Below are 60,948 nucleotides of genomic sequence, written 5' to 3'. Positions count from 1 at the left end.
TTGTTCTCTGATGAGTCCACCTTTACTGTTTTCCCCACATCTGGGAGAGTTACGGTGTGGAGAAGCACCAAAGAAGCGTACCACCCAGACTGTTGCATGCCCAGAGTGAAGCATGGGGGTGGATCAGTGATGGTTTGGGCTGCCATATCATGGCATTCCCTTGGCCCGATACTTGTGCTAGATGGGCGTGTCACTGCCAAAGACTACTGAAGCATTCTTGAGGACCATGTGCATCCAATGGTTCAAACATTGTATCCTGAAGGCGGTGCCGTGTATCAGGATGACAGTGCACCAATACACACAGCAAGACTGGTGAAAGATTGGTTTGATGAACATGAAAGTGAAGTTGAACATCTCCCATGGCCTGCACAGTCACCAGATCTAAATATTATTGAGCCACTTTGGGGTGTTTTGGAGGAGCAAGTCAGGAAACGTTTTCCTCCACCAGTATCACGTAGTGACCTGGCCACTATCCTGTAAGAAGAATGGCTTAAAATCCCTCTGACCACTGTGCAGGACTTGTATGTCATTCCCAAGACGAGTTGACGCTGTATTGGCCGCAAAAGGAGGCCCTACACCATACTAATAAATTATTGTGGTCTAAAACCAGGTGTTTCAGTTTCATTGTCCAACCCCTGTAGGTGTAGTCATACCAGATGACTAAGAATCGTTTTGGTTTAGTTGGTAGATAACACCCCAAAAACTAAAGTGAGTCATTTAGCTTTAAAAAAAACCCAACTAATTCATACAAATTGTGTAAAAACAAATTTGCATTCAAAATGTTTTTTTCAGGATGAGACAGTTCCTTAATCCAATCTTATGTCATTTTCCGTGTATCGTGGTTGTTTTTGCCTTGATACACGGACAATGACAGTTATTTCCTTGGGACTCAGTTCTTTGATACAGTTTTATTATATTTTTGTCATGTAGTTGTTTCCACAGATTCTTTTCCATGACGAGGTCATGGTTGGCATAGAAAATGACTTTGGACTTGAGATGCTTCTCAACATAGTAGTTGGAGTATTTTTTGTAGTCTTCTGTTATGAATCCATATGCACTCACCTGAAGATATGAATGCAGTGAAAATGAATACATGACTTTCCTTTTTTCTATTAAAATAACAAGTCATATCAAATAATACCTCATTCATTCCAGGGAAAGAGTCCAGATCATCAGACAAGTTTTATTATCAGACAAAGATAATCAGAGTAAATACAAAAAGCAGTTTTTAATGTTAAAGAAGGTAAAAAACGTATCCCAAACAACCTGACCCTACGTGCCGCATTTGGTGGCAATAACTGCCATCAAGCATTTGTGATAACTGGAAATAAGTATTTTACGTTGCTGTAGAGTCAGTTTGGCCCACTCTTCTTTGCTGAATTGTTTTTTCAAGCTTAAACAGCCTATTTTAAGTCATGCCACAGCATCTTAATTGGATTTAGCTCCAGACTTTGACTAGACCCTCTATAAACTTTCCATTTTGCTTTGGATCATTGCCCTTCTGTATAACCCAATTGCTTTGGGCTTAAGGCTAGCAACTGAAGGCCAGACATTTTCCTGCAGCAGTTTCTGTACTGAATTCATGCTTCCATCAGTAACGAGAAGTCGTCCAGATTCTGAAACATCAAAGCAGCCCCAACCATCATACTACCACCACATTGTTTTACTGATGGTGTAATAATCTTTTTCTGCAGTGGTGCATTGGTTTTGCATGAGATGTAAGGGGACACACACCCCTTTGTCTCGTCACTCTACAGAATATTTTTCCAAAAGTTTTGGGCATCATCAAGATGTTTTTTTTGAGTTGGGTCTTTGTGTTACTTGTGGTCAGCAGTGGTGTTTGCCTTGGAACTCTTTTCAATATTTACTCACTCTCATTCCTATCTTTGAATCATAGACACTGACCTTAACTGAGGCAAGAAAGCCCTGTAGTGCTTTAGATGCTCTGGGTTCTATTATGACGTCCTGGATGGGATGATTATTTGGTCTTGGAGTAATTCTGGTAGGTTGGCCACTACTGGGAAGGTTCACCATTGTTCTATGTTTTCCCTATTTGTGGATAATGGCTCTCTGGAGTCCCAACGCCTTAGAAATGGTTTTGCAACTCTTTCCAGACTGATAGATGTCAGTGAATTTGTTTCTCATTGCGTGATGTGCAGCTTTTTGAAATCTTTTGGCCTACTTCAGGCAGGTTCTATTTAAGTATTTTCTTGGGTCTACAGGTCAGGCATTATACAGGCCAGGGTGTGGCTGGTAAAATTAAACAAAACTTGTGGTTTAACACAGAAGCAATTACGTTTTTTCACAGAATGAAGTTAGTTTGGATAGCTTTTTCCCTTAATAAATGAAATCATCAGTTGGAAACAGCTTTTTGTATTAACACAGCTTATCTTTGTCTTTAATTAAAATCTCTTTTTAGGGTCTGAAACATTTATGTGTGATAAACAGCAAATCTGAATAAATCTGCTTTGGGATAAATTGTTTTAACAGCACTGTAGTGGAGAAAATCCTACCAGCTGGACTATGAGAGGTTTATCTGATTCGCTATAATTAACAACATATTTGAACTCAACAAGACTACATGTTAAAAAATTTTGACCAGCTGCTTCAACAAAGTTAAACTTTAGGGCAGTTATTGCAACTTTTTAGGTTTTACATTTACCCCTGAAACAGGTTTGTGTGTTTTCAGCTCATCCATGCACTTCTAGTATTCTTTGGTCATCAAAGACTGAAAAAGTGAACAGCATGATAACAAAATACACTTACTTTGTCACAAGCATGCAGAGCCACAAACAGAGAAAACGCTCCATTGGTTGGTCGAACAATTGGCCAGTACCTTTTATTTAGATTATTTGATTTCAAAAATCTGTGGGCAGAAAGAAAGTTGAATGAAATAACAGCCTGTAAAAGAGGAAAATAATTTCTAGACATAATATTCACCAAAACCGTGCACCTGCTGCACCAATTTCAAGTTTTAAAAAGTTAAAATTAAACAATGGCCGCAATTGGCAAAACCTTACATGCAGTTAGCAAAATAGCAACCAAATATGTGCTCTACAAACACAAAATCAGCATCAGATTTCTTGCAAAACACAAAAGATTATTTTGCAATGAATGCATTTAAATTTTAGCCACTAAAAAGCACATTTTTTTTTTTTGCCTTTTCAGAGCACAAACATTTATCCAGTGACCTACGATTTATGAACCGACAGGTTAAAGATCCAGCAGGTGTCCAAACACGTAGGACCTTGGATCACAATCACATGATTGTATACATAAGCAAGGAATCTGACTTCGGCTTTGTTGTCTCACAGTGCACAGATATTAAGAATTCATATATAAACTTTAAAGGAAATAAAATAAAAGCTAAAGAAACATATACAGGGGTTGGACAATGAAACTGAAACACCTGGTTTTAGACCACAATAATTTATTAGTATGGTGTAGGGCCTCCTTTTGCAGCGTCAATTCGTCCTGGGAATGACATATACAAGTCCTGCACAGTGGTCAGAGGGATTTTAAGCCATTCTTCTTGCAGGATAGTGGCCAGGTCACTACGTGATACTGGTGGAGGAAAACGTTTCCTGACTCGCTCCTCCAAAACAACCCAAAGTGGCTCAATGAAATTTAGATCTGGTGACTGTGCAGACCATGGGAGATGTTCAACTTCACTTTCATGTTCATCAAACCAATCTTTCACCAGTCTTGCTGTGTGTATTGATGTATTGTCATCCTGATACACGGCACCGCCTTCATGATACAATGTTTGAACCATTGGATGCACATGGTCCTCAAGAATGGTTCGGTAGTCCTTGGCAGTGACGCGCCCATCTAGCACAAGTATTGGGCCAAGGGAACGCCATGATATGGCAGCCCAAACCATCACTGATCCACCCCCATGCTTCACTCTGGGCATGCAACAGTCTTGGTGGTATGCTTCTTTGGTGCTTCTCCACACCGTAACTCTCCCGGATGTGGGGAAAACAGTAAAGGTGGACTCATCAGAGAACAATACATGTTTCACATTGTCCACAGCCCAAGATTTGCGCTCCTTGCACCATTGAAACCAATGTTTGGCATTGGCATGAGTGACCAAAGGTTTGGCTATAGCAACCCGGCCGTGTATATTGACCCTGTGGAGCTCCCGACGGACAGTTCTGGTGGAAACAGGAGAGTTGAGGTGCACATTTAATTCTGCCGTGATTTGGGGGGCCGTGGTTTTATGTTTTTTGGATACAATTCAGGTTAGCAGCTGAACATCCCTTTCAGACAGCTTCCTCTTGTGTCCACAGTTAATCCTGTTGGATGTGGTTCGTCCTTCTTGGTGGTATGCAGACATTACCCTGGATACCGTGGCTCTTGATACATCACAAAGACTTGCTGTCTTGGTCACAGATGCGCCAGCAAGACGTGCACCAACAATTTATCCTCTTTTGAACTCTGGTATGTCACCCATAATGTTGTGTGCATTTCAATATTTTGAGCAAAACTGTGCTCTTACCCTGCTAATTGAACCTTCACACTCTGCTCTTACTGGTGCAATGTGCAATCAATGAAGACTGGCTACCAGGCTGGTCCAATTTAGCCATGAAACCTCCCACACTAAAATGACAGGTGTTTCAGTTTCATTGTCCAACCCCTGTATCTGTATGTACACCCAATATTTGTTCCTTTTTTTTTTAAAAGTGCAAATAAGCTTATTTGGTTTCAAAGTGGAGTAGCTGACTATTCATTGCGTTAAAGGTCAGTGAGTTTGCCAGTTTTCAGCAGAAAGGGAAGGACCAAAGATAAAGAAATGTGAAGCAAAGAGGAGGAGTGCACAGAACAACAGAATAAGATAAAAAAAAAGATGAACAAGTCACCATGTCATAGACCATGGAGCAACATTAAGGGAGCCTGGACTGAAAGTGAGACAGATCTCAGCTCAGCAGTTACATAGAGGTATCCATCAGAGGGACATTATGTCACAAACACCTGTAATAACTGCTTTCTGCATTTTATGCAGTATTCAACTGCCTCATTCGCCTTAGCCCATTCTTGTAACATTCTACACTAGGACAAATTTACTTTTATTCTACAGGATTGATGATCCAGAATGCAAATGTGGAAAGTACCCTACCACAACAAGAGAGCAATTCAAGAATATTGGCAAGCAGAAAACAAATTTAAACCACCTTTAGTTACTGTCATTTATGTTTGTTTTTACACAGAAAGGTTTACTCCACTTTCAAAACAAGGAAAACTGGAAAATCTTCTCTGATCCCTTGGTGACAGATCTGAGTAAATGTCAACTTTGTATTTCTGCTGGATTCCTCGCTTGCAGTAACCATGCAACAAACGTCAGAAAGCTAAATGTATTATGGGTTTTTCACATCAGTGTTTAAGCTGTTCAAAGAAGAGTGTCTGACATTCTGAACAATGTGTGTTTGAGATCAAGGCAAAAAAATTGAAAAAATGGAGGATATTGTTTACAAAAGTGTTTCATTTTGCAAAGAATCAGGGTGTTCTGATAATTGGGTGTGTGGTTGTGCTGAAGAAGTGATTTTTAAATAAAAGGCTTTGTGCCCAAGCATAACTGTAAGGTTCCTCAGAATATCTTCAGTGTGCTAAAACCCTATTATTCTTCCTGGACTCTCAGGTCATCATGTCAAAGATTATTGGTGGGCCCTAGCTCCAGATATTCAATTTGAAGAGATCAATCTTTATAACAAGTATTTCCTCTGTCTACTTGATGCATAGACACAATTGTCTTATATAAAAACCAGCTGTTATTAAGACAACCATTCTGTTAGAGCTTCATTTTTATTTTCTCGTATCGTGGTGTCTTTGATTTGCTGTTTTTATCCCTCTATTAGAAATTTCACTCATTTATATGCTTATTACAACCATGTTGCTTTGGTGTTTTATTCCTTGTCTTACTGTGAAGTACTTTAAGATTTTTATTTGTGAAAAGTAAAAATAAACTATTTTGCAAAAATACTACACTTTACTTACTTTGTTTTTACTGTTACATTTGTCCTTTCTCATAAAATATGGGGTTAAAGGGAGAACCAACAGAACAAGTGTCATCATCAATAATAATACAAATGACACTTTACTTCCTAATATGTCAAAGGTCACAATGAAATAATTATATATTTATTATTATAGGGACCGCAATTCAGAGTACGTTGCCACATTTATTATTATAGCAGTTATAGGTCACTATTAATTGAAGTATTTCTGATATAGTGTTGCGTTCTCAGGTTTAGAGTGACCAAAGCGCAGGCAAGAGCTTGGCAGCGGCATGTAAAAAATCTTCAGTTTAATTCCAAAGGTTTTACAAAAACAAAGCAAAAGCACTGCAGGTACAAAACAATAAATCAATATCCAAAGACTTACAGAAGTTGACTCTGCAGGATCATAGTTAAACTCATAACATAGTTGAGGTTAGGGAACGGGGTTGTGAACGGAAGGAACCAGCGAAAAACAATGAAAACCAGAGAGCTAATAAACAGAAGAGAGTGAGGTATGAACCAATGAGACACTGGGGCAGGTAATCAAATGAGAATGGACAACAGGTGTGAACCAGGCTGTAGAGAAACTGAGGGAGTAAGAATAATAGCTAAGGTGACCAAACTAGAAAAGGGAACGCGAGAAGAACTAGACTATGAAAACCAAACTAAAAGTAAGCACTGTAAAACAAAACTCAGAGAAACAGAACTAAGCGAAACTATGAACATAGATGGATAACCAAAGGAACATAAGAACATAGAAATAATAATTAACTAAAGTAAAACAGAAGAACACTACAACCTGAGAAACCCTAAGTACAAAAGTATACAAAACTAAACCGACACCGACTGAAAATAAACAGGGAATGAAGCAGAGAACATGAGGACTAAACTAAGTGTAACAAAACTTAAACAGTAACTAAAACTAACCAATAAGGAGGAACTGGAGGAATAGAGGTAAACTAGGGGAACTAACCTAGAGAATAATAATAATAATAATAATAAAAATCATAAGAAAACCATAGCAAGAAATAGGAAAGCAACCAAAAAAGGAACTAGAAGGGGAAGGAAGTAGAAGGAAATAAACAACCAAATATGAGTACAAAACCAAACTTAAGTCAAAACACAAAATCACAACAAAGTCCAACATGTCGCACCTCGACATATAGTAATTAGAGATCATAAATTTCAATATTTTTTAACAGATCACATCGGGCCCTTCTGTAATGGATAATCTTATTTAGTGGGAAACTGAGTAAGGAGTAGCAAAACACGTTTTTAAAAGTTTTTTAAAGCTCTTAATTTAAAACAGTTTAATCTCATAAAATTTATTTTCTTGCCATACAATTTGATACTTTTTAACTTACTTCTGGATATCTAAATAATGGCAATTTTCTATAGAGTATCTCACAATTTGTTTCAGAAATTTGCTGGTTCTTTTGAAGGCAGACATAAAATATTATTTTTCAAATTTATTTATTTTAATATTGGTTCATTGTTGGAAGCAGGAGCATTGCACAAACATCTGGGCCCTATATATAAGCTATCTTGGTAGGCTCCCTTGCTCACCTGACAAATATAATGTATTCCCTTTTTACAATCAATACAACTTTAATGTCTATATTGAGAAAATTGGCAGCATATTAAAAATAAAATGACCAGACTCCATTCAACCTGCAGAAAAACAGCTTTGATAGAACCTGAAGACATGGTAATCATAAATATTTGGATAGAGCTGTGTTGAAAAGGCTGACCTGTTTCTCACATATCGCAGGAAGTCCTGGTGCAGAACATAGAAGCGGGTCTCGTTGTACTGTCCTGAATAATAAGAACTTGCACTGGGAAATTGAAAACACAGAAGATGATGGTAAAGATGCATAAATTCGCCTCCCAGACGACTGATTTTGTATCCGATCAGTATGTCCCTTCAAATCCTTAAACTTTTATGACATTTTGTCAATTTACAACCACAAACCTTAACGCAATCTATTGGCATTTTATGGGATAGAGAAACCAACAGTTTGCATAATGGTGGAGTGGAAGGTCCATGGTTTCCAGATTTTCCTACAAGTAAAATCTGCAAAGTGTGGTTATCATTTGTATACAAGACCCCTGAATCAGTACATAGTAGAACCACCTTTTGCTGCAATTATGGCTGCAAGTCTTTTCAGGTATGTTTCTACCAGCTTTGTATATTTAGAAAATGAAAATTGTTCTTTTCTCCTTTGGAAAATAGCTCAAGGTTCATTCAGATTAAATGGAGAACATCTGTGTAAAATGTATTTTAAGACTAGGCGCAGATTCTTAATTTGACTGAATCAATGAACGGGGCCATTGTAGCTCTGGCTGTATGTTTAAGGTTGTTGTCATGCTAGAAGATGAACCTCTGTTCTAGTCTCAAGTATTTTACAGCTTTAACAGGTTTTCTCTGAGGATTGTCCTATATTTAGCTCCACCCATCTTCTAATGAACTCTGACCAGATTTCATGTCCTTGCTCAGGAAAAGCATTGCCACACCCTGATAATGCTACCACAGTGTTTCACTGTGGGCATGGTATGTTCCTTCACACATATTGTTTTGCATATAGACCAACATGTTTAATTTATTTTGTTGTATAAAAGCAAGCTTTGTGTGGATCTAATAGTTGTCCTGTTGATAAATTCTCACAGTTCCTTTGGGCCCTGGAGCACGTTCTAGCTCATTCTGGAGGATTCCAAGAAACACCTTGGAAGGGGCTGAAAATAGTCACTGGGAAGCTTCATCATCTTAGTTCCTCCTTGACCCAATCTGGAATGAGTTTAACAACTGATGGATAGATGGACATAGTATGCAATCTGGTCTCTGCCCCTATTTATATCTGTTGGCTCCATTAACATTCTCTGTACATACACTATTTTACCTAGAAAACCAATCAATCAGGAGACTCTGAGTGATGTTATTAATACACATAGACTACATTGATTAAGCAGTGGTTATAGGAACAATACGCTTTTTAGTGCATGGTCATGTTCTACAAGTTAACTGCTGCTGAGATGTCATAAAGAACTTGATATTCACCTTCTGTTGCGGTATGGACCAGAAGACACTTTCTTTCCTGTAATAACAGACTCGAGCCACTGGAAGTCCCTCAACCCCTCAGGAATCAGGACATATTTTATACCCTGTGAGGGATAAAAATCATTTTAAAAGTGTGTAAGAGGTATGGACAGTATTACTGTGATATTGCATTCATAGTACCTCCTCGTGTGGGGCAGATTTGTATCCGTATTTCTTTAATAAAATAAGTGATGTAGTGATTGAGTGGGCTGTGTGAACATACACTGATGTTCGGTTACCAACGTCTTCCTCATAGCCCTTTGTCACTGCACCATTCATCCTGTTACACAAACAAATCCGAGTGGTTAGACATTTACTTGTTAGGGTTTCAGCAACCCGAGTGACACTTTCTCCTTCCTCCTACCCTGCTAACAATTTCCCTTCTATTATCTACATTTGATGCTTTTTGTCTGGTCCATGGTGGCAGACTGGTAAGAAGATACAGTTAAACCTGTCCCCATATTTAAATTCTGACTGGAAGTAATATTAACATTTTGAATTGACCTAGCCAGAGTCCCCACGTGGATATGATACAGAATATGTGGAGAAAGCCAAAGATCAGGGTGTTGATAAGAAGGTCTTCCCAACCTCAAAGGCTTGAAAGGCAGAGTAATATCATGATAACACCAGTGGAAACATGCAAAATCTGCTAAATAGTGGATTGCGTAATGCCATCATAAAGAAAGGTCTTCAGCTGTGTCTTAAAACCATCAACCATCAGGCTTTATGTGAGCTCTGGTTAAAAGCCTTGCAGCTGAGTTTTGAACTATTTGAAGGCAGTCACACTCCATCCTATTAAAACAACTTATTAAAACAACAAAATACTATTACAATAATCTAGGCGTGAAGGTTTTAAACCATGAATAATCATCTCCAAATCACCATTTGAGCCAAAGTTTTTCAGGTTTAAAATATTATAGAGATGAAAGAGACAGCTTTTAATGAACTGTTTAAAGTGGCACAACATGGACGTAGCAGATTTAAACATAACCATATTTATGGGGTTTTTATGTAAATGTTACAAATGCAACCATGGAGACATGAAATGACCTTTGTAAAGCTACTTCTGAAAGCCCAACCAGAGTCTTTGAAAAACATGTTGTAACACCTTGGGTGCCTTTATATTTTTAGGATGATGGATGCCCCAGAGCTGTCAGTCTCAGAAATATGTTTGCTGGACATACAGACTTGGGTGGTTGTACAAGTTTAACAACTGTATTTATATTTTTAAATGTGGGAATATTGTTTTGTGCTTTTCTATTATCACCATTGTGGGGTAACAGTGAAAGTTTTGTTAACTGTGTTCTAAGCACATACATGGTCAGTACCAAGTACCAAGACAGATTATACCATTGATATTCAGCATTACTATTGCACATATTTTGTATATGGAAGACAGCATGTTTCAAATGTTTAACAAATTTGCCTCTAATACTAGAACCACCCATATTTCCTCATCCCCTTAAACTGTCAGAGGTGCCTTAGAAAAGATAAACATGACATTTAAAAAAGGCTATTTTTTAAAACGTCCTAGCTTAATAAATTCTGAATAGAATGAGACCTGATCAGCGACCCAGAAATATCTTATTATAAATAGCTACCTTAGGCTTAATGATTTAGATAGCTTTATGCACAAATACTGATCATCAATTCATGACAAAACTGACTCATGAGTTCATTTGTTATATTCAGATTTTGTCTTGCAGGAACCTGAATGCAATAGTAGGATTATGTTAGTATTAATGAGTCAACTCCTTCTGATTTCAAAGTTTTCACATTCCTCAAAGTACAGGCTGAGTTGGAGGAATAGCAACTATCTTTTAGTCAGACTTGTTGATTAATCCAAGGCCACTAAATAGTTACAATTCTTTCAAGTATCGAACCTTTAGTTTTTTCTTCCAAATTGCAAGCCACTAAAACTGTCTCTGTTTGTAGTTTTGTGTTGCTCACCTGGTCCTTACTCTGAATTCTTATCTGACTTAGGCGCCTTTTACAATGGCTCGATTTGGCCCTACTCGACTCCACTTGCCTCGCTTTGTGAGCTTTTCCATTACTGTTTTTTTCTGTACCGGTACCTACTATTTTGGTTCCTGCTCCTGAGCAGATACGATCGGGGCTGAGTTGGGACTACATGTGACGTAACCAGACTACTGTTCACTGATTGGCCATGGGACCAGGAGAAATGGGAAAGTTCAGAGTCTGACTAGGTTTCAGGGTTCATCATAGCACTGAAAAAGCACTAGTGAACGTCACCAATGATACTCTCATAGCATGTACACAAACTTGTTTGTGTACAGTACTTGTCCTTTTAGATCTCAGCTGTTAGATCATTTAAACCAGCACTAGGCTGGTTTAAATTATATTTTTCCAACAGATTCCAGTTTGCTCATGTAAATGTTCACACTCCAGGGTTACTTGTGATCACAGCAGGGTTCAGTGCTTGGGCCAATTGGTAAAATTATCAGACAGCATGGAATGCATTTCTACTGTTATGCTAATGATACTCTGCTATATTTAACTATAAATCCTGAAGAATCCAATCAGTTAGGTAGACTACAGGCATTTCTTGTCATTGAGGTGTTTAGGTTTTTATTTTCTTAAGTGTTTGTTTTCTGATTATTTCCTTTATCTTTTATTATTAAATTCTGCTTTCACCATGCTGCTTCCACGGTCCTGTCTGTATTTTGGTCCAGCGCCTACCTCACAACACATGACAATTTTGAAGACATAAAAACCTGAGTGACAAACATTTTCTGCTTTTAAATTCAGATTAGACAGAGATTGTCTTTGGACCTGAGTCTTAGTCAATCTTAGTCAACCTTAGTCAATCCCTTAATATGGATGGTATTAAACTGGCCTCTGGTAACAACGTAAAGAACCTTAGTGTCATTTTTGACCAGGACATACAATTTAAATCCCAAATAAACATGTTTCTACAACGTCCTTCATTCAACTTCATAAAATTCCAAAATTACAAGTATGGTTCCCAAGAGTGAATCAATAAAACTAGTCCATGCATTTGTTACTGCAAAGACTATTGTATTTCTTTACTATCACAAAATCTAGAAATTCATGTAAAGAATACAGCTTCTCTAAGACGATGCGCTGGGGGTTCTGATGAGAATTAAAGTGAGAGATTACATTTTTCTCATTTTAGGTTTTCTTCATTGGCTCCCTGTTAACTCATGTTACAAAATCTGCCACAAAATCAAAAAATTCCCATTAGATTACCAGTATCTGATTTTGTAAAAGCTTGACTTGCCAATACCAATGTTTGTCCAATCTGGATTTCTCTTTTAGAGTTATGCTGTATAACAAAAACTCAGAGGCAGTAGTGGTTTTTCATAGAGGCAACAAGGGCAGAGACACAATGCAGGATTATAAAGAGGGCACATAAAAATAAAGATGAAAAAAAAAAACACACAGATTTATATATTAAAGCTGGTACAATATTTAAATAAAATGATTATTTAATTAAAATTTTATAATGTAAAGAATATTATTTAAATTATATTACTTGGAACGACATAATAAAGAAAATTTATCTTTAATTAGACAATATTTATAGAGCCGTGTGGCTTTATGCTGTATTACAAAATAATATATTAAATTACTAATTAGCTTACACCAGTATTTTTTATTGTCAAGTTACAAATGCAATGAAAATGAGAAATAAACTATCGTGTGTGCATGAGCAATAAATAATTTATTCAAAATAGAAAACTAGATAAGATATGATAATAATCCGATTTATTTGATCATAAAGGTTCTGATAAGTTACAAAACGAACAAAAAAATGTTTTTGTCTTTGTTAAAATAAAATGTATTTCCAAAAAGATTGACGTAGAATTTTTGTGGCAGAGGTGTCGGTGTGGGAACGCAAGCAGTGCCCACCTGAGCCAGCATTCATGCAAGAACTGCCCCTACCTGGAGGCCCTGTTTGTGGTTGCAGCTGACTTTAATTTAGTATGTCCTGCAGGACACTCTCTCATGGTTCCTCCAGCATTTCACAATTGTCACACAAAGTGACAACACTTTTGACCAAGTATTCTAATCTTGCCACTATCTTGGAGCTTTAGATCTAATCTCTGTCATGCTGGTCCCTGGATGCTGCCCCTGGGTGGATTGGAAACCCCTTACAGTAAACTATTGTATAGCCTACTAAAGCTATACAGACTGACAGCTGCTCAGTAAGGGCGCAACAGTGTGGAACACTGTGAACCGATAGTTGCCATTATCACATTCTGGGTTTGGATCGGACGAAAGTGCAGATAAGAGCTTGGCAGCCGCATGACGAGAGAGAGGCTTCTCTCCAAAACGTAACATTATCCAGCATGTACAAACATGCTGGATTATATAGCGTGTCAGCAAGCTTCCTGCCAAACTGGAGGCTTGCAGAACTGAAAGATAACAAGACACTGCTACTGAAGCAACTCCAAAAAGGTTTTTAATACCCAAAATTTGATTTCTGAGCTGTTCTAACTGGACTTATTTGTTGGGCCACTTGTTTGCTGAATATGGGACCATTTGCACGTTGTTGGACGTCACTATGCCTTTCCAACGGCATCGGCCATTTTGTATCCAGGATAGTCCGTTCCTACAGATCCCGTTGAACATTGCAACTGATATGACGGGGCGTCCCAAGTCTGACGTCACAGGACGCTATATATGAAGGCACCCATTTTGAACATACGTTTTCAGCTGGAGACCGTGATACGGTCACCAACATTTGAAGCATCACCTGGAGAAGAGTCCCGAGTGGATTTCATTTATTCTCTCTCGTTGGCCAACGAAGAATTCATAACTGAGGTTTCTGGAATAAGAAGGCCAGAAATTTCACTTTGCCGATTGAAGACGTGAGTTTAACACGTAACTAAAAAACACGGAGTTTCGAGGAGACAAATCGCCACCGTGTTTTGTCCTAGTCTAGGACTGTGATGGTCAGATCATATTTTCCCTTTCGCCAAGGAGGCCAGAGGACGAAGATTGACCGCTTTTCCTGAAGTTAACTGTGGACGCACAGTAACTTCCAACTCCCCCACCCACCATTCGCTCGCAACTCCGCTCTGAAGGAATACGGCAACAAGTAAAACCCATCCTTTATTTTTTTCTTCTTTCTTAGAAAGTCTGGGCAGGGTAGAGGAGGTTTTAGTGCGATGAGACTTGCTATTTAATCTAATGTGTTCTGAATGATATGTGCATGTAACCTTTTTATTGAAACTTTGATGTGCCGTGTTGGATGCCTGGGAGCCGCTGTGCTACCAATGTTTGTGTGTGTTTTGTGGGGTTGTTGAACACCTGAGAGCAAGCGCAGGTGCGCTGTGAGACTGGACTGTTAAAATAACCTCATGGTGAAATTCCCCATTTTCTTTGTCTTCAACCTTACTGCTTGCTCGCTTGCCGCCAAAAGTTTTATAACTCTTTGTCTGCTCACCTCGCAGAGTTGGGGGAGGTTTTATGACTAAAACAGTGATTAGTTCACGGCTGATTAAACAGTGACATCTCTGGTAATAGTTACTAATTATTACTGAGTATTTAACGGTTGTAATTATCAAAGGCGTTGAGCCACAATTACAACACCAGAAGACATCTCTGGTCTCGATTCATAAATGAGGATTTCGGTTAAGAAATTAATTTTGTCAAATTATGATTTTTTATTATAATTATTGATAAAGATTAATCAATCAATAATCATAATTCCAACATAATGCACAGCTGTATTCAACTAATGAAACCACACTAGATTTCACTGAACCCCAGAATGAGAGTGCTGAACTATATAAACATTTGACCATGAAAGGGGCCTGAATGTAGTGGTTTGGATTGGTGAACAAATACATTTGGCAACTTATGTTATTTATCTATCTATAATTATGAACATACTACATCAACAAACCATCAGTTGTGTTAAAGGCTTTTATGCAGTGAAATAATTAACTCTGTCATCATCTATGACTGTGCGATTTAACCCCAGCTTACCTGTGGTAAAAACCTAAAAGAGACACACCTGTTTGGGGATTATCTTTGGTATTTCTATTTAACTGAATTTGCGTAACACTTGAAAGAACAAAGAATTCTGTAGCTTTACAAACCAAAACCTGCAAAAAACCTGTTTTGTTCTTTACTCAACTTTCCTCCAAGTTGATCTGTATCAACAACTTCCAACTAAGACATCTGTCAAAGCTTTTAAGATTCCTAAAAGCCACAAGAATGGCTTTACCTCTTTATAATTACAAACCTTGTATACCTGATTATTATAAACACTTGCAGGCTGTTAAATGTTTGAAATCCTAAGGTACAACCAACTCAACAAAAAAAGGTTTGGTCTCTTCTTTTCTTACCGAAAAACATAGTCATGAGCATCAATCTCGGCTCCCATTTTTGAGCCGTTCAGGATGCCTGCGGTTCCGACCACGGCACAGCGTACACAGCCATCCCCACCTGGTTTTGGGGGGAGCAGCGGTTCTTTTGGCTTTGGGATCAGCTTCACTACAGGCATTACATCTGCAAACAAAAATGAACATTCTTTTGGCAAATAATTTCCTTAATTTTACTGATGTCAGGAAAGTGGAAGAGGGCGGTTTTGGTAACTCCATTGATACGAGAGCTAAAAGATAAGTCCTACTTGAAAACAACTTTTTTGCATATTTGCTGGATACCAAAGCAATTTCACCATAAGTAAATGTTTCAATAAATGTTAGATATTTGCATTTTTAGGTTAAAAAAATACCTTAGTTTTACTTGATTCAGTACAAGAAAATTAGTAGATATCCAATGCATCATGTCTTTAAGACCCACCTGTTACTTCTGTACATAGTTACATTTATCAAATTAGATATCATATTTTCTGATAAGAGAGGCTAGGACCTTCTTACAGTGTCAGCAACTTGCAATTTAGTTAATGATTCATTTCAAGTATAAAAATTAGTCTAACACAAATTCATTTGACCCTGCCTCTTGCCCATGGACTGCTGGAGATAGGCACCAGCTCCCCCGTGACCCACTATGGAATAAGCGGTAGAAAATGACTGACTGACTGACAAATTCATCTGAACCCTAAACAACAAAAAAAACCTGATTTTATGAATGTACACGATGTATAATTAAGTATATCCAAGAAAACTGCAATCAGCATAAAATATATGATATGTAATATATAATATCCTTAATGGCAACTATGTGCCTGCTAATTTAACTCAGGAATCCTATGTTTGACATTACTTTCGAACAAACACCTACCATTATACTTCATTTCCATAAATCCAAAAGGGTTGTTAAAATGTGAAAGTCGGTTCCACTCTCTTATGTTAAGGTTTTCTTTGTGTAGAAACATGCGTATGTTGGGGAGGAAAGCTTTCTGGAATGTTTCATCCTTAGAGTTACGCAGAGACTGGTCACAAATCTAATTATAAAAAAAACAAATTCATGTAAGGCAGTTAAAAATAAAATGTAAAAATAAGCAGCTTGATCAGATAATCCTAACAAAATAAATAAATTTCTTATAGTGCTTACTGTGGGTCTTGGCAGAGCGTCCTGGTTATAAATATCCTCAAAACTCCACTGAGGAAGCATTTTGAAGAAACTTCTGTTCATGATGGGGATAGGACTCTCAACATGAGGGGTACTCACTGGATCAGGTTTTAGCAACTCTCTTTTTATCTCAGATAAATTATCAGCATCAAACAAGCAGTCTTGTGCCTTTGCTCTGTGGGTTCCTAATAAGGCTCTCTGGCTGTATTTCAGGTTTGACAAAATAGAAAAAAAAAAAAAAGATTTAGTATGATAAATAATGTTTCGATTATGTTTAAATTAATAAAAATTAACTATATCATAGGAGATAGTATTCAAAATGCAAAGTGTTCCATATAAAGTATTTTTGAATTGAATAAAAAGGAAAATGCTTACCACTTTTCTCTTGTTGAAACTGTCATTGACAAAATAAAAAGAGTAACGCTGCCCGATATTACCAGCATCAAAAAAAAAAAGATGACTGTCCGTTCTGCCATCTCCTAAGGAGGTAGAGATTTTGCTGGTAAACAGTTAAACACAGATAGAAATGCCACAACATACAGCACTTTGTGACTGGAATGAGACCTGAATTACACCTTTTAGTGTCAGACAAGCACTGCGAGAATAGTCGACGAAGGAATTTTCTTAACCTGACCTAAAGGGGTTGTCAAAGAAAGCACAGGCCAGACCTACAACAATTCTTTACAGAGGAAAAAAAAAACAGCAACGGCATACGGTATGCAGGACAAATTTATTTCACAACTTCAGACAGTGCATTCAAAGAACATTCACTGCTTCACTTTTTCCATATTTTGTTATTTTACAGCCTTATTCCAAAACTGATGCCTAATACCTGCTGATGCTAAAGTGAAAAAATAACATGTTTTGTAAATCTATTAAAAAGGAATAATGAAAGCAACTATTTAAAACCTTTTTTGAGGGATATTTTCTACCATTAGCCTCTGCAGATGCTCTCAAGCTCAGTCAGCATGGATGAGAACCTTGGTAGATGACCAATTCTAGATCTTTGACAGATATTCAGAAACAGAATCAGCTTTGTTTGCCAAGTTTGTGTACACAAAAAAGGAATTTCCACTTGCTCTCAGTGAGGACATTTTTTTCCCCATAAAGATATGCAAGATAATGTAAGATATTCAAGATTCACAGACTGCTCCTGAAGCCACTTCTTCACCATCTTCATATTGGAAGATTAACTTTTACTTTAGTTTGAGATTTTCAGATTTTCTTAATGAATCTCTCTGTATTTAGCTGCTGTCAATTTATCCTCTGTGTGGACCAGTTGTCCAATTCCTGCTGCAGAAGAACATCCCTACAGCATAATGCTCATATAAACAGATAACCCTGGCCATTTCATACAGTTTTCTATAGTTGTAGTACCTTGGAGTGCCAGGAGAGGGCGCATCACTAAAAGGGTTAGGACCAGCAAGGGGCAAAACGGCAGAATAAACCCTGCAGCCAAGCGATGCAGCCGTTTTATACATCTGCCTCCTTCTTTCCGTTATTCAGATTCAGGATAACTATTCCAACCCCTTCTCCGGCCAGAGAGGGGCAACACCACCACCATGTTTTACAGTAGGGATGGTGTTAGTAAGGTGCCTGTTTTTCTCCAGACATGGTAAAAAAGGTGCCTCAGAGAAATTTTGTTGGAGGATGGCCAAGGCACGTAGTGGACCAGGAGAACCAATGAAGAACCCGTCAGGACTGAGAGGTTGGGGTGGAGACTTGAACCCACGGATGAGCTTGAAAGACTTAATCCTACAGAGGAGCACTGGAAGCTTGGAACCACGAAGGAGTCCTGGAGAATGGCATGGAACTGTCGGCGAGGCTCTGGAGCTGTAGATGGAGGCGGTTCCACCTGGACCCCCTTGTTTTGAAGTCTTGGACCAGGAACAGGAGGCGGTTCGTCTAGGAGCTGGTTCAGCTGCACTCTGGGACATGGAGCAGCGTGCTCAGCTGCACTCTGGGACATGGAGCAGCGTGCTCAGCTGCACTCTGGGACATGGAGCAGCGTGCTCAGCTGCACTCTGGGACATGGAGCAGCGTGCTCGGCTGCACTCTGCACAGTGGGAGTAAAAAAAAACTGTTGAGTTTGAATATATAATAATGAAACTGATAGACTTACAGGCAGAGGCGGGACATGGAGCAAGGTAGTAAACAGGCTTGGGATGACAAACAGCATGATCGCTTGGAGACCAACAAAAACCAGAGAGTATAAATATGGATGCAGAGCGGAGGAAAAAAACTGTGATCTAGCAGAGCCAATCTGTTGGAATGTGGTGCAGCTGATGGCAGTAAAATGCAAATCAACTGAGGCTAATTAACACAGATGAACAGGGGGATGGAGAAGTACAGGGAGGTAACTTAAATATCTAAACACAAGAATGACCCATAAACTTAATCTAATAACAGCGACTAAACAGGGAAGTACAGAGTAACAGACAAGCAACTCAAAACACAAATACCTAATACAGGAGGATCATGACAAAAACGTATTTTTATAGCACCGTTCAAAATATTAATAATGCTTTACAATCAACATTAAAACAAGACATTTTAAACAAAAACAGATTTCTAAGGAAATGTTTTTATGGGCTTCTAAAGGAAGCCACAGAGTCCACTAATCTCAGTGCTCAAGTTTCAGTCTTGGAGCCAGTGAAGAAAAGGCTTTTTCTCCTTTTGTCTTCATTTTAGTATGTAAGACTATCAGCAGGCCTTCATTACATGACCTCAGGGGCAAACGTGGGACATATGGATGCAATAGTCCTCTGATATAACCCGGTGGCAGAATAAGAATCTTAAAGTGCACTCTAAAATACATCAGGAGTAGTTTAGTTGCCTTAACAGCTGAGTCAGGTTTTGGATAGACATGTGGAGACATGTCTATCAATAATCCAGTCAATAATCCAGCAATTTCAATAAAACATGATGAAACAAATGCATGAATTATCATTTCCAGTTTAGAAAAACAAGACAATGGCAATATTTCTCAAATTATACAAGCAGGATCTAACAAGAGACTTGAACAATAATTTATCTGGTGCAAAGATAAGAATTTCAGTTTTTTCTTCATTTAATTGAAGAAATGCACAGATATGAAAAGTTAGGAAAAAATCGTTAATCCAATAAGATGGACGTTATTAATGTCAGTCCAGTTTTACTTCTGCGACTGAGACATTATGTTAAAAAATGACTAACATCGGCCAATACCAATGTTAATGTGGATATATTCCCTATATCTTGACTAAAGTTAAACTTTCTTAGCCATTTGGTTTGAAACACCCAAACCCAGTTCTGCTGACCTTGGCAGATCTTGGTGATCCTGGTTTTGTTGTTGGGAACATGGGTGTTATACTTGATAGCTTTTAAGTTGGATAAACATATTGTGAGATCAAGTTATTTTTCAACTAAGACTTAATTCCGAGGTGAGGACATATTTACCTGCTAAAGATCTGGAAAAGAAAATTATTTAGAGTTGCAGGTAAATGCAGTTAAAATATAAGTTTATGTAAAAAGTTTAAAGTTGGAGAGTTTAAAGCTGGAGAGCATAACTCCCATGTACCCTCAATCCCCCTGCAGATGGTGTAGATCTGGTCCAGTGTTCCATGGCCAGGACGAAAACCATACTGCTCCTCCCGACGGCGAGGTTCATCTGTAGGCCAGCATCTCCTCTCCAACACCCTGGCATAGGTCTTACCAGGGAGGTTGAGGAGTGTGATCCCCCTGTAGTTGGAAGACACCCATCGATTCTCCTTCTTGTGCAAGTGGACCACCACCTTGGTCTGCCAGTCCAGAGGCACTGTCCCAGACTGCCACGCAATGTTGAAGAGGCCTGTCAGCCACGACAGTCCTACAACATCCAGAGACTTCAGGTACTCAGGGTGGATCTCATTCACCCTTGAAGCCTTGCCACCGCAGAGCTTTTGACCACCTCGGTGACTTCAGCCTGGGTGATGAACGAGTCCAACTCTGAGTCCCCAGTCTCTGCTTCCACCAGGAAAGGCATTGATGGAGATCATCAAAGTACTCCTTCCACCACCCGATAATGTCCCCCCATTGAAGTCAGACCCTCTTTGAACTGACACCTTGACGTGGTGGGGGATTTTAGTGCTCGTATTATCCTAGAGGCTCTGTTGTGTGTAACCCATGGCAAACAGGCTCTGGGTGACCGATCAGGCAAAGAGCGGTTCAGAAGCCTTAATCAGGACTACTACAACAAGGCATGCATCGTTGCCCGGTACTGCGGAGCCTACGGTCCCATCCTGGAGCTAGGCCTGGGATCAGGACTCGTTTGTGGGCACCTGGTCACCAGGTTACTCCTCGCGGGACCTGGCTGAGCCAAGCCCAAATGAGAGAAGCGAGGCCATCCCCTGTGGGCCCACCACCTGCAGAGGGAACCATGAGGGACCGGTGCTAAGAGGATCCGGCAGGGGTCGATGGTGGACAACTCGATGACCTGATCTCCAGATACTTAAAATGGCACAGTGATTTAATCAGGATATATTCTGGCCTTTGAGTAGGCCATTGCATACCTTGATTCATTTCTCATTTCAGCCATTTTGTTACAGATTTGGTGCTCTGTTTGGGATCCTTGTCCTGTCGATCACCCTGTTTGAGCCAAGCTTCAGCTTTTTGAAAGATGGCCTCACATTTGAGTGTAAAATACTTTGATGTACAGAGGAATGGATGCATTGCATAATGCCCATGTTATAAAATGAGCCTAAACCAACAGGCCCCCACCACTATGCTTGTCAGTTGTTGAGAGCACATTGTTCCAGAAGGCATGTGGTTACATTGTTTATAATAAATTAATCACATTTAATTAATCACTTTTTTGACAGGACGCATTATCATGCCAATTCTTCCAAACAAGTCATACTTGTTCAGTGTTCTAGCTGTGCGGTTATAGACGTCAGCTCTTACTGTGCCACATAAATCACATAGAGTCTGGAATTAGGATCTTTACTATTTCTATGAGCATTACACAATGTGACTGGAGTGAGATTTTTAGGATGTCCACTCTTAAAGACACTGGTACATTTCTTAAATATTCCATCTTATGAATAATCTTTCTCTCTACAGAATTATGAATTTACCAAATTGTTTGGCTTAATAACATTACCCACATTAATGGGAAGCAACAATTGCTTCTTTAAGTTCATTGCTGATCTCTTTCTACTTTGGCATCAGAATCAGAATCAGAAAAGCTTTATTGCCAAGTACGTTTTTGGACATACAAGGAATTTGTTTTGGCGTAGTCGGTGCAATACAGTACAAATTAAACAGTATAAACATATCTACAATATAATATAAATATATGTGCACAGTTTTAAGTGAGTGAGAGTAAGTATAGAGCAGTATAAGATGCAAGAGCAATACAACAGTGGGCACAAAACAAAACAAAGCGCACCAACACGCCGAGGCGACCATCTGCGGCGCCATCTTGGATCTTGAACATTGTGTTATATGCACACTAACAAACTGTCCTTTTTATAGAACAGCTGATTCTTTTCACACTTTAAATTTACTGTTTTTTTTTAGTGAGGACAAGCATTAAGTAGAACAAATGCCCTGCAGTTTATATTTTCACCTAAACTAATTTGCAGCATCTGTCCCTCGTTGGGGTTTTGGTTTCATAAAACAAAATAATGAAATACAAAATTTTAAATTCAAATGCAAACAATAAAACACATTATTAAGACTAAACAGTACAGAACAAAGTTATGAAACACAATGCCATTAAGTTTAGTAAGAAATGCTGGCAATCATTTAAGAATACAAATGTGGACCTTCTTTTAAACAATAATGAACGCTGAATATGGCAAGAACTAAAGAACATAAATAAACAACAAGGAAATGATGAGAACACAAACGCACAGAAAAACCAAAACCTAACTCCCCAGGGTCATGATATTAGCAGTTTCTGTGTTGATGTACAGCATTTTGTTCTGTAAATACATTAAAGTACTAGTGAACTGAATCATTACATGTGTCAAAAAGTGAGGGCGATCCTCAAAGCCTTTTAAACTTAGGAAGTTATGTGTGAATAAGGGGGCTCTGTCAGAAATGTACAGAATCAGAATCAGCTTTATTGCCAAGTTCGAACATACAAACAAGGAATTTGACTCCGGTAAGGTAGGAGGTTGGTTGTTTTGTGGGAAGAACTTGTTCCTGAATGGGATGTGGAGTAGATGGTTTGAGGCGTGAACGGCTTCCTGTCATGTCTGCAGTAGAAGCCATTCAGACGGTTGGCCAGGCGAGGATTCTGTTCAGGACGGGTGGGGGGGGGGGCTCCTATAGGTAGACAGGTTTCTCAGACAGCTGAAGTGTCACCAGTAGAAAGGCTGTTTTTCAGCTTCTCTTGGCTGCTTTGATCTCTTTTGTTAGTCTGTTCCTGGCCTACCTGTACCACGCCCAATCTCCACTGCTGTGAGCTTCTTCCTTTTCCCTGCGCAGATTCCTGAGGTGTGGAGTAAACCATGGCTTATTGTTCCCAAAGGTGCAGAAGGTCTTGGTCTGCACAAACATGTCCTCACAGAAACTGATGTATGATGTCACCACATCAGTTAGTTGGTTTAAGTCAGTGGCTGAGGTTTCAAAAACAGTCCAGTCTGTGCATTCAAAGCAGGTCTGTAGCATCTGCTTTGATTCCTCAGTCCACTTCTTAACAGTGTGAACCTTGGGTCTGGAAGCTCTTAGTCTCTGTCTGTAGGTTGGGATGAGGTGGATTAGATAATGATCTGAAAAACCCAGAGCAGCCCTGGTAACAGCATGATATGAGTCCTTTAAAGTTGTGTAACAATGGTCCAGTGTGTTTTGGTCTCTGATGGGACACTTAATATGCTGTCTGTATTTGGGGAGTTCATTGGAGAGGTTTGCTCTGTTAAAATCTCCTAGTATTATGATGAAAGAGTCCGTGTATTTTTTCTCCAGTTCTGTAATCAGCTCAGCGAGATGTTTTTCAGCGGCAGAATGCAGCCATGCGGTGGAAAATATGAGCCAATTATTATAAACGAGGAAAACTCTCTCGGAAAATAAAACGGTTTACATTTTATGGAAAATGTCTCCACATCAGGACTACATGTTTTCCCAGCACTTTTACGTCTCTGCACCAACCTTCATTTATATAAAAGCAGATTCCGCCTCCTCGCCTCTTCCCCGATAGCTCCGCGCTGCGATCCGCTCTGAGCAGCAGGAAGTCCGGCATCAGCAGTGCGCGGTCCGGGATGTTTTCACTCAGCCATGTCTCAGTGAAGCAGAGAACCGCTGATCCGCGGAGGTCCGTGTTTTTACCGGTGAGGAGAAGCAGCTTGTCCATCTTGTTGCTTAGAGAGCGGACATTTGCCAGATGGATTGAAGGCAGTGGTGTGTGAAGTCCTCTTTTGCGAAGTTTTACCAGCGCGCCAGCATGCTTCACTCTCCGACGTCTCCGTCCGCGCAGAATCCCATAGAGTGCCGCAGCTCCGCTTGCCAGAATCCAGTGAACCTCGGATTGATGAAAGATGGTGAAAAAATCCCTAGAGAGGACTCTCTGATGTTGAGAGGTTCCTCTCTACTGAATGAGACCACAGTACTGTGGCTCGAAAAACATATAAACACGCAAAATACACAAAAACAGAGAGAGCGAAGCTCCGAGGCATGGCGCCGACGATGGTCGCATTTTGTGTACTATCTACACAAAATGCTAATTTATATAGTGTCGATAGTACTTTAAATAATCAAACACAAATAAAATGGGAACAAGATTTGGGCCAGCAAATTCATCCATTAGATTGGAAACAAATATGATCACTTATCTTTTGACATTTTAGGGGAAGCTGAGCTTCCCTTGCAGTCTTAGAGCAATCACCACTGATTTTGATGATAGAAATGATGGAACAGGACCGGATAAGCTTTAAAGGTCCTTAAAATACATGGCAAGATACTGTTCAGATTGGTCCGAGAGCAAGATTTCCTGCCTGTTAGGAGGGGTAGGTTTTTTGATTGGAAGGCCTCAGCGGACCCTGGGTCCCCTCTAGTGAACGAGTTTGTGGGTGTGAAGGACAATGGTGTTTGTCCACAATGGGTGAGCAATGAGCGATGTGGCTGGAGGAGGCCTGTGGGCGAGCTGTAGGGTAGCTGAATTTGGCGTAATTAGCAAATAGTTAAATTTACCTAGTCTAAAATAGTTAAAATAATGTGCGCATAGGGACCTTATATAGGACCCTAATTAATTAGCTGAACCTAAAACTGAAGCTCTACAGCAATCATCTTAGGTTGCTTAATTTCTGTAAATAATTTGACTTCTTTATTATTCCCTATATTCATTCTCATTTTATTTTATTTATCCACTTTAAGAATACCACATATATTCTACTATATATTTTATATTGCAGGCTAATATTGTATACATATAAAAGAAAATTCTCTCTTTGCTGATAATAAGTTTTCACTTATTAAAGGGATATTATGTGGAAGAGAAAAAAGTTAATTCCCAAAATAATAGCATACAATCCCAGTTCAAGAACTGACATACAGTACAGAGTGCGTTTGTTTCTGAAATGTGTTTCTGAGTTGTGTTTGTGATTAATGGTCCCCCCGTGTTCTTCTCTGAGAGGGAACAGTTTATCAATTTCTCATTTTATTTAAGAATATTTTTTGCTACTGCCCTCTCCAACAGTAATTAGAAGGGTTGACTTATTAAAGGGACTTCTCAGATTAGGGATTGAAATAATTAACCCAACACATTTAGTGTGAAATAAATATAATAATAATTTAATCTGGAGTTACACAATGTCAGTTTTTCTTAATGCTGTCTGCAGCATTAATATCAAAAATCTTGACTTGTATGTACATTTCACAGTTATATCATTCATCATAAAAATAAGAAATATAGCAGAGTTAATTAACCTCTGAATGTGTTGTTTCTATAACATGGTTTCAATGGTTTGCTTTATATCTCGATGCTTTAACTGTAATTGTCTGTGTTTCAGGCCCGCTTTGACATCTCGATCTCATCTTGTGATCCAGTTCTTTGAAACAGCTTTATAATTTTCTTGTCATGAAGGCTCTTCCATAAATTCTTCTCCAGAATATAGTCATGGTTGGCGTACAAAACTATGTTGGTTTTGTCGTACTTCTCAGCATAGTAGTTGGAGTATTTTCTGTAGTCTTCTGTCATGAATCCATATGCACTCACCTGAAGATGATAGATATGGGAAAGAGGAACGTGGAGAAAAGATTAAGGAATAGGAATTAAAATATTTTGTAAGTGAAAAATAAAACCAAACAAATGGCATTAAGTAAAAGTTGTATTCATATGTAGAGTTAACATGAGTATAATTTATCTTTGTAACACATGCTGTCTTGTATTTATGTAAATAATTTTATTATAGATCGAGAAAAATGATCTGATTGGCCCGTATACTTTTGTAGTTTCTGTGTATCTACATTTTAATGCACCAAAACCATGGTATGTATGAGGTATCATAAAAGAGAGGTGTTTGACAAATCCGTATATGGTTTGTTCTTTGGTTTTACAGTTTCAAATTAATACGAGAAAAAACAAATAATCAGACATTTTTCATGTTTTTAAAATTAAATAAGAAAAATGAAGAATTAGAAATTAGAAGAAGTCTGTGTTTTTCTAATTTTAATGGTTAAAAGAAAGACATGTTTTTTATATTTTATTATTTCACCATTTTGGCAGAGCCATATACTGGCAAATTATCCGTTCCCCTGGTCACACAGCACCAATGTTGCACCATGGGTGATGTATTTCACTATGTAGTTTTTCCACAGAGTTTTTTAGGTTTCGGTATGAGTCCTGTGAGGTTAGGGTTAGTGGATAGCAGACTGGTGAGGAGAATCTGCTTGTGTGAGGCAAGCACTCACCCATTGCTCACATTGTTCAGCTTCAACCACGAAAATCATGACAAACACGGTCTATTTTGCGGGCTACTTTGTGCTTATTATACTACATTTCTATATTTTTGAGTATTCTGTATCTGCAACCCTATCATTTCAGGTGCAGTGTGACCTGATAACCTGTACTTGTCTATTTAATGTATTAGCAATAAAAGTCTGTCTGATACTGTTTGATTCTTTCATTCTTCTTCAAGTTAGATATTCTGATGAAGGAATTTCTTGCATCAGCTTGTGCTACATCTGTATTTTATAAAGGTAGGATATTCTGATGAAGGGTTTTAAGGCATCAATATGTACAAGCTTTATATATAAAACAGGTAAGATATTCTAGTGGTTTTAGAAAAGTTTTCATCATTCAGATAATTTGTTCCAGATAAGGTGCCACCGTAATCCCGTCACTTGAAGAATGTTTTCCGATGAATATATTTAACATCAACACTAACTGTTATGGAGTTCGGCATGTAAATATAACGGAAGCAGTTTTTGAAGGTACACCTTTATTGCTATAAATTAAAACATAAGTCGTATATTTTGAGTTGGATTTAAATCGCTAAAGCAAAAATTCAACATTCTGGATTTTTAATTAGTTCGATATTACATTATTACAGTTAGGTTTCAAAAACGGAAAAACAAAAAAATAACACGGTTATTTTCTTTTTGCCGTTTTGTTTTAAAATGGACCTTACACAGATTTTGACAATCACAACTATGACTATTGTTGAGGTAAAATGATGCTATCACTGATATTCTTGCGGCCTCAACCTCTCCCAGTCCGGATGTCATGAGAAAGAACAGATGAAGAGCAGGAAATTAAGATTAACGCAAGTTTAATTTGGAAGATAATAAGTTCAATGATTTCTAATGCAAAATGAATATACAAAATAACACTAAGAAAGAAATTTACATAAGGCCCTTACGGAGAGAGATCGCAGATTTCAGCAAAGCATGGCTGTCTTTACCCCGATGTCTCTGTTATTACAAGTTCCAGTACATCTTTATACCGTTGACTTCAAAGCTTACTGACTGTGCCTTCCCCTTTTGCCGTCTGGTGATGCAAATCAGCTAAGCTCCCTTGTGGTGTCTATACCATGCCCAAAAGTTGACATTTATTGCTTATTGTCCCTACAGCCAGCTTTTACTGCTTGCAGCTGTTGAGAACTTTCTAACCTCTGTTTCACCCTTGTGCCACCCTGACTCCTGCTGTGATCTGTGATCTCTCCTCAAGGCTCACTCTTGTTAAATCTGAGTTTAATGTTCTCACATGCAAACTAAACTAATAGCATGAAATTACATGATTTTAATTCTCAACACTATGTTTGTTCCAGTGGAACCATAAAGCAAATGACTTCAATAAAAAGATAGTTTTTAACATCTGGAATTTATATGTATGGGTTTGGCAGGTACAGGCAGGCAGCACTTTTAAAAGCCAGTGCAAAATATGACAAAAATGCACTTACTGTGTCACAAGCGTGCAGAGCAGTAAAGATAGCAAATGCCCCATTGGTTGGTCGAACAATTGGCCAGAGTCCTTGGTTAAGATTGCTTGATTTTAAAAACCTGTGCATTAAGGAGAAAGTTGTGTTTAAAGGTATTTTCAAAAGCTTTTTGAATATTTTACTACTAGAGATGCACCAATCAGAATTTTGTGGATGATTTTCAGTCTCCAGTTTTGTACAGGTTTGACCTGCCGACATCAATGTTTGTTGAACTGCTCTAATTAAACTCTATTAAAATAATATCATTGCAATTTTTGTCTGAACTTCCTATTATTAATTACTAACATAAAGAGTAAAGGCTGACAGTTTCAATTGTTTTTAGCAAACTGTATTAGCGGTTAGCACACTTAGTAAATACCGAAAACAAGAGTCTCTGTGTGTATTAAGAGAAAGACAGATTGTAAGTTTAAATGAACAAAACAGAGCAACTTTGCTATACTCTTTTCCGCCTTCCTGTTATCTGCTGAATGTTAGGCTCTCTCACGCTCCTTTGATGTCTTAATAAATCGCAGACTTACAACATGTCCCAGAAACACTGGTTTTGTTGTCTTTTAAATACTTAAATCTTTGTTCTTCCTCTGACGTCATTTTTACAGCTCTCTAATACTGAAAGTAGCCAACAGTGAATCTCCTTCAGTCAGCAGCAGTGTTCACACTGAAGAGTGTTGACTGTGGGAGCTGGTAGCACTTAGTATGGATGGAAGGAAAGAAGATTTTTGAGTTTCCAACTAGCCGGTCATGGGCCAGGGCCGATTGATTTTGGCCACCAGCCAATTTCTCTACTTATTACAGCTGGAGTCCTTATGGCAAAGCTTATTTAAGTAAGGTTTTTCTAGTGAATCTGGACAAAATCTGAACTAATTTTGTTAAAATGGTGACGTATAAGGACAGAAGATTAATCAAACTGGTTCAATTAGTCTGCATTACCCTAATATATAAGATATAAAACATATTTCTCATTTTTCTCAAAAAAAACAATGAAGACGTTTGAATAGGGTCCTCATAAATGACTGACCGGTTTCGTACATATCGCAGAAAGTCCTGGTGCAGAACATAGAAGTGGTTCTCACTGAATTGTCCTGAATAGTAGGTTCTGGGGCTGAAAGGTGAAAGCACAAAGACAACATGGTGAGAAAAATCAACAAGTTTAGGGAGGTAGCTGTTTTCTTGTAGATATTTCCTGACTTATGTATATGAACACATGTCTGAGGAGCAAAACCCATTCAAGAGTGTTGGGAGAGATTCACAAGAGGAGGAGTCAGTTTTTGAAGAGCCGACACGCAGACGTGTCCAGGACATGGGCTGCAACTTCCTTGTACTGAGCCACTCCTGAGCCTCAGACAAAATCAGGTACATCTTATCTGAGCTAATCAGAAACATTTATTGAGTTACTCTGTGGTAAATAAATCCTCTTGAAAGTAATTTTTGCATTTCATTTGGAAATTAGGCTATAGGAGTCTGGAGGAAAAGAGAAGATTCACAGAATCTTAGTTGTTTTCACAATCAGGGATGATTTGGAACGTGATGTCAGAAGTCAGCCGAGCTTTCTGTCAGGAAGTTTTAGACTCTAAAGACAATCTATGGCATATTGTCAAGAAGAAGATGAGCCAGAACCAGCGAGAAGACTGTTATTAAAGCAACTTGCTGCAAGCCATTATCATCAGAATCAGAAGTAATAAAACCTTGAACTTCACTCTTTGTGTAATAAATCCCTTTCAGAATTGAATCAGTGAAGTCAGCTGACCTTTTCAACTACATTCTAATTTATAGACATATTTGTGTTAACAGTATCTTTTTCTTTATCTGCATCCCCTACAAATAAAGAATACATGTAAAATGAGATTATATTTACTCCTTTTTAGATGCCTTTTCCCCTTTAAAAAGAGCGTTGAGCCACAGGTAATCCCTCATCCCCTCAGGAATCATGACGTACTTTATACCCTGTAAAGATCAGAACAATAATAACAGGGATTTTATTGATTCATGGACATAATAAATTATACAGCATGCTTACATTGTAGCTTCAGTACCTCATCGTGAGGAGCGGATTTGTATCCGTACTTCTTGAATAAATAAAGCGAAGCAGTTATTGAGTAAGATGTGTGAACATACACCGATGTCCTGTTACCCACGTCTTCCTCATACCCTTCGATCACCGCACCATTCATCCTGTCACAAAAACACGTCAGAGTTTTCAGGTGTTTCTTATTGGTTACATTTAACATAAAAAAATTATTTGCAAGGTATTTCAAAGCTTAAGGTTACTAATTGCTTAAAGTGAAATGGCAATGAACACAAATTTGAACTGACACTTGCAAACAAGTTGTGCACATTATTATTCAGTTGTTTAACTTCCAAACATTGTCAGAACTTCCAAACATTTTACACTTTGGTCCTACATTACAACGGTGGCAGAACTTTAAGTAATACAAATTGTTCTCAGAATATAACTGGGGGTTAAGAAAAATCTGTCAGCGAAGATGCAGCTATGTTTAAAACTATTAGTAGAATTTTATACCACATTTTTATGAAACAGTAAAGAATGAAAAAAAATCTAGGAATAACACTACAAGCAACTTTCACTTACAAATAATTAAACTAAATCAAATGAGGATCCAGGAAAGGACCAAGATATTTTACTTGTAAGACTTGTTTCATAGTTTACCCATTAATCTCTCTCTCTCTCTCTCTCTCTCTCTCTATATATATATATATATATATATATATATATATATATACAGTACAGATCAAATGTTTGGACACACCTTCTCATTCAAAGAGTTTTCTTTATTTTCATGACTATGAATATTGTAGCTTCACACTGAAGGCATCAAAACTATGAATTAACACATATGGAATCATATATTGAACAAAAAAGTGTGAAACAACTGAATAAATGTCTTATATTCTAGGTTCTTCACCTTTTGCTTTTATTACTTCTACGCACACTCTTGGCATTCTGTTGACGAGCTTCAAGAGGTAGTCACCTGAAATGGTTTTCACTTCACAGGTGTGCCCTGTCAGGTTTAATAAGTGGGATTTCAAGCCTTATTAATGGGGTTGGGACCATCAGTTGTGTTGTGCAGGAGGTGGATACAGTACACAGCTGATAGTCCTACTGAATAGACTGTTAGAATTTGTATTATGACAAGAAAAAAGTGGCTAAGTAAAGAAAAACGAGTGGCCATCATTACTTTAAGAAATGAAGGTCAGTCAGTCCGAACAATTGGGAAAACCTTGAAAGTGTCCCCAAGTGCAGTCGCAAAAACCATCAAGCGCTACAAAGAAACTGGCTCACATGAGGACCACCCCAGGAAAGGAAGACCAAGAGTCACCTCTGCTGCAGACGATAAGTTCATCTGAGTCACCAGCCTCAGAAATCGCAGGTTAACAGCAGCTCAGATTAGAGAACAGGTCAATGCCACACAGAGTTCTAGCAGCAGACACATCTCTAGAACAACTGTTAAGAGGAGACTGTGTAAATCAGGCCTTCATGGTAAAATAGCTGCTAGGAAACCACTGCTGAGGACAGGCAACAAGCAGAAGAGACTTGTTTGGGCCAAAGAACACAAGGAATGGACATTAGACCAGTGGAAATCTGTGCTTTGGTCTGATGAGTCCAAGTTTGAGATCTTTGGTTCCAACCACCGTGTCTTTGTGCAGCACAGAAGAGGTGAACAGATGGACTCTATATGCCTGGTTCCCACCGTGAAGCATGGAGGAGGAGGTGTGATGGTGTGGGGGGCGCTTTGCTGGTGACACTGTTGGGGATTTATTCAAAATTGAAGGCATACTGAACCAGCATGGCTACCACAGCATCTTGCAGCGGCATGCTATTCCATCCGGTTTGCGTTTAGTTGGACCATCATTTATTTTTCAACAGGACAATGACCCCAAACACACCTCTAGGCTGTGTAAGGGCTATTTGACCAAGAAGGAGAGTGATGGGGTGCTGCGCCAGATGACCTGGCCTCCACAGTCACCGGACCTGAACCCAATTGAGATGGTTTGGGGTGAGCTGGACCGCAGAGTGAAGGCAAAAGGGCCAACAAGTGCTAAGCATCTCTAGGATCTCCTTCAAGACTGTTGGAAAACCATTTCAGGTAACGACCTCTTGAAGCTCATCAACAGAATGCCAAGAGTGTGCGGAGCAGTAATCAAAGCAAAAGGTGGCTACTTTGAAGAACCTAGAATATAAGACATATTTTCAGTTGTTTCACACTTTTTTGTTCAGTATATAATTCCACATGTGTTAATTCATAGTTTTGATGCCTTCAGTGTGAAGCTACAATATTCATAGTCATGAAAATAAAGAAAACTCTTTGAATGAGGTGTGTCCAAACCTTTGGTCTGTACTTTATATACATATATATATGTATATATGCATATAGATCAAGTAGCAACTAGATCTTCAGCATTAATGTTAATTTTCAAAGCACAATCAGTCGTCCTACATTAATCATTGTTAGACTGATCATCTATAAATTATCTCTACAAACCAATGATATAGTTAGATTCAGATATAATTACATTATACATTCCAGTTCAATCAACATTATAAAACAATAAAGTCTAATTCAGAAGTTTATTTACAAAGTTACTGTTTTTATTGTTCATGTACCATAATACTTAAATACTATTGCTTCTTACATCTAGTGTGCTTCCTCTAACTTCTGTTTTAAAAACCTTCCAGGAACTAAAAACAAACAACATTAAGCCTTCCCTTAGTAACAGCATCCACAACAAAGACTGTTTTTGCATGTGTGACCTATGAGCCTTTATTACAATGGATTAACTGGTCAGAAAAAGATAGGAATTTAAAGTATCTGGGCAACTGGTCTCATGAATGGAGGAGAAACTGAGTATAGTATATTAGGAAACAGAATCATGTGAGTCATGTGAAAAAACAAATGCTGTGGTCACACCCATTTGTTGATTTTCATTTTCCCATCTTTGCTTCCTCATTTTAATAGCAGTTAAATTTAATCAGTCTGCAGTTGAATCTTGTCGCACTCCGTCATGTTGCTTGAGATCTCTTATGGAAGCAAGAACAAAGACGTTCTCACACAAAAATTGTTTATCAATTTGAGTAAACCATAGAGAGGGTTATCCATAAATCACCCACACACAAATATGAGCTTATCTCAGCAGTGCCAGTGCTTTTACTGCAATGTCAGGCCACGGTGACCAACCTAGAAATGTGATTGTTAAAAAAACTTTCAGTCCACTTGTTTAAAATCCTTACTGGACAACCAGCTAAAGCAGCTTATTTGGTCTTTTTATTTCTTACCGAAAGATGTAGTCATGAGAATCAATCTCAGCTCCCATTTTTGAGCCGTTCAAGATGCCTCCAGTTCCAACCACAGCACAGCGTACACAGCCATCCCCACCTGGTTTTGGGAGGAGTGGTTCTTTTGGCTTTGGGATCAGCTTCAATGCAGGTATTACATCTGCAAATAAAAGTAAATATAATTTAGTTTAGTTTGTGGAGAGATGTAGCAAGGATAGATAGATAGATAGATAGATAGATAGATAGATAGATAGATAGATAGATAGATAGATAGATAGATAGATAGATAGATAGATAGATAGATAGATAGATAGATAGATAGATAGATAGATAGATAGATAGATAGATAGATAGATAGATAGATAGATAGATAGATAGATAGATAGATAGATAGATAGATAGATAGATAGATAGATAGATAGATAGATAGATAGATAGATAGATAGATAGATAGATAGATAGATAGATAGATAGATAGATAGATAGATAGATAGATAGATAGATAGATAGATAGATGGATGGATGGATGCATCAACAACCCTTCACAATTTTCAATGTTAGTGTTAATATCGCACTACTCTGGATAAAATATTGCTTTCTGTACAGTGAAGAATGAAATGCACCTATGATCACATATCGTCCACTCATCCATCCATTGTGAGATCCATCATGTATCTTTCCAGCTTCTGCCATTTTTCTAATGCTGCTTAAACAAGGAATCTCTGGTTCCTATCTCTGGTGACTTTCATCTTCTCTTGGAAGGCTGAAGCTTTTCCAAACCATTTAAGGGTTAAAATCTCTATTAAATCCTGAATATTCCAAGTCCTACGAAAAATCTTGTCAAGAGGCCTTTCAAGTTGGCGTTGTTATCAATTACTGTCTTATTATAGCAGGTATTTACATACACAGTATAAAAAGACTTAACTTGTTGACTAGCATCTTTTGATTTTCCTGTGTTATCACATAAGGGAGTAATGTGTTTAAGGGGTTGCCTTAAAATACATACTTCACTTGATCTCCTCTGTATGCCAAAGCTCAGCCCATACAAATTATATCAAAGACAGTTAAATTTACTCTAGTTTATCCATTTTGTTGATGCAAACACGTCCAGGTTCCAGGCGATGACAAGGCCATTTTCTGCAGGAGATGTTACCACAATGGAGTTAAATTCATATTCAAGTACAGATATCCAATTAGCGTAATGGATCGTCAATGTCCACTAATAATCCTACTGTAGTCATACTTTTACCAGGATTCTTATATACCACATAAAAGGGACAGATGTAATAGCTGTGTGTCACCCGCAGCTTCACCATCCCCAGAATATAATAGCTTTACACACATTACAGGCACAGATGCTTTGACTTCAAACTAACCACCGTTTCTAGGATCCTTCTTCCACACATCTTTTAGAAAACACAGAAACGTGTAGCAAATGATGTTTTTATCTTAATGATAGAAACCTAACACTGCATTTCACTCACCCAACAAGCAAACCCCCATGGTGACACAAGGTGATGGCAGCTTCATGCCATCACCTTAGCCATCACTGATTACCATGACAACAAATGTCATAGTAATCAATAAACTGTGAAATAGCCCTTTACTTTTGACCAGTTATGAACCTAATCAGATGCCAACGTCAGCATCCTTATCCATATTTTCAAATCGTGCTTACACAGCAAACCACTGGACCAGTGGCGGATGCTGGTCTTTCAAGGAGGGGAAGCTCAATTTCAAGATCGCTGATTTCGCTGTCAGTCAAAAAGGGATTCAGCCTCAGACAAATCATCCAATCATCATGCAGAAGCTGATCGTCCGGGCCAGCCGAGGCCAGCCCACTGCCCCATAGACCCCCAGAGACGATGGGCGTCTGATGGGCGGAAAAAAGCCCAGCATTTTCGCTTCGCTATTGAACTCACTGTTTGAAGCACTGTGAAGCTGCGGGAATGAGTGAGAGGAAAGCCGCGTCGTTACCAGTGATAAGAAGCTGATTCCGAACAAAAGTTAAGCCCGTTGTAGCGCATATTTAGTCAATGACAAGTACACACAACAGTATATATTTGATCACTTATTTTTTGACATTTTAGGGGAAGCTGAGCTTCCCTGGCAGTCTTAGAGCAATCACCATTGCACTGGACATTTATCCCATTTACTGTATATTTTACCAACTAACCAAAGTATATTTTTTCATGCCGCCCCCTTACGGACGGCCGCCATGGGCAGTGAGCCATATCAGTTACATCCAAAATCACCCCTGGGTGTGAATTGAGGCTAGATTAGGGAAAATGCTGAAGTGAAGGTTTGGATTAGCTACACAAATTAATAGATTAAGAGAAGACAATGCCCTAATAATGATTAAATTTTTTTTTAATTAAGTCTGCATGTGTTTAAGTGAGATGTTTAATATATAGTAATTTAGCAGGACAGTTTAGTTTAGTTCTTTTGACTGATATCTTAAAAAAAACTCAAGAGAAAATGTGGACAAATGGTTTCTTTTACACAAAGAAGATCCGTAATACAATCTAAGCAAATACTTACCCTCATACTTCATTTCCATAAAGCCAAAAGGATTGTTGAAATGTGAAAGCCTGTTCCACTCTCTCATGTTGATGTTGTCTTTGTGCAGAAACATACGTATGTTGGGAAGGAAAGCTTTCTGGAAGTCCTGGTCTTCGGAGTTGTGCAGAGACTGGGCACATGTCTGAACGTGAGACAATACTAGTATTTTTATTTATCCATGAGATAATGCTAGAAAATTAATTTTATCTAAGACAGTTGAACATTTATTTGACTACAGCTACAGATTGGCATAAAGCTCAGCAGTCAACAGCTTGATCAGTTAAAAGCAAACAAAGAGAAAAGTACACAGAGAATGAAGCCACACCAAAATCAAACAAGGGAACATAGGATTAAACAGATCTGTTGACTCCAGTATTGCATTTTATTATTCATTTACTTTTGTGCCTTGCTATACCTACCGCAGGTCTTGGTGGAGCATCCAAGTTATAAATATCCTCAAAACTCCACTGAGGAAGCTTTTTGAAGGAGCTTTTGTGGATAATGGGAATCGGATATTCAGCTGGAGACAATTTAATCTCATTCATTGTAACCAAATCCTTTGTTGATATTGCAGCAGTTGTTTTACTCGATGGGGTCATGTTTCCTTCATTTTGCTGTAATCTTTCAAGTTCATAGAAGCTGTGTCCTCCTCTGAATCTGTTTATTCTTAACATAGCCTTCCATCTGTATCTGAAAATTGATAAAGTAACAACAAAAAAGAAAAAAACATGGTGAAAGAGCACTACACAACACAGAAAAAATGAAGGGGAAAATAATCTTTATAATTGTCTACCAAAAAAATGAAAGCCCTTACCTGATACTTCCTGGTAAATTTCCGTGAGACACCATGAAAAGAATAATGCTGAGTAATGTCACCAAAAAAAAAGAAAACAGTAACATTGTTTGATGTGCCATTCCTGAGCAGAGTAGGTGTGTTAAATGTGGACAAAGATCCAGCTAATGACAAAATGTTTTATAGAGGATGTTTCACAGCGGCTTTTAACAGAGCAGCCACTCAAACACGCCTTGTGGATAAGTCAGACAAGTGCTGCCTGTAAGATCAGGTGTGGAATTTGCCCAAAGTTTGTGAAGCAATGTTAATGTTTTCTTACTCAGCAGCTGACACACAAAAGTAAGAGGGCAAAACAAAGTCATGTTTAGTGAGTCAGCAACAGCGAACCAAAACCCACACATGCGCAGTTGGTAGAAGTGTTGCCTTGCAGCAAGAAGGTCCTGGTTCCTGGGTGTACCACACCTCCTGTCTGATGACAGCTGAAAACAGGGGCCCAGAGCCAAGGTTACCCAGATATAAACAATGGATGTATGGATTGATTGAAAAATGTTCTAATACATCCAAAGGACCATAAACCTGGAAAAGGTGATTTATCTCAATTTCAATTTCTTATTTACAACTATCTAGTAGTTCAGCAAAAACTTGGAATAAAACAGAAATGGTTTTTTTCTTCTGAGAAAACGAAAAGGTTGCCGTATAATTCAAAATCTCATTAGTGAGGTGTTTGCTCTTTTCCACCGTAAGCCTAAAAACATCTGGATTGTGAAAAACAACCTGGATTGTGATCAAAAGACCAGCCACATTAAACGTTGTAAAAGAAAAACTTTTTAAAAAGTAATGTATGAAAATTACAAAACAGCACAGTTAGTCATCCTGTCCTGATGAAAAAAAAGGCGTGTTTTTACGCTTCATTGTACATTTCCAATTTCAAATTTACTACAAAAGCTTTTGTTCACGCTAGTTAACCCTGAAGGATTTACAAACACACCCTTCTAATGTTAGCGGTTACCCTTCCTGTAAACTATTATGGAGAGAGAGAGAGAGACCTTTATAAAATATTCTAACCTTAATATGACGGACTTGAGGTGTTATTAACAACAAATTATCCATTCAAGCATTCAACCATCTTCCATAAAAAACAATTAATGATGACATAAAACCAATTCATTTTTAATTATGAAGTGCATTTCAAGCTTGTGTAATGCTTGTAGCAAAACTTGATAGCCCATAAAAAATGTACATTATACCCACGGTTCATAGTTGATGTAAATAAAAATGTAACTTAAATGTCATTCACAATCAATGTAAACATACTTAAATACATAAATCTGGCAAAGAGAGGAAAAAAGTACTGCTTTAAAAGCAGAAAGTTGGAAAAAAACCTAGAAAATATCACGAGAAAACTCTTGGATGTAACTCCAGTATAAGAATCACTCATATCTACCAATAGGTAGCACCATTCTTGGCATGTAATTCCAAAGCCCTAAGAAAACTTCATACCTCCAGAATACCTGGACTATTCTGCATCATATAGACTTGAATGTGCCTATATGAAGAGAAAATTACAAAACAATTCAGAACCATTTAATAAAATCTCTTTCATGGATTTAAGCTTGAAAGGCCTGACAATTCCCCTACATCTGGATATGAATGTGGGAAAAATCTGGGAAATTTTGAAAAAGAGCCAACAAAGATTCAGTGCTAATTAGCTCAAATGTTAATGACAAGTATAACAGACAGGGTTACAGATACTTGGATGAAATTTATCTCACTAAATAAATGTCACCCAGGGGTAGTGTACACAATTTTGAAAACGCTCAACAATAGATGGTAATATAGCATGGAGAAGTTTGGATTGCTAAAATTATTAAGCAGATTTTTTCAAACCCTTGTGCATATAATCTGTACAATGCCTTTTGTATTTTAAACTTTAAAATAACTACCTAAAATCATCTGTCTGTCCTAATTTCTTAAAATATCTGAGATGTTATTCTTAATGAACATGAAAATCTACAAAACATAATAACTTTTGTTCAAACTTGAGGCAGATTTTCACCAAACTCTATGCATACATTTAATGCAGTGCAGAAGGGCCAAGTTTGCAAAATGTTCATAAATGGACAAAGTAACTGTGGCTTATTAGTGACAATCAAAATCTGAGCTTTAAACTTCAAAATATGAAATAAAATCCCCCGTTTTTCCTTCTGCACTAAGATTGTCAGGATATATTCGGTGAATGAACATTAACATTTGATACAAACAACTTAGACCAAAAATCCAACTCAATTATATCTCCAAATCTCTTGATTATTATTAGATTGTGAACACATCTTTCTTACAACTTGCAAATAAAAACTCACAAGAACTGTTGGTGCTTCTGTTTGCAAGCTATCCTATGTTACCTGTTAATGCTTTGTGCTAATTAACACATTTTCTTTCAAACAAACTCTGATTCAAAGGCATGGAAAAAAACAAGGTGGAACCACATGTTTGCAAGACCTTCTGATTTGGTTCGTACTGACAATACAGAAAAATGCTTTGGCATTTGTTTACTCTTGAGTTTTTCATTGGCTATGAGTCCATTTATAAAACACAATGCAGGCTGAACATTAGGGTTGAACTACTTGTGTAGCAAGAAGAAACTTCTACATTGATGAAAAACTTGCTGATGTTTTTTTTTTTTCTACCTTTATCTCAACATGCTTTCATATTAATTGAGTGCACAGCTTACTGCACAGTTCCAATTACCCTGTCTATGCTGTTTTAGACTTTGAAGCATTACTAGGGCAGCTAACAAACCAGTTGAGCCGAAGGTTTGGTCCAGTGTGCAGAAGGGCTGTCTTCTAAGGGGGCTTGGACCCCTGTTATAACTGCTTGCAATTCTAGTTTAGGGTTGTGTTTAATCAGTTCATTTGTAGGACTGTGGTGTATTATTTTTGTTTCTGGATTTATAAAATGAATATATTAAAGGTTTTCATGCTGAATTAATGGATTTTACTACCATTGCTCATCAACATCAATTTGATGGTGGTGAAGTACGATGAACTGTTGAAAACTACTTATGTAACCCATCTTGTTCGTTCTGATCCAGCAGGTTGACTTCACGACAAACACATTCTGGTTCTCTGTATTTATTCTAACAAGAGATAAATAAACAAGTTGGTGGTTAGCAGCTCCAGCAGTTTCTGCCCCACAGTAACAGACAGCAACAGAAAAAGGGGCAGAGCTGACTGTGATCGTATAGTGGTTTTAACATAAATTTACATCTACATTATATTTAACACAGTTAGCAATGAATACATATATTGTGGTAAAAGAAACAGAGTACACACAAATATTTAACATTGAAAGACTATTGTACAATTGGCAACTGAATTGTTACTTTGTATCAAAAAGTAAAACATACCTAACAAGAGACAAATAAACAAGTTGGTGGTTAGCAGCTCCAGCAGCTTCTAATCAAATGAGCAGTTGATAAAACAGTTAGCAGTTGTAACATTAAACACAGCTGAAATACACAACATGAATTACAATAACAGTTTAAAACATTTACAAAATATGGCAAAATCGAATATGAAAAAAATTATATAATTAAATTAATCTAAAATGTATGTAAAAAAAATCATATTTGTTAAGAAAACACAGAGCTGATCCTAATACATACCACTTATTGTGGTATGTATTAGGATCAGTATGTATCACAATCTGCTACACTTCCAACATTTCAACAGTTTGTCAGCTGCTCTACCAGAGCAGCTGACAAATCAACAATCTCCTGGATTAAAGACTACCTGACAGACTAGAGTGGAGATGCAACTGTGAAGCCATCTACAAGAAGGGACAGAGCAGACTGGACTTCTTGAGGAAGCTTAGGTCCTTTGGTGTTTGCAGCAAGATGCTGCACATCTTCTTTAAGTCTGTTGTGGAGAGTCTGATCTCTTCTGCCATCATCTGCTGGGGAAGCAGCATCAGAACCAGGGACTTAAAAATGCTCAACAAGCTGATAAAAAAGGCTGGCTCTGTTCTGGGGACTCCTCTGGAACCTCTAGAGATCATTGTGGAAAGATGGATTCTTCATAAAATGAAGAACATTATGGAGAACCCTGAGCATCCTCTTCATCAGACGGTCCTACAACAACAGAGTGTCTTCAGTCAGAGGCTTCTTCAGATCTGCTGTAAGACGGAGCGCTACAGGAGATCCTTCCTGGCCACAGACATCAGCATCTACAACGGCTCTTTGAGGAAACCTTCATAATATGAGCTATAACAACATTTAATTTCCCTTTGGGATTAATAAAGTATTTTTGAATTTAATTGAATTGTAACAGACAGCAACAGAAAAATGGGAAGAGCTGACTGTTACGGGTTGCTATGGTAACCACCAAATGACAAGAGTAACATAAAAAATTTATATAGCAATAAAAGACAGGAAAAAAATTAATTGTTGATTAAATAAAATGAATTTGAAGAATAAATAAACCAATTTTGACAAACTTCACATCAATAGGGATGTTAAAATAAAACCCCATTACACTTATAACCAGATATTGTTCAAAACACTAAGGTAGCTAGAACTGATACACATCAGCACTAGCAGAGGTATTATCAGACTTGTGTAATATTCTTATTTTTAATAAAATATAATTTACATGTATGTTTGACAGTGTTAAATTATCCTACATGCCTTCAACCAGGCTTTTCTTATATTTTTAAACAATTCTTGATTACTAGTTATTTTTCTTTGGTCTGTGGGCTGATTTTTCATGTCGTTTCATCTAAATGTTTTTTTTTTTTTTTAAATAACCCACCTTGGTAATTAACCCACCTACTCTGATCTCTGAATCATTCATACAATAAGGCAAATCAAAACAAAAATAGGTAATAGATTACCTGTTTAATTAAAGAAATACAGCAAAATTACAATAAAACGCTTTTAGCCAAATCTTCTGTCCACACCCTTCAGATTTATTTTTTACATAAAAATGTGACTCTTCAAGTACAGCATTCTAAATTTGCAGTACAAGAAACCAAAATGTTCTTATGGTGCTCATTATGCAGTAGGATTAATTTGTTTTTAATAATGCTAGTCAGGATGGTAAACGGTTTGCCTTTGTTGATGTTTTAACACTCATCTTCAGTGATTCAGGGCTGTCAGCTTTTCTGTATTTTCCTGTGATCCAGTTTTCTGAAACAGCTTTATTATTTTTTTATCATGGAGGCTCTTCCACAAATTCTTCTCCATTATATAGTCATGGTTGGCGTAGAAAACTACATTGGTTTTCAGGTACTTTTGAAAATAGTAGTTGGAGTATTTTCTGTAGTCTTCTGTCATGAATCCATATGCACTCACCTAGGGTTGACAGAAAACAGAGAAAAGAGGTCAAGGATTAAGTAAATAAATAATCATAGCAAAATACTAAATCACTTCTAATATACTGTCAATCGAATGCAGACATACAAGTTTACTTGTATTATAAAGTTTTATAAACTTTTACTCCACAGGGTCTCCCCAGGGTTGTGTCCTGTCACTTCTTTTATTGATTTTGTACATTGATGATGTCGCAGTCAGCACCCTCAGCTGCATATCTTAAAGTTTGCTGACGACACAGCAATTGTAGCCCTCATCAGCAGTGATGACCCTGAACATGGGTCAGTGGTCAGGCACTTCACTAAGTGATGTGAGTCCTCCTTTTTAATGATTAACGTCTCCGAAACAAAAGAGATTTTTATAGAATTTAGGAAGAATTGTATTTTACAAGTACTTGGGGATCGTAATAGATGACAGGCTGACATTTGCACCCCATGTAAATTTATTGCTGTGCCCAAATTCAGGACACGGGCTACGTAGGAAGGACTGCTCCTCTTGAAAGTGATTGCCTGTAAAAGTGGGTGGTCTATCCTTCACCAGCTGTTCCCGCCCTTACCTCAGAGTAACTTCTGCCGGCTAGCAACCATCACGGCATGAAGCATGGAGCTCTGAAGTAGTAAAAATGGAATCCGAGGGTTAATCCCACTGTCTCCACTGTAAATACCTGTACGCAGTTTTTATTTTCTCCTTTACATATTCCCAGTGGCTTATAATCTGTCATTGTTTATTATGTTTTTCTTTTGTTATCTTCCCATTTTTTTCTCGTTTAGTAATCAGCCATTTAACATGTTCAAAAATAATTTTTATGATCATACATAATTAAAATAATATAAACATAGATAGAAAAACATTATTTGTTCCTGCAGTCACATAATATACCATTGATCTTTTACATGACCTGGGATGTTTGTAAATGATTATATGATGCAGGGCTATGTCATGCCGATTGTGTTTTTCTATTACTGTGTTGCACAATAATTGCCCCTAGTGGATAATAAACATGATGATGCTAAATTTATCCCTGCTCCACAAATAAAACTCAGGCGTATTCAAAACGGTTACTTCATTAAATGATTTACAGTCAGTAGCGCAGCTGTACTACTACATAGTACATAATCAATACTCTGAGACATATTTTGAAACCCATTGAAATAACTGAAAAAATACTTGAAACACTAAAAGTAATAATTCTATTTAGCCGCTTTGCATTGTTATCAGCCACCTTTATCACGCAAAATATTTTAGTAGTGATAATTCTGTCGAGTTTTTGGGAAGGATTTTAAATTGTAAACGATAACTAGCAGAATAATTTCCAAAGACAAAAGGAAAAAGGCGAAGTACCACTTTTCCTTGGCCAACTAGAAGACCCATCATCCGGCGACTTCATCGAATGATGCTGTAGTCACCAGTTGTAATTTCCAATTTGTCATATGCATAAAGTAGTGTTAACTATCTTTGACCAATTCTAGTTCAAAATCGATAATACCTAAAATCATCAAACCCGGACTAACTTATTCTGAGCTGCTTAGATATTTTATAAATTCAGCACGCCTATGGTTTGCTTGAAAATGTAAACACTTGAACAAGTCGAAGCTGCACTAAAAGATTGTTTAACACTCACTGAGTTTATAAAACTAGGGTTCTCAAGCTGTGGTACACGTACCACTGGTGGTACTTGAGCTGTCTGTAGTGGTACTTGTATTATTTTTTGTAAAGAAGACAGGACAGTTTTAAAAAATTTATTTTACCTATATTTTACAAGGCAGGACAGGTTCAGAATAATTTATTATTCACAACTACAACCTGGCAAAAGACAGGGCCTTTTGAGGGAAAAGAGATAAGGGGCTAGAAGAGCATTAAAAGTTGTGCTAGGATGAAATGACCTCGATCAAAGTGGATATATATTTTTTTCCTTTTTCTCCAATGTACTAAGGTGGTTCTTGTTTCACAAAATACTGCTTTAAAAAATGGCTTGTGATTTGGAAGACTATTTCAGTTGGTGGAAATTTGGTATTTTACAAAAGGTAAAAAAAAAAACTTATTAAATATTCAGGGATACTTTACTTAAAGCTGCACATCTTCCTTTACTGTTAAAAGGCAAGACAATAGTGTGATAGTGTGTAAGTAATGATAAAGTCATAACATGCCGCCCAGATTCTTTGCAAGCAATGCAATAGCCTTTTGCATAGGTTACAGTCATTAGTGACTTGTCAAGGTGAACAGGTTAAGGTGGCAAATTCCCAGCAGTACACACCTATCAGGGTCACACCTCTCTTCCAAATGCCAGTATAGTGTGCAATATGAAGAAAATAGACCTACTGTGTCACAAACGTGAAGAGCCGTAAAGATAGCAAACGCCCCATTGGTTGGTCGGACAATGGCCCAGAACCCTGCATTGAGATTGCTTGATTTCAAAAACCTGTGTTGAGAAACAACAATACAAACTACAGTCTGTTAATGAGAATATCAAGTTGGATACATTTTGATTTAACTTAGCTAATGCCCCAAGAATCTTTGATTATTCTTTGTTTAGTTAGATATGGAATCCATAGAGAAAAATCTTGAAGGTCAGATTATAGATAGTTTAAAAGGTTATTTGAGCACCTTCTAGTCTTATTGAATATTTGGATGAAAAAAAGCTACAATTCATGTTTATTGTGGAACAGAGAAGTGTATTTAAAGGATGTTTGTTTGGAATGACTGACCTGTTTCGTACATATCTCAGAAAGTCCTGGTGCAGGACATAGAAGCGGGTCTCGTTGTACTGTCCTGAATAGTAGGTCCTGGCGCTGGTGGGCGAAAACATAAAAGACAGGATTAACAATGGAAGAACCAGATGTTAAATATTTTATCTTAGTAAAAGATTGTCATCTTTTGGCAGTGTTTATACAAACGCTCTTTCCTGCATAACATTCAGGGGCCACATGTTTAATAGAGAGAGCCGCTGCTGTCACACAACATGCTTCTGTTTAGATCAAGTTTTATAAAAAAATAAAACCCAACAAATTAGGCATTAGGAAGGGGAGTGTGAGAAAAATAGGCATAGACATGAACAGCAGCAGTAAAATCCGGTGATGAACAATAAGAAACCATGAACGTAAACACAATGAGGAAATAGGTGAGTGGAATGACATTGATGAGTGGTCACAGGTAGGCTGAGTTTGCTGATTGCATGGTAGCTGACTGAGAATGGAAACAAGCATGGTGGAGCTGAACAGAATATAAAAAACTCCAGGGAACATTTCTAAGAAAGAATACCTCTAGCTGAATAACAAAACACAGAAAAACACCTAGGAAAGAACAGTTATGATCAAAATACATGCAATCAGAAGGAAATCAAAAATGAAAACACATACTGCTCGTGATAGAACACATAATTGCACGTCAGTATAACCGTAAGTATGAATCATAGATATTTTACAACGCATTGTTTTTGTTAGTCATCAACTTCCCAGGACAGCGGAAATATCAACTAATCCTGTATGACTACTCCTGTATAAATCTGCTTCTTTACATGATGGACTAAAGTGTTCATATTGAATAAAGGACATGCTTATTTCAAATAAATAAGTATAATAAAATATATATTTTTACAATTAACTATTCTTTACCTTGAAAAGGCCTTGACCTTCTTAAATCTTCAAGAACAGCTGTGTGCCCAAACCCATTTCAGTGAATGACACTTAAAAAACAATGCAAGGTCTGCAGTAAAGAGTTTGCTGATACGCTTGCTTGTACTATTATGGCAGTCTTTCACTGCAGAAAAAATGAACCCACATTGAATATTGCAGACATTTCCAATCTGAAATATATAGAAATATGACCTGACAAAATAGGAAAGAATGCAGAACATGTCATTCAAGCAAGACAAACGTTTGCTGATATTCATGAGTAAAGAAAGTGCCTAAATTGGCCCTTTTTTACAATTAAATCAAAAATTTAAAGGTTCAACATAACTGATCTGGACGAAGATAAAAGTTTATCTTACCATCATGCGCATGGTGGAGGATGGTAAGGGCAATAAAAATAAAGTCTCTAAAGCTCACAGTTTGGAAACTGCAGCAAAGAGGGACATCTTGGAGTCATCAAGTCCCCCAAAAAAAATAACTTAACGCTATCGACATTACAGGAAATAACGTTTTCTGTCCAATCATCACAAACACAAATGTGTGGACTTTACTAAATACTTCTGGGGCTTTTTATGGAGCAGTGTGCTTTGATCACTTGACACTAAGATTTAGCGTTTCAGCAACAAACAGTAAAGGTGGGTATGGCATAAAATAAAGAACAAGATGAAAACTGGCTCATGCCCCGTGTTAAGTATGGCAAAGGATCTATGATGCCATGGGTCTGCTACTCTTCCGAAGGCCCTGGGAATCCTGTTTGAAAATGATGCAGTACAATGTATTAACAGCAGGGTTGCAAATAAACGTTGTTATTTTGTTACAAACATGTATGTCTTAACATTAGATTTTCTCTCTACTGAATAAATTATATGAATTTAAAGATTGGAGTTTTCTAAAATTAGAGAATGTGAGTTTATTCTACTGAAATGGAAAATAAAATGGACAGTAACAAAAACACTGATTACTATTTAAAGGTAATACATGGGTTGTAACTCAAAGTGCTGTTAGTAAAGTTTATTTACACAACAAGTGCAAATGCATAACTGAAGGTAAAATTACAGAGACCTCCGATATATATATTTAAAGGGGTATATTTTCTACCATTGAAGAAAAAAACAGGTGAGCAATTTTTAAATAACTATACCAAGCCAATATGTGGCCATAAAGTAAACATGTTACAGGGAATGAACACAGTGAGCATAGCTAGAAATTCTTATAAATAACTTAGACTTAAATATTGATCAAGTTTGATGGCACCTTTGAGTTGCTATCTTTCTACCTTCGTTTCAAAACCCTATTCGTTATATATCATAACACATACAACCATTGTGTATCAGTTAATCTTTTGTGGTTAAGTATTTTCATCAGTTATGGAGAAAAAATAAATAAATAAATAAAATGCCACTGTCTCAAGTATAACATAATTTAATTGCACATTTTCTGCAGACCAAGTAACCTTAATTCTGGTTCAGATCCTCTTTTTGGTTAGTTTGACTCATGACCCCTGATGAAACCAAAAACCAAAAACTCAAGGGCAACCTTTCTTTTGTTGATGTGATATATCAACATTAACTTTAGTAAACTATGGTTCTTGAAGCTGGTATAAAACACACCCCTGTTGGATACGAACCGATCCATTGCCGATTGGAAATGTCCCGCCGTAATCCTAGACTGCATTATTTCAAAAGGTGGCTAAAAAATAAAAAAGGTGGATACAAAACAACCAAAACTACAAAGGAACAAAATAGTTAAGTGATTGGCACCCATTTCTAGCCCATCTTCACATTAGGCAAAACACAACTAGGCATAATCAAACGTCTATGACAACATAGTTTCCCTAATATGCTTTTACTCATTCAATAAAAAAAAAATATTTACTTTCTATTACGATATTCCCCTTCAGAGACTCGTTCTCCTTTGATAACAGCATTGAGCCACTGGAAGTCCCTCAAGCCCTCAGGAATCAGAACGTACTTTATACCCTGTCAGAAGGAAGAGCATGACAAAGTCATTTTTATTTTTCATGGGAAGTATACACAATATTACATATATTGTCATTTTAGTACCTCATCATGTGGGGCAGCCATGTATCCAAATTTTTTGTAAAAAAGAGGGGATGATGTAATTGAGTGGGCTGTGTGAACATATACTGATGTTCTGTTCCCGACATCTTCCTCAAAACCGCTGACCACCGCGCCATTCATCCTATCACACAATATAAATCAAGACTTTTCAGCTGCTGTTAAATTATATTTTGAAGTTAAAGCGAACCAACAAATCAACTTTAGAGTTGTTCTTTTACAATACTGTTGGCCAGTCAAAGCCTGAAATGCCCCCAAAATGAAAAGTACTAGGATTTGACTGAGAAAAATTGAGGTAGTGGTTAAACAACTTAGCTAAACAAAAATCAATTTATTCTTCAGATAAATCCATTTGAGGTTCATTCTGTTTAACAAGAAAAACTTAATTAAACCTTCTTGATGTCCCTTTTTGATTCTTTCCAGTTAACAAAACACTGCTAACAGCTAAAACACCTTGATAAATATAAGGCAATACCTGAAACTCAACAATTGGTTTTAAAGGTTTGACGGTTGTAATTATTGTCTGGTTTGCTTACAAAGCAAGGAATATTTTTTATACACGTCAAGGACACGCCTTGTGGTTTGAGAAAAAACACATGTAACACATGGGAACATATTCTTACATAACAATGATTTACCTGCTGTCATTCAAAAGGAACAGAAAATGCAAACAAATACTGAAGGATGAATGCAAGAGCAGCAGAAAAGATTAATGGTTACAAGTTTATTGGGTATTGTTGGGCATAGGTAGAGCCAAAGTCCAGAACAGAGCGAGGGACCCATATGGTGAGTATTTTAATAAATAGAGAACTGGTAACACAGCATGCAACACAGGCCGCTGTGCTGACATGGAGCAGGAAGGCAACAAGGTGGCAAACAGTGACATGGAGCAGGTAAACTAGCAGTTGGATCCAGGGGCAACAAATGAAAACCAGAGGTAGGGTGAAGAGATGACCAATAAACAAGAAGATCTAATCAGGTAAAATGTGAAGCAGCAGCTGACAGAAATCCACAAACCCTCCCATTTAACGAGAATAACCTATGAATAACCTATACCCACAAAATTTCTAAAGTATACACAGATTATGGGCCTCTGTACTGCAGTGTCAAACTTAGGATTTCTGGTCTTTACAAATACTGTCACGATGCTGCTCAGCTGAGTCAGGGTTAGGGTTAGGATTAGCGTCTTTTTTTGTTGTCCTACCGAAAGACGTAGTCATGAGCGTCAATCTCAGCTCCCATTTTTGAGCCGTTCAGGATGCCTCCTGTTCCCACCACAGCACAGTGCACACAGCCATCCCCGCCTGGTTTTGGGCGAAGCAGTGGTTCTTTTGGCTTTGAAATTAGCTTGACTACAGGCATTACATCTGCAAAAAAATTTGAATCAAAAATTAAAAGCATACTTTTTTTTGTAAATATTAAAATGTTTTAGCATATTGTAACTTAAAACTTGGTATTTCCAGCAAACTTTATCAAGTGTTTAGTACATTATATTATGGCTTATGTCCAGGTTTCTTTTCCAGAAATCTTGGCTTCTTCTTTGTAAACAATGTAATAATCTACAGTTGAAAGGGATTATCCTTAAACATTTAAAGTAATGTGTAACCCTATAAAGTAAATACAACAGATTTTTTTTTCAAGTGAAATAACTAAAAAAAGTAGCAGTTATCACTGAAGGATAATAAATTCAGGAAGAAAGGAAGTCTTCCAATCAGAAGGGTATATTCAGTTGGTTACATACACACACCAACATAAGTTGTGGCATTTGATGATTTTGTTGAACTGATCTTTTTTCCAAGATTTCCCAACATGCAACTTAAACATATATTTATTTAAAAATACAAGGATTGGATGCCAGGCTTAAATATAAACAGACTTCCACTTAAATGTTTTATTAAGTGGGGTTGAAGGTTTTTAAACTGGAAAATGACAAAGCTTGTTGACTTAATGTCAGGGATCATGATTGCCTGCTGCTGGTAGTTTGTTTTTGCCAACACAAAAAAGATTTATTTTGCAGTACTCATCAGACTGAACAATGTTTAGAACAAAGGGAATGGCCAAATAGCTGAATAGGAAAGATTTGACTACTTCTACGGTGTCTCGTTTACCTCTGAAGGCATAACTTGGATCTGGCAATCACAACAAACCTATCTCCACCATGTTTTGGTCTCATGCTATGAAACTAGGAGGAAATGCTCAGTTACCAAAGCAACATCCTTCAGCAATGCATACTACTGCAGAGTAAACTTTCTCACCCTTAAAGAGATGGTACTTGAAAAACTGGGTGTTCACTGAGGTAGGAATTATAAAAAATTTGATAACCCTTGGGTTGCGTTACTACGGGAATGCGACGTACATTGTCCACAGGGAAATGTTTTATCACCTTTGCCTTAGAGATCACAGAACCTGAAAGAAATTCCTGTTTCAAAATGGACTTCTTCAAACGTGACGGGAATGTGTCCGCAAAGATTTGTCTTAGTGACAAGTGGTACTTTTGGAACAAGGAAGTTGAAGGAATAAAACAACAAAGACAGAAAACCACCTAATTCTTTAACTTTATCTCAAATCATCAGCTGCATGGCCACTATCAAGACAGTGACATGAGGTCAATGATCCCAAACACCCACCAGAACTGGTTTTGGAATGGATAACACAGGCTAGCATTAACCTTTTGAATTGGCTACCAAAACCCTGATCCTTTAAAAAACCAACCCAGTGTATATTAACTACCAATCCTGGTTAAATGAAAACACATCCAGCCTTAACTATATGAGGAACTTCATGATGGCTGCATAAAAGCATGATGCAACTTGTCAAGGAAAGTTCAACAAAATATCAGTGGGGTTGGTGGTAGACTTGTCTTATTCTATGCCTATGCTGCCATTTAAAAGAAACAACTAAATTTCAGATCCATTATGTTTATTTTATTATACATATTTTAAGCACCTGTTAATTTTTTTAATAGATATTTTGCCAATATCTTTAAATAAAAAACATTTAAGTAATGGCAGAGTGGCCTGAGCTGACTGAAGCAGCAGACTTATGCTCCTCCTCTGGATCCTTCCAGCATATCAATGATCCAAACATTTATTGGATTTCCTCTATCCTAAACATACAATTTTGACCCTGTGTGGATCAAAATTCAAAAATTCAAAATCGAATTTCTTCTAATCTTCAAGGAGGATAAAAAATAAGTATTTCTAAGTTAAGATGTGTAGGAAAACACTTACCATCATAATTCATTTGCATAAAACCAAAAGGATTGTTAAAATGTGACAGCCGGTTCCACTCTCTGATGTTGAAGTTGTCTTTGTGCAGAAACATGCGTATGTTGGGAAGGAAAGCTTTCTGGAAGGCCTCGTCCTTGGAGTTACGCAGAGACTGCGGACATGTCTGGGCAGAAAAAACACTGAATTATAACAACTCTAAAATAGGTCACTCATAGAAGTGTGACCTGATAATATTGCACAAGATCTCAAAATATTAAAACATGTTATTTCTTGTCAAAGTGAAAATGAAAGTCTTTGTCAGCATGGTTATTTGATAGCAAAATTATTATGAGCCTGAGCTATGAAAGATTAAGGTAATGGTAAGGAGGCCTTCTATTCTCAAAGACTTAAAGTGTAATTTAAAAAGATTAATCGTCTAATTTGAAAAGAAACATATGAAAAGCACTTATAATAAGGGTTTGATTGCTGTAATATCAATAAAGATTTTCTTTAATGATTGATGAGAAGAGTATAAATTATTTTCTATATGTCATTTTTTATCAAAATGTAAATAAAATCAGATAAATCATCTTCCCTCAATTTTTTTACATAGTTTTATTATCTTCTGCGAGACATCCGTCTTATTTCCAATAAGAAGCATGTGAAAAATATGATATTTGGAAGTTAAGTATTACTACTATGCATCAAATATATTTACCCAATTATATGTTGAAAAATTACGTTTTATGTTGACAAATGTGTGGCCATGATAATCCAGGGATCTAGAAGTCATCTGTGCATGTGATGGAAGAGTGCACAGTGCATGTAAAAATGGTGGCTTCAATACCCATTTAATAAGCAGTATGCTATGTACATGTTGGTTAGGAAATAGGATATGTTATTTTCAGGGGGCCAATTAATTCCCATTAATCTCCCATTAATTTGGTACAAAATAAAAACTTCTTAGACTGATCAGATCTGAACTGAGTAATTCTTTGCTAAACATAGACATCTTGAAACGCAGTTTTAGATTCATGAAAGCTTTTATCCACATCTTCATAAAATCAAGGGGCTGTCATGATGTAGGGTTGTTTGGTTTTTGGTTTCGGGTTTCTTCTTATGTTTTTCACAGTTAAGGTTTTGACTCATTCTATTGTTATTATTCTTCTTAGATTTTGAATCATGTTTCTGTTTATTTTCCTGGTCATGCTTTAGTTTTGTCGTCTTGTTCATGTTTTGTCAAGTTTGGTTTTTCAGATCTGGTTATGCTTTAGCTTCATGTTTTTCTAGTTTGTTTATTAGAGTCTCTGTTTTTGCCGCAGCCACGTTTTGTTCTGTCAATTAAGTTTATTCGGCTCACCTGTCCAAGTTAATCTGTCCCCTTGCTCCACCTGGTTTTCACTCGATATATTCACACCTGCTCTGTTTGTCTTTGTGGAAACATCTTTCATTCTCATGCTCATGTCTTGTTTTCAAACCAAGTCTTGTCTTTTTGATCATGCCATGCATGTCTTGCCTGCCCGTTTGTTTTGCTCCTGCCTCCTGCTGTGAGTGAGTTTTTGGTATTAAACCTTTTTTATTCACTTACCATCACGCTGCCTGCTCGTCTGCATTCTGGGGTCCGATATCAGGTAAACCGTGACAAGGGCGCATTTTAAATGCTTTTTGACCTCATTAAAATTAGACAAACACAGAAACTACGATATAGGTACCAATCAATCTTGGCTTTAATAACTGGACACCGATTACACATCCTTTAAAACACAGATTTTGAAACCTGCAAAAGCAAGGATTCTTAGTTTTCATAAAACAAATATTGATGAAATCCCATCTAAGAGATCTATGCTTATCAAAGACATTTGAAATGTTTGTACAGCTAAAAATAACATTGATGCACTGTATTATAGCTAAGCACACAAAGAGGAGTTCAGATATTTATTGAAGTCACTACAAAAGCAAACAAGTAAAAGCAAGCCAGGTGGACCTGCCAGCATCAACGAACTAATCTTGGTTTTCAGTTTTGTCTTAAAATGCTTACCATTGGTCTAAGTGAAGCATCCAAGTTATAGATATCCTCGAAGCTCCACTGAGGAAGCTTCTTAAAATATTTTTTCCAAATTATGGGAATAGGAGTTTCAGAAGGAATGGTGTTCACTGGATCCATTTTCAGAACTGTTCTTTTTGGAGTCAGCTCTGTGTTCTTTTGCAATAATTTACCAATTTGCAACAGTTTGTATTCTCTGTTGGTTTTGTTTGTTCCTGAGACAACCATCAACCTGTAATTAAAAATTGATAAAACTGAAACAGAAAGTATTAATCAAGACAAATGACGTGCCCTATTCAAATAAAATTGAATTATATCATAAGCACTAATCAAAAAATACAATTCACATTGTTCTCTATTTTTACAGAAAATACAAAAGCACTTACTGTTTTGTTTTTGCTGAATTTTCCAGGAATATAATAAAAAAGATAATGGTGGTTGATATCACCAGCAAAAAAGAAAAAAGCATAGGTAATCGCCACATTATCACTGAAAACGTTGAAGAGTTTTTTTTCCTCAGCTAAACACCAGCTAGTCAGCCTTTGAGAGCCACTGTACAAAGGATTTCCTGGTTGACATATACACAGCAACTTGTACCAGAATATGCACCGATGTTATGCCTTTTAGATTAGTCAGACCTGTGGTACAAGAAAAGTCAGGCTAAAGTAAAGGCTAAATTGTAGGAAGAAGCATTTTGTACACAGAGTAGAGACAGGGCAGGGCTACACCAGGATGTTATCAATAAAACCACTGACAGTCAAACACTGCCTCCAAACATCTGGAGCAGAACCTTTTAGAAAGAAAAAGTAAAGGAACAATGTTCCTTTCATGTCAGTTTTGCATAAGCACTGGCTCCGTGTAGGTATGTATGAACAAAATGCAAATTATGTTTAGATAGATGATTGATTAATCCAAATTTACCAGTGAATCAGCAATCTTTTTTGATTAGCTTCTTTGATCCAGCAGCCAAACAATTCAGTGTTTACAAAAGTATATGTTTTCATGATTTACTCACACTAACGTGTCTTGCACCTTTATTTTAGCGTTTGTAGTCAACAAGAGAGAATATTTTCTTTGGGAAGAATTTTATTTAAACATAAGACATCTAACTTACTCCCTTAGCTCATAGCTCCTCCCTCAGGAGGAGTATCGTTGCTTTTATCAACAGGTGGCATTTTTTCTGCTCCACACAAATTAAGCATCCCTCCAAAGCCACTAATTACTGTTTAATGGACAGTATACAAACAAACCTGGATGTGAATAGGTATTCCCCCCTGCACCAAATACCTGGTTGTGCTGCCTTTGGTGGCAAAAGCAGCAGGTTTTTATGATTAATGCCATACAGTGTTTTACATCGCTGTGGAGGAATGTAGGGCCACTCCTCTTCACAGAGTCTTTTTAATTTAGCCTCATTAGAGGGCTTTCAAGCATGAACAGGTAGTTTAGGGTCATTGCATCTCACTGGGATTCATAACAGGACCTTTGGGTGTGACATGGTGGCCACCTGGTGTGTAGAAGCTGTTGATACTCAGTGTGGACTTTTGCTGTATGTGCTCCACCCCTCCTCTTTTTGCCCATCTCCTGCCTGATTGCAGTAGGAGACTAGCGGCACAACAACAACAAAAATAAATCGTAAAATGAAAAATTTAAGTCTGGACTTTGACTAGGCCACTGCAGAAATTTAATTTTGTTTTTGTGAGGGGAGAGGGGCTATTCAGATGTGTACTTGCTAGTGTTGTTCCTGACAACATTTTGAAATGCTGAGCGGTCACACAAAGCACAGCATAAGCACTGACAAAACGCATCAAATGCACATGTGTTCAGAACAGAGATTGTTGATGTCCCAACTCTAATCGGTTGATGCAGGTTTCCATTTTTTAATAGTCCCACTTTCACGCTTTTTGCCCCAAACAATGGATCTGCATGGAGCCATTCAGTGCAGGAAGTGAGATAAGAAGTCCTCTTCCATTCCATTTTTTGGGTGGAAGAATTAGTCCCCTCCAGTTTTCAACCACGTCTTCATCTGTTGGAGGAATGTTTGTGGTTTCATCGGATTCTACAGAATGGTGAGAATCCATTCTTCTCTTGGCTTCAGCACTGTGGGTAGTCATGCATACAGAGTTTGTTTCGGAAACATTTGCTAATCCAGATGTTTCCTCATCATTTTTCGCTTTTGCAGAACAAATCCGCATATTTCCTTCAATGAAGGAAAGATGACGAGAAATAAAGTGGTCAACTCGAATGGGTAAGTTCTCGTGTTTAAAAAGGCCATGCTTTACATTTTTGAATTCTTCAACAGTGGCTGAGCTTGCTGTGTGACTGGTGCTTTTGAAGAAGGGGACCATTACTCTTGTCCAAAGTGGTAAGTAACTTGCTAGTCTTATTTTGTGTGGAACAATATCAGGGAGGAAATGGATGTTATCCCTATCCCCATTGGCTGCAGTGAGTGACCTGCTCTCCTCGCATATGTTTGATACCCAGCCACGTAGGTCAGTCTGGATATCATCAAAAGGATCCACTTGATACGCTTCCTTTGTGTCTTCAGCTGGAATGATGATGGAGTCTTCTGTGCTCTGGGTTTTTAGATATTTTTTGCACATCTCTGATTTGAGAGGGACTCCAGAACTATCATCACCCTCTGCCTCACTGAGGGCCACAACAGTGATGGCATGTATTAGCTGTTTTGCATGGTCCAAGCACTGTGATTGAAAGAGCATTGCTATTGCCCTGACAAATAAATATTTGACCCAGTGTGACTTGTTTTTCAGGCAGTCCCACTGACAGATCATTTTTATGCAATGTGCCACATCAACCCTGATAAAACAAAGGGGGAGTTTTGCAAACTGGTTCCCAAGTAGCACACGGAAGCATTCGTTAATGTATGTCTTCAGACCGAGGTAAGGAGTGGCAGCAGTGAGTCAGTGTTTTGTAACCGAGGATTTTAGGATGATGACCACTGACGTTATAAAGCTTACATGAAGGAGGGACGACAGCTGTGAACTCCAGAGGCACTCTCTCTTTCTTTATTTGTCTCTTTTTTTTGCACACCTTTCTCTTCTTGTCTGACAGCGCTCATTAAAATAAGTCTCACAAAAGTAGCACTCATCCAAAATAAGAGTCTCATAAAAGTTACTTACATGCCTCCCCCCCAACAAAAAAATAAAACATCCTCGTTTAGCAACAAGAACAAAAATAAATAGTGCAAAACAGCACCAGCAGCAATGATAAGTGAACAATGAAAACCCCTGCAAAGCATGTCCAACATTTAACATGACCACACCTACTCAAACAAAAGGTGCATGAAAACAGAGAAAAACAAAACAAAACAACCCAAAATGACAAACAGCCATTAATGGTACGTGACAAAATCCTTAAACAAACCTGGAGGTCTCACAGCTCTCCCCACATGCAACAAGGCCAGAGGCGGACTATCCACTAGCAACCTCACCCCACACCCATCCGGAGGGCTCCGTACAGGCAAATCCCCCTGTGGTGAAGGTGAATCAGGAGCGGGGCAAAGGTGGGTACACGAGGGGAGCCCAGGGATAAGGCCAATGGTGTACAGTTTTAATCAATCATAATGAACAACCTGTGAAAGAGCATCATCAGCCAGGGGCTCACTAATGCGATAAGTGTGGCCTTTCACAACCTCAGAGTCCAAAACACCCGTGATTTGAAAGGGGCCCCTCCAGTGGGGAGCTAGTTTCATCCTATCTTCCTTGGGATTGTGCAGCCACACTAAGTCCCCTACGGTGTAAGGCTTATGACGGGCATTAGAGTCATAGTACAGTTTCTGCCTCTCGTGAGCAACAGCTGCACTCTGCCTAGTATTCACATGAGTTACATCTAACCGTTCCACCATAACAGAGACAAAGTCAGCATGAGAGAAAGAAAAGTCCGAATGATTTGTCTGATTCGGTATTAACACATCAACAGCGACTCGAGCCTCCCGACCATGAGTGAGGTAGTAGGGAGTGTAGCCAGTGCTCGCATGAACCGATGTGTTGTAAGCAAAGGCCACATGTTTCAAATAGTCATCCCATTCACCACCGCAAGACAGCATTGACTTTGCTAACTGGTCAATGAGTGTACGATTAAAACGTTCGACCATACCATCAGATTTGGGATTATATGGTGTAGTACCAGTTTTCTTAATATTTAGCAGTTCACACAGTCTTTGTACAATCTCGGCCTCGAACTGTCTGCCCTGGTCCCTGTGCACAGTCTCTGGAATGCCATGTAGTAACACAAAATCATCAAACAGACACCGAGCCACCGATTGGGCAGTTTGGTTAGGGAGAGCATACAGACTGACAAACTTAGAGAAATAATCCTCCACAATAAGTACATATCTATGACCTCTAGATGTCACTGGAAGCTCTAAAATGTCCACAGCGACTCTCTGAAAAGGGCGAACAGTCTGTAAGCCCCCCATTGGAGCGCAATGTTTTGGTACAGGGGCCTTGCGGGCCTGACATGGTACACACTGTTCACACCACTGCCGAATGTCCCTGAGCATGGAGGGCCAATAATAATGTACTCTAGCCCACTCCCACACTCTTTCTGCTGAACAATGTGCTGAAACAGGGCCCCCATGCAGTTGAAACAGTACATCAGAGACAAGTGATGCAGGCACAACCACCTGATGTTGCGCCTCCCCAAGAGTAGAGGCTTTTACTGTACGGCAGAGGAGTCACTTCACTAATGACAACCTAGGGAACTCAGTCCAAAGCTTCTGGAGCCACCGGGAGCAGCCTTTTAAATGCCCCCTGGGAGGACGGGCCCCCCCAGTGCTAATCCAGTTCAACACAACACTAATATTGGGATCATTCTGCTGTTGGATTGTCAAGGCCCCAGTATCATCCAAAAGCACCTGCAAGCGCTGGCCGCTAGTGTCAGGATCAGCATGCTGAGGGACTACACTCTGCGGGGATGTATCACGGGGCATGGGGTGAATGTCAACAACATTAACCAAGACAGCACTATCTTTTGTATCCCTACTAGGGCGCCTCGAGAGGGCATCGGCATTAGTATGGTGCCGCCCCTGTTTGTGCTGTATGTCCCAGTTAAAGGGGTCCAGTTCCAGTATCCACCTGGCTCTCTTCCCAAATGGATCTTTATCAATAGCCATGCCTCGTAGCCCTAAGAGAAGTTTATGGTCAGTTATTATAGTGAAAGAAGATGACCCAACGTAATGCCTAAACTGCAACTTGCAGAGTTGTCACCTGTCTGTCAATTTCCTCCCTCTTTTCAGGAGAGGTCCGGTAAGCACGCTGTCTCAGAGGTGGGTGATTACCGGTGTTGATGCAATGCTTGATAAGGGTGCACTTACCAGCCACTGCGTTGGACGTGCTAAAAATGGCACTATACTCGGCTAACAGGGCTTTCAACTATTCCATTTGTGGCGAACAGGCAGGGGAGTCAATCAGTGACACTGGCGGCATGTCGGTAGCTACCATAAGGGACACTGTATTAGAAATGGGAGTTGACAGGTCTCTCTCCTTTACTGAAAAGAACTCCCCAAGGTGTGGGCCCTCCCATAGCGTCATGTTCTGGTTTGTAGGGTTAAGCAGTCGGGCTGTAGTCACACCGTTCTCCACAGAGGTGAGAGTGTGGGCTACTATACACTCACTCTTACCTTGGAGATTAGGTTCAAGATAACCAATAAACTCTGGAAAATTATCAACAGGCCCAGAGGGAGAGACACTCACTGGGACCAGCATCTCACTGAGTGGTGGCAGTGTCAGAGTAGAAATAAGAGATACATTACAACATACTGGGATCAAGTCTTCATTGCTCAGCAACCCAATGTCCATGCCCCACAGCTGCAGCCTACCACGGGAGAAATCCAAAAGTGCGTGGTGTGCTGTCAGGAAATCCAGGCCCAGAAGAGCTTTGTGAGTGGACTTACGGAGTACATGGAAAACATGTTGCCATGACTGATTGCCCAAATGTAATGTGGCAGTAATGGTGTCCAATAGCTGTCCGTTTACAGCCCTGGCCCCAATAATATCCACCCCTAGGGGTCGCTGGCGGAGGGTAGGAATGGACTGGCAAAAATCTGCACTAATAAATGATTCTGTGGAACCAGAGTCTATCAAAAATATTAAGTACAGTACCTTCAATGCTTCCTTACACGTATGAGGATCTCCGGACTATAGCCGTGAAACAACCAGTAATGTGATTCTGGACAGGCATGGCGGTTTCCTTCATGGGGGGCCCTGCAGATGTTGTAGCTGATGTCTTGGCTCCGACTACAGCTACATCCCATTTCCCAGCGGGTTGGCTGGGTCCTCTTGACCTGGGGAGAGAAACCTCACCCCTCGTCGTTTTACTGACTCACCATACAAAGTATTCCCGCTCGGGCTCCGGCCCCCAGGAGAAGTGGAGGGATCCGTGTACGGAGGTGGAGACCGACGGTCTGGTCCAGCGTACCGGTCATCACGGCGCCTACGCCAGTTCAGAACAGGATAACGTCCACGTGGCTCAGACCATGAACGCAGAGACTGACAGCCCAGGCCCCCACACTGGCACTGACGTTGGGGAGGCCTGGGGGAGGAAGAGTCTGCGTCCCTTCTACGACTTTTCGTTCTTTCATTTTCATCTGACAGCTTCTTTATGTCCTTTTTCATGTCTTTCATGTCTTCAGCAAGTCCTTCCATGGTACGCTGCCAGCGACACTCCTCTGAGATCGAGTGCACCAGGGCAGTGGCACCTTTACTTATAGGTGCACCGACAGCAGGATAGGTATATTCTCTCTTTAAAGTCTCTCGAGCCATGTCACAGCGGCCTGCTATAATCAAAGCCTGATCCAAGTCAGCTGCTCCCGACACTTGGCTTTAAGGCAGGGATCAAGTCCAGCGAGGAATCTGCGGAATTTTTCTTATTTCTGTGCTGGTTCACCATAGTTAGGAAAGGCTTTGTCTACTAGCTTCCCTATATCAGCCGCATAGACATCCAGGCTTTCACCAGGGGTGCGACGGCGAGCAGCGAGGTTAGCTCTGAAATTGTCCAGAAATGTCTTTGTCTAAAGGCTTCTTGCAACCGCTCTTTCACGGTAGTGTAGTCTGCCTGTACAACTGCGGGCAGACTGTCCCACAGCAGGAAAGCAGCCTTGGACAATCTGGTAGGAAGTATCCGTCCCAGTTCATAGTCATAATCACCGCCCGTACCTGCCACTTCATATTGACGTGACCAGCAAGAAAAACTCTCACTGTCCTCCCCGGAGAAGGGTGGTGGAAGTTCAATTTTCACATTGCTGGAGAAGGGTCTTTCTCGGCGGAGGAATTTGCAATCCAGCGGGTCTTCATCGTGTTTCCACATGGTTCTTGTCTCACTACACGCCTCCCTTACTGTAAGAAACGTGGAGTTCAGCTTACGTACTATTTACACTTTTACAGCTAAGCTAAGCGCGAGTTAGCAGTGGCTAACTTCAGCTAGCTGACTAAACTTTTTTTTTTTTTTTACCGTCTCTGAAAAATAACAAAAGTAGGCTTCTGCACTAGAACATCCCACCGCTGCCACCAATGTAACCGAGGGTTTTAGGATGATGACCACTGACGGGTCAATACGTGGGTGGAGCCAATCCCTATGACATTGCGTGAGAACTTCGTATATCAAAGTTGCCAAACGCTCAACGCTCTTTTAAAAATTCTTACATTTAATGTCAGAAATTAGAAATTCATGCTTGATGCATTTCAAATTTTATTTAAACAAAAAGTTAATTACTTGGTTATGAACTTTGATCCAATGACCTACTCGCACTTCCGCTTTTGACCAGCGTACACGAGCTGAATTAGATTATTAAAACCACCTTTTAAAAAAACAGTTATAACACAGAACAGTTATTGAAATTATAAACATTACATCATAGCAGTGGCAGACCATGTCAGGTTTTGGGCAAGGAATGTGTAGGCTGCAGCTGGTGGCTTTTTCCCCATTTGTGAGAGGATAATA

The 60,948-nt window shown here is 38.4% G+C and overlaps 3 protein-coding genes and 1 long non-coding RNA gene across 4 annotated transcripts; all 4 read right to left on the bottom strand.

Annotated features, from left to right (window-relative positions):
• Positions 1–521: 521 nt before the first annotated feature.
• On the bottom strand, positions 522–17,216 carry LOC124875472 (alpha-N-acetylgalactosaminide alpha-2,6-sialyltransferase 1-like). The gene is made up of 9 exons (XM_047377651.1): positions 16,996–17,216; positions 16,603–16,822; positions 16,330–16,492; positions 15,432–15,594; positions 9,232–9,370; positions 9,052–9,155; positions 7,748–7,831; positions 2,767–2,866; positions 522–1,062 (listed from the first exon to the last, which is right to left on the bottom strand). Exons 1-9 carry the CDS (start codon positions 17,094–17,096, stop codon positions 823–825), a joined length of 1,314 nt encoding a protein of 437 aa, XP_047233607.1. The 5' UTR covers positions 17,097–17,216; the 3' UTR covers positions 522–822.
• A 115-nt stretch (positions 17,217–17,331) lies between these two features.
• Positions 17,332–21,882, bottom strand: LOC124875469. The gene is made up of 2 exons (XR_007040036.1): positions 18,743–21,882; positions 17,332–18,644 (listed from the first exon to the last, which is right to left on the bottom strand). It is a non-coding gene; the product is annotated as an uncharacterized LOC124875469 (long non-coding RNA).
• Positions 21,883–25,350: 3,468 nt separating this feature from the next.
• Positions 25,351–36,888, bottom strand: LOC124874903 (alpha-N-acetylgalactosaminide alpha-2,6-sialyltransferase 1-like). The gene is made up of 9 exons (XM_047376532.1): positions 36,686–36,888; positions 36,291–36,561; positions 35,851–36,013; positions 33,310–33,469; positions 30,050–30,188; positions 29,872–29,960; positions 29,035–29,118; positions 27,981–28,080; positions 25,351–25,795 (listed from the first exon to the last, which is right to left on the bottom strand). The coding sequence occupies exons 1-9, from the start codon at positions 36,784–36,786 to the stop codon at positions 25,586–25,588; spliced, it is 1,317 nt and encodes a 438-aa protein (XP_047232488.1). The 5' UTR covers positions 36,787–36,888; the 3' UTR covers positions 25,351–25,585.
• A 4,710-nt stretch (positions 36,889–41,598) lies between these two features.
• LOC124875604 (alpha-N-acetylgalactosaminide alpha-2,6-sialyltransferase 1-like) lies at positions 41,599–53,618 on the bottom strand. The gene is made up of 9 exons (XM_047377851.1): positions 53,379–53,618; positions 52,987–53,224; positions 50,970–51,132; positions 48,944–49,106; positions 47,725–47,863; positions 47,537–47,640; positions 44,738–44,821; positions 44,352–44,451; positions 41,599–42,014 (listed from the first exon to the last, which is right to left on the bottom strand). The coding sequence occupies exons 1-9, from the start codon at positions 53,474–53,476 to the stop codon at positions 41,799–41,801; spliced, it is 1,305 nt and encodes a 434-aa protein (XP_047233807.1). The 5' UTR covers positions 53,477–53,618; the 3' UTR covers positions 41,599–41,798.
• Between the last annotated feature and the right edge of the window lie 7,330 nt (positions 53,619–60,948).

This window comes from Girardinichthys multiradiatus, chromosome 10, assembly GCF_021462225.1.
Source record: "Girardinichthys multiradiatus isolate DD_20200921_A chromosome 10, DD_fGirMul_XY1, whole genome shotgun sequence".
NCBI lineage: Eukaryota > Metazoa > Chordata > Actinopteri > Cyprinodontiformes > Goodeidae > Girardinichthys > Girardinichthys multiradiatus.
This window is presented reverse-complemented; position numbering and strand designations above follow the sequence as displayed.

Excerpts from the sequence above, each read along its gene's own strand:
- LOC124875604 (XM_047377851.1), bottom strand. The coding sequence starts at position 53,476 with ATGTGGCGATTACCTATGCTTTTTTCTTTTTTGCTGGTGATATCAACC. Across the intron at positions 47,864-48,943 it reads GCTCATGACTACGTCTTTCG|GATGAATGGCGCGGTGGTCA; the intron begins GTAGGACAACAA and ends ATTGTGTGATAG. Across the intron at positions 47,641-47,724 it reads TGGCTGCCCCACATGATGAG|GGTATAAAGTACGTTCTGAT; the intron begins GTACTAAAATGA and ends TCCTTCTGACAG.
- LOC124874903 (XM_047376532.1), bottom strand. The coding sequence starts at position 36,786 with ATGGCACATCAAACAATGTTACTGTTTTCTTTTTTTTTGGTGACATTA. Across the intron at positions 29,119-29,871 it reads GAAAAGGCATCTAAAAAGGA|CCCCAGAACCTACTATTCAG; the intron begins GTAAATATAATC and ends TTCACCTTTCAG. Across the intron at positions 25,796-27,980 it reads CTCTGCACGCTTGTGACACA|GTGAGTGCATATGGATTCAT; the intron begins GTAAGTGCATTT and ends TATCATCTTCAG.
- LOC124875472 (XM_047377651.1), bottom strand. The coding sequence starts at position 17,096 with ATGGCAGAACGGACAGTCATCTTTTTTTTTTTGATGCTGGTAATATCG. Across the intron at positions 16,823-16,995 it reads GTTTCAACAAGAGAAAAGTG|CCAGAGAGCCTTATTAGGAA; the intron begins GTAAGCATTTTC and ends CCTGAAATACAG. Across the intron at positions 15,595-16,329 it reads TATGGAAATGAAGTATAATG|ATGTAATGCCTGTAGTGAAG; the intron begins GTAGGTGTTTGT and ends TTTTGTTTGCAG.